The sequence below is a fragment of the Trichosurus vulpecula genome, chromosome 1 (assembly GCF_011100635.1).
Source record: "Trichosurus vulpecula isolate mTriVul1 chromosome 1, mTriVul1.pri, whole genome shotgun sequence".
Taxonomy (NCBI): Eukaryota; Metazoa; Chordata; class Mammalia; order Diprotodontia; family Phalangeridae; genus Trichosurus; species Trichosurus vulpecula.
This window is the reverse complement of record NC_050573.1, coordinates 398,539,742-398,611,830: the sequence shown is the minus strand read 5'-3', so window position 1 is coordinate 398,611,830 and position 72,089 is coordinate 398,539,742. Positions and strand designations below refer to the sequence as shown.

At 40.4% G+C, this 72,089-nt stretch overlaps 1 protein-coding gene and 1 non-coding gene across 3 annotated transcripts; one reads left to right on the top strand and one right to left on the bottom strand.

The window, feature by feature from the left end:
- Positions 1–29,184: 29,184 nt before the first annotated feature.
- Positions 29,185–29,288, bottom strand: LOC118835066. The gene has a single exon (XR_005009421.1). It is a non-coding gene; the product is annotated as a U6 spliceosomal RNA (small nuclear RNA).
- Positions 29,289–38,260: 8,972 nt separating this feature from the next.
- On the top strand, positions 38,261–62,537 carry C1QTNF3 (C1q and TNF related 3). Of its 2 annotated transcripts, none has more exons than XM_036742025.1 (6): positions 38,261–38,344; positions 43,653–43,764; positions 50,182–50,336; positions 54,362–54,491; positions 59,109–59,208; positions 62,378–62,537. In XM_036742025.1, exons 1-6 carry the CDS (start codon positions 38,261–38,263, stop codon positions 62,535–62,537), a joined length of 741 nt encoding a protein of 246 aa, XP_036597920.1. The 2 variants fall into 2 exon arrangements, with proteins under 2 accessions (XP_036597920.1, XP_036597919.1); XM_036742024.1 differs by having other exon boundaries at positions 38,261–38,551.
- Positions 62,538–72,089: the final 9,552 nt, after the last annotated feature.

Genomic DNA, 72,089 nt, shown 5'->3' with positions numbered 1-72,089 from the left:
TTTAGAAAGTCCATCTTACTGCTATTCACTCTTTGAATTCCTATTATTGTTCAGTCATATCTGACTCTTTGTAACCCCATGGACCATAGCATGTTAGGTCCTTCTGTCCTCCCCTATCTCTCAAAGAGGAAACTGAGGCAGACTGAATGAGGTTAAATGACTCACTCAGAGTCACAGAGCTAGTAAGTATCTGAAGGCAGCTTTGAACTCAGGTCTTCCTGACTGCAGGTCCAATGCTCTAACCACTGTTCCACAATAGATAATGATCTTCAGGTACAGGTGAACTAGATTGTCTCTGAAGTCCCTTCCAACTCAGATTCTATTGTGCTGTGACTAGATAACCTCTAAGATTTTCTTACTGCTCTAATATTTGATGACTCTCTAGGATTTTGTGATTTAGGGGCAGCTTTTATTCCTTCAGTAGTCTTAAGATATCCCAGGCAAGGAGACAGATAGGCCTGGAATGTTTTGTGCTCTCTATCCACCAAGGAGGAACAGCTGTTCTTGGATTTGGCACAAAGGTTGAGGAATCATTCAAAAAAAATGAAATATTTGCCAAAAGATCTTTAATCTTCTTGATCTTCAGCTTTGAATATAAGCTCAATTCATCCTACTGGGAGTTCGCCCAACAGCAGGACTGCAGATTTGAGTCAAGGATTTTATTCAATAAAACGAGAATTTGTGTAAAGCGTTTATACAACAATCATGGCCATAATTTCATATTTTAAAGTGCACTGAGCTTGCTTATCATGAGGGACTATGACTCAAGGGTGGGGAACCTGTAGCCTCGAGGCCACATGTGATCTTCTAGGTCCTTGGATGCAGCTTTTTGACTGAGTCCAAGTTTTACAGAACAAATCCCTTTATTAAGAGAATCTTCTGAGTCAGTTTTTCTGGTGTATGGCCACTGCACATGCTACAGCTTCTTGGAGCCACAGGTAAGAGTTAGGTGAAAGGTGGATGAAGCAGCTAGATGGTACAGGGAATAGAGCATAAGTGGTGCAGTGGAATTAGGAAGACTCATCTTCATGAGTTCAAATCTGACCTCAAATATTTACCAGCTGTGTGACCCTGGGCAAGTCACTTAACCCTATTTGTCTCAGATCCTCATCTGTGAAAATGAGATGGAAATGGCAAACCAACCCAGTATCTTTGCCAAGAAGACCCCAAAATGGGGTGACGAAGAGTTGAATATGACTGAAGAACAACAACAACCTCAAAGGGTTATTATAAGGATCAAATGACATAATACAAGTGAAGCCCTTGAAATCCTTAAATTGTAAATGAGTGAGAGTCTAAAGGCTGATTTAGAGACACTGAAGAGAAAACTGATGCTTGTTCTTAATAGAAGCACCAGAGGGCGCTCTCACCATTCTGAAAGAAACCAAGTATATTTAACGCGTAAAAATATTTGCATTTTGGAGATTCTGTTTCATCTTGACTTTTTTTTTTTAAATCTGAACATACATTAAGAAAAAAAGCCAACACAAAACTATCCTTTTCTCAAAAATCCTTCTTTTTGAGGTCTCCTAGCCTGACTAGCTTTTTGACCAGCTGTGATGCAAATGTTTGTTTAGGGGTTGGACTCTTGCTGAGCATGTACTATATAATTGGGGTAATTCAACATCCTGGCTGAGCCAGAGTATGCCCAAAAGATGCTACACCCAACAGGGCTTGATTATCTGTTGCTACAGACACCATGAATGTGGTTCCTGTTTCCAGCGGACTGACTCTGTAGGCTCGTAAAAAGATGAATGAGAAAAATGTGTATGGACATGGGGGTTTGGAAAATAGAAGAGGGAAGAGGGGAGAAGAGTGGTCATGTAAAAATAACCACCTTGGTTGGATGTGATGCTTAATGCCTATAATTCCTGCTACCTGGAGGCTGAGGCTGATGGATCACTTGGTTGGGGAGGTCTCGAGACAATCAGAAGTCTGCACTAAGTTTAGCATTAGTAGGATAAGCTGCTGGTAGCCAGAGGCCATGGGGGCCACCTAAAGAGGCACAAACTTGTGTGGGTCAGAAATAGAGCAAGTCAAAGCTTCCCTGCTGACCAGCATTGGGGTCTTCTGTGAGGTAGATTTCCAAAGATAGGGGGACCCAGTCTCAAAAACAGAAACAAAACTCTCCTGAGCCAATTCTCCTCCTGTCCCTTTTCTTCCCCTCCTTCCACACCAAATGGGTCTGAAGGGGAATTTAGGACTGACTGTTAATGAAATGGTGTCTTCTAGATCACCCCCCAAAATGGATCCAAAAGGGGAACATCTTGGCGTCATTTTTTTATCTTAAAAATTTCTGCTTACACAGCACCGAGCTTCTGGTTTGATGGACACTGAATGAACTAACTCATTGTGTAGACAGTGTTAAACTCAGTGTGGATCAAAGCTTCCACTTTCACCTCAGCTCTAATACAATCCCTCCATTTTTCTTCCTCAGTTAAAATTTCCTTTTACATATGTCCCCACACACAAGCTCCACTGCAGCTGTAGCCAAAACCAATGTTTGCATTCCGGCTTTAGATGAAAATGCTTATAGTAAAGCATTGAACCTTTTCCCTTTGGTCTTTGAATTGGGACATCAGAGTCTAGGTTAACCCACCTTCCTCCCTCATCCCCAGGGTATACCTAACCATAGGGTTTGGAGCCTGCAGTGGTGAGAGTAAGGGTTTCTGTCCTGTTCCTTCCCTAAACTGTTTGAAATTCTTTATTTCTTTATTTAACCCCCAATCAACTTCAGTGCCCTCCTGTTGCCTTAGGGATAAAATACAAACTCCTCTTTCTACCTTTACCTTTCACCTCCAACCTATCTTTCTGTTCTGACTGTACAACACTCAAACTGGCCCCCTCTCTCTGTTCCTCACAGGCAGCTAGGCAGATAGAGCTCTGGGCCTGGAGTTAGGAAGACCTGAGTTCAAATCTGACCTTAGACACTTACTACCTATATAACCGTGGGAAGTCACTTAACCTCTGCTTGCCTCAGTTTCCTCATCTGTAAAACAGGAATAATAATAATAACTATGTCCCAGGGTTGTGGTGAGGATCAAATGAGATAACTGTAAAACACTTTGCACAGTGCCTGGCACACAGTAAGCATCATATAAATGTTAGTTATGTTTAGCTATTATTATCTGCTGTCTTTGTAGTAGCCGTCTTCCATGCCTGGAATATATACCTCATAGAATTCCTCTCTTCCTTCAAGATACAATTCAAAGACCACCTTCTATATGAAGCTTTTCCTGACCACCCCCCATCTAAATTACTAAGTATTCTCTCTCCCAAACTAGCTTATATTTAGTTACTTTGTGTTTATTATCTTCACACTTATTCTATATTTAATTAAATGCACATTTTTTGTCTCTCCAATTAGAATGTAACCTCCTTGAGAGGAGGGATTGTTTAATTCTTTCTACTTATATCTCCAGTGCCTGGAACGGATAGGGCCTGTTGATTGTTGCTGAGTGTATACTATTCTTTGATTTTCTTTCTCTTTTTACAATAGCTTCTTTGATATATCATATAATGCTTGCAAGTGTAGTATTGGCGCTAGTAGGCTAGGCTGTCCAATTGAAAGATTTTTCTAGGGTTTCTGGGTGGAGGCTTGAGCCAGGAGTGCATACTAAGACCCTATTGTTCATTTGTACAAAATATAACAACATAATCTGGACCTTTTCTCCCATCAGCATCTTTGACGCCACTAAGTTTTTGGACAAGAAAATCCCTTGATGAAGCAGCTATTTGGGGAGAGTCATCTGGTGATGATGCTCAGGTTGGATTGAAAACAGAAGAGAAGAAGACAGAGAGAAGGATGTTACAAGGTTTCTATGGTCATCTAGACCTGACAAATGCAGTCCTATACTGGGATAGTATAAGGTTAATGGGGTATAAGACCTTCCCTGTCCATCAATAGGCCTCATGTGGAGCTCATTAAGGGAAGCTTGCTTGTTAATTTCTAATTAGGAACTGAGTCAGGTTGGGATGCCTTCTGGCTCTGAGCCTATTAGCTGAAAGAGTATATATTCTGAGAAGTGAGGTTTTGCTTTGGGGGCTCCCTTAGAAGAAGAATCTTGTGATTCCCTGGTTGAAACTCTGAGTGGCCACATGTTCAGAGCTCCCCAATTGCTCAGAGGTAAAGGCTCTCGCTATCCAGTGGTGAATGTAAAGTATCAAAACAGTATTGTTTTGATTCAGGCGGTAGAGCCCTGTCTGTTGGTCTTTATTTCTCTTCTCTCTATTTTCTCTGTAATTAAAGAAGATTGTTGACCCCTGAAACAGCTGTCTTTCCTAGTAAAGCAGATAAAAGAACCTACACTAGCAGCCATCCTGGGTGTGGCAGTGTGGTTCCTATTACAGGTAGTGACAATAAAGATGGAGAGGAGGGGGTAAATCAGAAGGACATTTTGAAGAACAAATCTAGGTATCTTTTTCCTACGCTTAATATTGCAGCATGCAAACAAATAATGAGAGTTTCAAAAAAAGTTAGGTATAGGAAGCTAATCTAAGGATTCCAGAAATTTCCTAAGGTGTTTAGACTTTTCCTAACCTAGAGGTGGTATGGTGTAGTGGAGTGCTTGGCTTGGAGTCAGGAAGACCAAGGTTCAAATCTGTTCTTAGACACTAGCTGTGTAGCCCTGGATAAATCACTTAACTTCTCTGGGCCTCAGTTTCCTCATCTGTAAAACAAAGGAGTTGGACTTGACCTCTAAGGCTTATTCCTGCTGCAAATCTATGTTCCTTTGGGAATGTTTGATATTCCTCTAGGAAAGGTGGTTTGTTTACTCAGGATGACAGCTTGTTGGCCATCCAATACCCATCTATGCTTGCTTTCCAATATCCCCCTCCACTAAAGCATGTTATTGTGTTAAAAATTAGTAGAAAATGTTGACTACCAGTCCTTGAATGGCAGATGGTACTGATCATGCTCTATCTCTACCCAGAGTCATTCCAGACTGAGCCTCTCCATTGATGGGAGCAGCTGTGTGATGTGCTATAGCTGGACTGTTTTCTTTTTCTATGTGGGAAGGGTCTTGTGTCTAGGACAAGGCAGACAAGGGAGCCAAGAGACTTTTATAAAATCCTAGGGATTTTACTGGCACAGATAGTGCTGTGGAAGTTAGTAAAGATTCTCCCAAAGGTCTGTATCTCCCTTTCCCATCCAGGGCAGGATTCTCAGTTCTCAATGGCTCCACTCAGACGGTGAGAATTTCCTCTTCCTAGGAAAAGAACTGGACAACTTGTGGAAGAATGAAAAGTGGTATGGGTGTTATTTGAAAGTCTGGGTACTTAAACTATAAATTCCAGAAAGTACCTCATGCCTTCTGTTCATTACAAAACAGATCACTGGTGAGAAGAGAAGGGTAGAAGGAGGGAAATTACCTGCAATTCAAGGACTAATTGGACACATAGACATGTATATACACATATATACGTATATATCTATGTCTCATATATACATCTATGTGTGTATATATGTGTTTGTTTATACACAAATACACACATCTAGGGAGAAATAAACCAGAAAAGACTTATAGTTGTTTATTCTTTTCTTGAGGATGGCCAAGAATAGACTACATACCCTTTTTGACTTGTGAAAGGGTTTTATATCCCTGGCAGCTCAAAAGTACTTCCTGATGTTCAATGACCATATCCTTTAATTCCAGCTCATTTCCTTTTGTCCAGTCTTCCATGGACACCTCCTCAGCAACCTCCTCATAAAAACCTTTCCTAATATAGGGACAGTCTGCCTGGATATTTGAAAATCAGTTTCCTAGTGCTAGTCGATCCAGCTGCAAAATGATTTGTCTTGCATTAACAGGTAGAAGCAAATGCCCTAGCCCAGTGGAAAGTTTCAAGTTTCTAGCAAGTAACCCAGTATGCTGCATATTTGTCCTTTACGTGCAAGGCAAAATGATTCTTCCAGATGCTTTTGCAAAAGCTGGAGTTGTCTCAAAGCAAGCAGCTCTCCGAGATGGGTTTGACAGGGTTTTTAGGTACTAAAACTCACCTGCTGGTTAGCACTTGACCTATGACCAATCACTCAATCAACAAACATTTATTAAGTGCCTACTATGTGCCAGGCACTGTGCTAGGTTCTGAGGGATTCAAAGGCAAACAAAAACCAATCTCTATCTCGAGGACTAAGGGAGTAGCTAGATATAGGTGGAGACACCTCAAAATTAGACTTTCCTCAATATCCAATATTCCAATATCCCCCTCCACTAAAGCATGTTATTTTGTTAAAAATTAGTAGCAAGGGTTGACTACCAGTCCTTATCCCAGAGTGGCAGATGGTGCTGATCATGCCCTATCTCTACCCAGGGCCATTCCAGGCTGAGCTTCTCCATTGATGGGAGCAGCTGTGTGATGAGCTACAGCTGGAATGTTTTCTTTTTCTATGTGGGAAGGGTCTTGTGTCTAGGACTGGCTATAGTTCCAGTGCTTTGGTCATTACTATATCACAGTAAAACAACTGGATATAAAGAGTTTAACAGAGGTCTCCTGGAACAATGCACGTCTTCAATGGAGAGCAGATTCACACGGCTAGGAGCTACAATAATCCTTGTGGTCCATTCGGAAAATCACATTTTCTAATTCCATTGAACAAATTTTACCAAGTACTACATGCAAGTCATGATGCGTGGTATGCAAAGAAGAAAATAAAAACATGGCCCCTGCCTTTAAGGAGAGCTCCTCAAGGAGCTTATGTGTTACTGGAAGGATATAGCATGTGCACAAAGAGCTAGGCTACCAGGAAAATTGAGGCAGTAATGAGTATTAACAATGATAGATTGGGGGCAAAGGGATGAAGGGGGCTTCCTGGAAGAGGTGGTACCTGAACTGAGCCTTGAAGGATGACAAGGACAGCAAAAAACTGAGTTGAGAAGGGAGTAATTTTGGGGGGAGGCAATCAGGGTTTAGTGACTTGCCCAGGGTCACACAGCTAAGTGTCTGAGTTCAGATTTGAACTCAGGTCCTCTTGACTTCAGGGTACCACTTAGCTGTCCCGAGAAGGGAATGTTTTCAGGTTTAGGTAATGGCTTTGGGGAAGGCATAGAAGCAGGAGATTTAATATGGAGCCATCCAGCACAGCTAGAATGACAAGACTATAAAGAGGAGTAGTACAAAATAAGCTGGAAAAGTAGTTGGGCCAGGTTGTGGCTAGTTCATTGTAGTCTTAGAGCCCTTACTGGTTTCACTGTCTACTATCTAACCTGAGTCACAGAATTAACATATTACAGGAGCATAGAATCTCAGCATTGGACAGGATCTCAGCAACTGCCTTGGTACAGTAAAGGGGGCCATGAAATGAGAGTCAGAAGACCTGGGTTCAGATCCTGCCCATGATACGATCTGTGTAACCTTGGGCAAGTCACTTAAACTCCTCCCCCAACATACACTCTGGCCTTCAGGTTTCTTATCTGTATAATGAAAGGTTAGACTGGATAGTCTTTGGGGTCCCTTCTAGGTCCAGATCATGATCCTAGGATCTGGTTCAATCCATTTTTCAAAAAAAATTTTCAATACAAAATACCTTGGCAAGTGGTCCCTCATTCTTTGCTTGAGGACAACCAAATGAGGGGAAAACTACTACCTCACAAATCCAGTCTACACCTATCTATCTATCTATCTATCTATCTATCTATCTATCCATCCATCCACATATATGTGTACATATGATCTAATCTATACACATAGACTAACATTAGATTATACTAACATACAATATTATATTCTAATATACAATATTAATATGTATCAATGTAACTATTTGTATAATAACACAAATATGATAATATTATACTAATTTTATATATAAAATGAGTTGTGCAATCTGAGTGGTGAGAATCTGAACAATTCAGGATAATAAGAGGGCCTCAACTACCCATTATCTTTGTCTCCCCAGGGCTGACCCACCAGACAATTGCTCACCTCCTAGCTTATACCTTGTTCTCAATGAAGGCCATTACTGAAAAGAACCATAACATGTACTATGGCTCATGGCACATATTTTAATATTTTTTCTTATCCCCTAGGAGTCTGTTGAATGCACTAGATTATAAGTACCATCTCTCATATGAGGTACTACAAGATAGATTAACTTTGTCAAATAGTCCTTTTATAAATGATTCCTAGCCCATAGATCTAGAGCTTGAAAGTGAATCCACAAGAATTTATTAAGCACCTACTATGCACCAAGAACTGTGCTGTGTATTGGAAGTCACTCTAATCTTATCTCTTCATTTTGGAAATTGGAGAAACTGACCCAAGGAGATTAAATAACTTGTGTAAGTCCGACAGGTGGCATCGGAGGCCTCTAACTTCAGGTCCACCATTCTTTCCCCTGTGCAGCACTGCCTTATTATAATAGTCCTTGCAGTTGCATAAAAGTTCTGTCACTAAAGAATAGAATGGTGGATGCACTAGGTCAAGGCCTGCATCTGAATAGCTGGATACAACGACCACTAACCACATGGAGCACCAGTCAGCTGCCAAGACAAGCTAGACAGTTCCCACCAACTGCTCAGATCCACCGAATAGATTGCCTTGTTATATCATGTCTATAGCTGGGAAAAACTGTTCTTACTCATCAACTCTCACCCTTTCTCCATCCATCATATAGGGGTGTCCCTGAAATATTTCAGTTTCAGTAAATTATCCTGTGTGTGAACAACTGCAAGGATAAGAAACAGCTGGAAAACATGAAACGATAAATCTTCATTTTTGAATTATTCGATCTGAGCTCAGGATTTCTCAGGACCAAAGTCATAAGCTTGTCTAGCATCCCACACACTATGTCAATAATAATGCCAAACCAAACAACCAAACCCATCAGTTTGATCTAAAACAATCAACAACTCAAGCAATTCAGCAGTAACAACAACAAAATCAGGTAACCTTGCTGAGGGTTGTGTTGATGCAATATATAATTGCTTAACTCCATTACCCATTTCTCAGTATGGTACAATTTCTTATCTCAGAGGTTATAGGGTCACACATTTAGAACTGGAAAGGGGAGGTGAAAGGCTATACAATCCAACCCTTTTATTTTATGGATGAGAAACTGGGGCCCTTGACCAATTATGCAGGTAGTAGGTGGCAGAGTCAGAATTTGAACCCAGATCCCCTGACTTAAAATACAGTGCTCTTTTTGTTATACCATGAAATTTCCTATATATAAGTAGTATACAGTATATGTACAGGCATGGTTCTCACATATATGTAGCTGGTAAGAGGATGAGGTCTTTAGTGTCTGTTCACCTAGGAGGCCAAGTCTTCAATGGATGTTAAGGGTACAAGCCTCACTATCACTGCCCTGTCCCAATTTTTTATTGTTACCAGAGCCCAGACTGCTACTGAGGATGGGAGAGAATATGCTGATCCTCTTTTGGACCTTGCTCCCCTTTCGGCTACATAGAGGCCAGCAATGATACTGTCCTATGGCAGAAACAGTAATGGCTTGAGAGTCAGACGACTGAGTAGAGAGTGCTCTGAAGAGTCTTGCTTCTTTATTAGATGGTGATTTGTGGAAGTTAATTCACCACTCTGGGTGTGTTTCCTCATTTATAAAATGATGGAGTTGGACTTGATGCTCTCAAAGGTCTTTTCTAGTTCTAAATTTATGATCCTATGATTCCTGTGGAGCAGCAGAAACCACAGAAGACTGGGAATCAAAAGATCCAAATTCTTGGTCTAGTGGATCATAGCTGGAACAGATCTCAGATGCCATCTCATCCAACCTATACCTGAAATGAAAAAATTAATTTTTTTAAACAGCTGAACATGACAAACCCAACATAACCACCACATCTGTCAGGACATTCAATGCTTCATATCTATAATCTCTCACCACTGCAATGGAAAGTGAAATTTTAAAAGCCTTTTAAAAAAATAAAGATTCCTTTATTAACTGTACTTTTAAAACTCTGGGACAATATTGGTGTTAAAAAGATATCCCAGACAAGTCAGATATGTGACTGAAAATGTTTCTTCTTAATCTCCTAAACATAATTCTGACTCTTTTGAATTGGGTCGACAGACTTAAGTTATAACTTGGGGAGAAGGGAGGGGAAGACTAAAGGGAGGCATGAGAGCAGGAAGAAATAGACTTGTTTTGCAGAACAAGGACCAATAAGTGAAAATTGCTGAAAGACTTCCATTTAGTGGAAGGAAAACTTGTTAATGATTTGTGCTATCCAAAAAATGGAATAGGCTGCCTTGAGAGATCATGGGATCTCCTTTCACTAGAGGTCTTCAGGCAAGGACAGCATGTCTACTTGTTGGGAGTCATAAAGGAATCATAGCACAAATAGAGGTTGGACTTGATGACATCTGTGCACTGTTCAACCATGACTCAACCAAGATTACTTAGATATAAGTTCCAGAGCCAGGGCAAGAATGGAAGTCTTTTGATTCGCAGACTGCTGTGGTTTCTGCTACACCACAGCAATCATAGGAACATAGATTTGGAGTTGCAAGAGACCTTAGAGGCCATCTAGTCCAACCTAGTCATTTTACAGCTGAGGAAACTGAGACGCATAGAGTTGAACTGATTTGTTCAAAGTCATGTAGCAAGTGGCATAGAAGGGATTTGAATCCAAGATCTCCAATTTTAAGTCCAGCACCCTTTCCCCCACATTACATTACCTTCATAGGGAGTTCTGAAGAGAGTCTGACTCATTAATCCATCAGGATTTTAAAAATGTGTTTGCTGTATTACAGTACCTACCTATGGCCAAGGTGCCTGCGGTCTTTGGATGACTTGGTATCTGGGGATTGGCTAAACTCTTAGGAAACTTTAGCTCAAAGTTGGTTGTTTGCTCATTTGTTTTTGATTGAAGATACAGTAACCAAGACAGAAGATGAAGTTGGCAGAAGTGGTAGGGAAGGAGTTAAATTCAAAGTAGGAGATAGAGATAAATTAGCCCCTTTATTGAGATAAAACAGGTAGTTCAAAATACAATTTCTATCTAAAAAAAATTTTGCTTTTGTATCACATTCATTTGCAAATATGTCTCTTTCCTTCCCCTACCTAGCAAGCCTTCCCTTGTAACAAAGATTGAAAATGGGGAAAGGGGTAGAGCCAAGATGGTGGCTGGAAAGCAGAGACTAGCATGAGCTCCCTTCCAGTCCCTCCAAAAACCTATAAAAAAATGGCTCTGAAACAATTCTAGAACTGCAGAACCCACAAAATAGCAGAGGGAAGCAGGGCTCCAGCCCAGGACAGCCTGGATGGTCTCTGGGTAAGGTCTATCTCGCACGGAGCTGGGAGCTGGGAGTGGAGTGGAGCAGAGCCCAGCGTGGGCGGTGTGGACCAACCAGACCAGGAGCTGGTTGGAGCGTGCCCTAGAGCCCTGAATCAGTGAGCTGAGGCAGTTGCCAGATTTCTCAACCCACAAACACCAAAGACAACAGAGAAGGTTAGTGGGAAAAGCTGCTGGGGACAGAGTGAAAGAAGGAGTTCGCAGTTCGGCCACCACCCCAGGGGCAGCGGAGGTGGGGCAGCTACAGAACTGCAGCTGCAGTTGCTTCCGGCCCCAGGCCCACCTGGTGGGAGGAATTAAGTGGCAGATCAGAGCAGGAGTGCAGAGCCTGCTGAAGATCTGAGTCCAGTCCGGGTTGGGGGTTCTTGGGGAAGGAGGAGTGCTGGTGTGGCAGCACATCCCCTCAAGCTTGGAACATAGTACTCTTTACTCTACAAGTAGTCATACCCTGCTGAAAAACTCAAGGGTCAAGTAAGTTGGCTGGAACATGGCCAGGCAGTGAAAATGCACCCAGATTCATTCTCAGGCTTTGGAATCTTTCTTTGATGACAAAGAAGGCCAAAACATACAGCAAGAAGAAGTTAACAAAGTCAAAGAGTCTACAACAAAAGCCTCCAAGAAAAACATGAACTGGTCTCAGGCCATGGAAGAGCTCAAAAAGGATTTGGAAAAGCAAGTTAGAGAAGTAGAGGAAAAATTGGGAAGAGAAATGAGACGGATGCAAGAAAACCATGAAAAACAAGTCAATGACTTGCTAAAGGAGACCCAAAAAAATACTGAAAAATATACTGAAGAAAACAACACCTTAAAAATAGACTAACTCAAATGGCAAAAGAGCTCCAAAAGGCCAATGAGGAGAAGAATGCCTTGAAAGGCAGAATTAGCCAAATGGAAAAGGAAGTCCAAAAGACCACTGAAGAAAATAGTACCTTAAAAATTAGATTGGAGCAAGTGGAAGCTAGTGACTTGATGAGAAATCAAGATATTATAAAACAGAACCACAGGAATGAAAAAGTGGAAGACAATGTGAAATATCTCATTGGAAAAACCACTGACCTGGAAAATAGATCCAGGAGAGACAATTTAAAAATTATTGGACTACCTGAAAGCCATGATCAAAAAAGAGCCTAGATATCATCTTTCAAGAAATTATCAAGGAGAACTGCCCTGATATTCTAGAGCCACAGGGCAAAATAGAAATTGAAAGAATCCACCTATCACCTCCTCAAATAGATCCCCAAAAGGAATCTCCTAGGAATATTGTCGCCAAATTCCAGAGCTCCCAGATCAAGGAGAAAATACTGCAAGCAGCCAAAAAGAAACAATTTGAGTATTGTGGAAACATAATCAGAACAACCCAAGATCTAGCAGCTTCTACATTAAGAGATCGAAGGGCTTGGAATATGATATTCTGGAGGTCAATGGAGCTGGAATTAAAACCAAGAATCACCTACCCAGCAAAACTGAGTATCATGCTCCAAGGCAAAATATGGATTTTCAATAAAATGGAGGACTTTCTTTCAAGCTTTCTCAGTGAAAAGACCAGAGCTGAATAGAAAATGTGACTTTCCAACACAAGAATCCAGAGAAGCATGAAAAGGTAATCAAGAAAAAGAAATCACGAGGGACTTACTAAAGTTGAACTGTTTTGTTTACATTCCTACATGGAAAGATGATATGTATGATTCATGAGACCTCGGTATTAGGGTAGCTGAAGGGAATATGCATATATATATATTATATATAATATATATAATATATATATGTGTGTGTATGTATATATATGCATATATGTAGGTGTATGTGTGTATATATGTATGTGTGTGTGTGTATATATATATATATATATTGAGAGAGAGAGAGAGAGAGAGAGAGAGAGAGAGAGAGAGAGAGAGAGAGAGGGAGGGAGGGCACAGGGTGAGTTGAAGATGAAGGGATGTTATCTAAAAGAAATAAAATCAAATTAAGGGATGAGAGAGGAATATATTGAGAGAGGGAGAAAGGGAGAAATAGAATGAGGTAAATTATCTCACCTAAAAGGGGCAAGAAAAAGCAGTTCTGTAGGAAGAGAAGAGAAGGCAGGTGAGGGGGAATGAGTGAATCTTGCTCTTATCAGATTTGACCTGAGGAGAGAATACCATACACACTCACTTGGGTATCTTACCCCACAGGAAAGAAGGAGGAAGAAGATAAAAAAGGGAGGATGATAGAAGGGAGGGCAGATGGGGGAGGACATAATCAAAAACAAACACTTTTGAAAAGGGACAGGGTCAAGGGAGAAAATTGGATAAAGGCGGATAGGTTAGGAAGCAGCAAAATATAGTTAGTCTTTCACAACATGAGTATTGTGGAAGGGTTTTACATAATGATATGCATGTGGCCTATGTTGAATTGCTTGACTTCTTAGGGAGGGTGGGTGGGAAGGGAAGAGGGGAGAGAATTTGGAACTCAAAGTTTTAAAAACAGATGTTCAAAAACAACAAAAAAAAAGTTTTTGCATACAACTAGAAAATAAGATACACAGGCAATGGGGTGTAAAAATTTATCTTGCCCTACGAGAAAGGAAAGGAAAAGGGGATGGGAGGGGAGTGGGGTGACGGAAGGCAGGACTGACTGGGGAACAGGGCAACCATAATATATGCCATCTTGGAGTGGGGGGGGAGGGTAGAAATGGGGAGAAAATTTTTAATTCAAACTCTTGTGAAAATCAATGCTGAAAACTAAATATATTAAATAAATTAAATTAAAAAAAAGAAAATGGGGAAAAAAAGAAACAAATAAAAATATAGGAGCAAAACCAACCCATTATACCTCCCCCTGCAAAATTCTGGCAGGATATGCAGTATTCTGCATCTCTAATTCTCTACCTCTGCAATGAAAAGTACAGTTTTATTTTTAAAAAATCCTCTTAATAATAAATATTACTTCATGTTTTCTATTTATAAAATTTAATATTTTCCCCCAATTACATGTAAAAATAATTTTAACATTTGTTTCTTAAAATTTGAGTTCCAGAAGGAGAAAAATTTGGATCTCAAAATCTTGTAAAAATGAATGCTAACAATTGTCTTGACATGTAATTGGGAAAAATAAAATGATACCAAAAATTTGAGTTCCAAATTTTCTTCCTTTTTTCCTCCCCTTCTACCTCATTGAGAAAGTAGGCAATTTGACATAGGTTATATTGTGCAGTCTTACAAAATATTTTCATGTTAGTCATGTTGTGAAAGAAGACACAGAACAAAAAAAAATCTCCAAGAAAAATAAAGTTTAAAAAATATTCTTCAATTTGTATTCAGACTCCATCAGTTCTTTCTCTAGAGATGGATAACTTATTTCATCATAAGTCCTTAGGAACTCTCTTAGATCATTGTATTGCTGAGAATAGCTAAGTCATTCACAGCTTATCATTGTAGAATATTGCTGTTAATGTATACACTGTTCTGGTTCTACTCGCTTTGCTCAAGTAAGTCTTCCCAGGTTTTCCTGAGAGCATCCTACTTGTCATTTCTTGTAGCACAACAGTATTCCATTGCAATTATATACAAAACTTGGTCAGCTATTCCCCAATTGATGGGCATTCCCTCAATTTCCAACTCTTTGCCACCACTGAAAGAGCTGCTATAAATATTTTTTGTACATGAAAGTCCTTTTCCTTTTTATTTTAACTCTTTGAGATACAGACCAAGTACTGATATTGCTGAGTCAAAGGGTATGCATGGTTTATAGCCTTTTGGACATAGTTCAAAATTGTTCTACAGAATGGTTGAATTGGTTCATATCTCCACCCACAGTGCATTACTGTCTCATTTTCCCCACCTCCAACATTTGTAATTTTTCTATTATGTCATATTAGCCAATCTGATAGGTGTGGGGTGCCACCTCAGATAGGTTTGTTTTCTTTGTCTGAAAACTGCCTGTTTATAGGTTTGTTTTCTTTGTCTGAAAACTGCCTGTTTTTATCCTTTGACCACTTATCAGTTGGGGAATGACTTGTATTCTTATGAATTTGACTCAGTTCTCTATATATTTGAGAAATGAGGCCCTTATCATAGATATTTCCTGTAAATTTTTTCACAGTTATGATTATAATGTATTTCTTTCCATCCTATTTCCCCCATTTATCCTAATCTGTCTCCTTTCACTCTATCCATTCTCCAAAGTGTTTTGCTTCTGACCACCTCCCCCAATTTGCTCTTCCTTCTATTATCAGCCCCCTTCTCTTATCCTTCCCCCCTCCTATTTTCCTGTGGGGTGACATAGATTTCTATACCCAATTGAGTGTGTATGTTATTCCCTCTTTGAAGCAATTCCAATGAGAGTAAGGTTCAAGTGCTCCCATCTACCTTCCCCATCTTCTTCTCCACAGTAAAATCTCTTTTGTGCCTTTTAATGTGAGATAATTTGCCCCACTCTACCTCTCTTTTCTCCTTTCTCCCAGTACATTCCTGTTTCTCACCCTTTAATATTTTTTTTCCAAACATTGACAGACTTTATTGTGGGGGGAGTCCCCCCTGGGACCCCACCTTTTAAATAAAAAAAGTGCATAGAAAAGAAGGGATTTAGAAACCTTTGTACAATATATCTACATCCTGGACCCTGCAGTCAGGTGATAACTGGAAGAGGGCAGGCAGGGCTCCCTGGGGATGCATGTGGAGGTTGGGGAGGGGGGAGATAAGATGGTAAAGTATGTGGGTGGGGTCCCCTCAGGGCCAGGCCAGGGGCCCACAGCTTGGGGGTAATTTGAGGAAGTGGTGGCAGCGCTTGGCCGCACAGTTAATTTTTTTTTTTTTTTAGATATCACTCCATCATATTCAACTCACACCTGTGCCCTCTGTCTACATATACTCCTTCTAACTACCCCAATAATGAGAAAGTTCTTAGGCACTACAAGTATCATCTTCCTATGTAAGAATTTAAACAGTTTAACCTTTTTGAATTCCTCATGATTTCTCTTTGCTGTTTACCTTTTTGTGCTTCTCTTGAGTCTTGTATTTGAAAATCAAGTTTTCTATTCAGCTCTGGTCTTTTCATCAGGAATGTTTAAAAGTCCTCTGTTTCATTGCATATCCATTTTTCCCAGTGAAGGATTATACTCAGTTTTGCTGGGTAAGTAATTCTTGATTGTAATCCTAACCCTTTTACCCTCCAGAATATGTATTCCAAGCCCTCCAATCCTTTAATGTAAAAGCCATTTAATCTTATGTTTTCCTGACTGTGGCTCCATGATATCTGAATCGTTTCTTTCTGGCTGCTTGCAATATTTTCTCCTTTACCAGGGAGCTCTGGAATTTGGCTATAATTCTGGCAGTTTTCATTTTGGGATCTCTTTCAGGACATGATCAATGGATTTTTTCAATTTATATTTCACCCTCTGGTTCTAGAATGTCAGGGCAGTTTTCCATGATAATTTCTTAAAAGATGATGTCTGGTTCTTTTTTTTAATCATGACTTTCAGATAGTCAAATAATTCTTAAATTATTTCTCCTTGATCTATTTTCCAGGTTAATTGTTTTTCCAATGGGATGTTTTACATTTTCTTCTTTTTTCAATTTTTGATTTTGTTTTATTGCTTATTGATGTCTCATAAGGTCATTAGCTTCTACTTGCCCAATTCTAATTTTTAAATAATTATTTTCTTCATTAAGCTTTCACACCTCCTTTTCCATTTGGCCAATTATACTTTTTAAGAAGTTCTTTTCTTCAGTGAGTTTTTGTACATCTTTTTCAATTTGACCAATTCTGCTTTTTAAGGTGTTCTCTTCATTGGACTTTTATGCCTCTTTTATCATTTGGCCTATTTTGGTTTTTAAGGTGTTATTTTCTTCAGTATTTTTTGTACCTCCTTTACCAAGCTGTTGACTCTTTTTTTCATGATTTTCTTGTATCACTGTCATTTCTTTTCCCAATTCCTTCCTCTACTTCTTTTATTTAATTTTTAAAATCCTTTTTGAGCTTTTCCAGGACCTGAGACCAATTCACATTTTTCTTTGAGTTTTTGGATGTAGCAGTTTTGAGTTTGTTGTCTTCTGAGTTTGTGTTTTGATTTTCTCTGTCACCACAGTAACTTTCTATGGTCAGGATTCTTTTTTTGTTTGCTCATTTTTTCAGCCTATTTCTTGACTTTTTTCTTTATGTTAAACTTTGGCTCTGTTCCTGAGTTGGAAGGGGCACTGGTCCCAAACTTCAGGTTTTTTGTGCAGCTGTCTTCAGAGCTAGTTCTTAGGGTCTGTAAACTTTCAGTTCTTCCAAAGTGTTATGATCTAAGGAAAGACGTATTTACTACTGTCCTGGCCTGTGCTCTGTGAGTGACCACAAGCACTGTTTTTTACCCTGTAACCGTAACCAGGATCCCTGCTCCCCTGCAGCCACAAACTTTGGTGTGCTACTGCTCCTCCTTGCCCTGGAACTGCAACCCTGATCTGAGTATGGGTAATACAACGGATTCTTGCACCCAATGCCAGCAAAAGGACCCGTATAATCACTACTTGTCTAACCATTTTACTATCTGTGGGCTGAGAGCTCCAGAAGTAGCTGCTGTCCAAGCCACCACTGATTCAGTCACCCCCAAGGCCTGCTACTTTTTCCTGTGGCTTGGCCTGTACTGGCACAGCCTGTGTTAGAGTGTGCTCCATTCTTACCCCTGTGTGATAGACCTTTCCTGTCAATCTTCTAAGTTGTCTTGGGCTGGAAAATTATTTTACCCTATCCTTTTGTGGGTTCTGTCACTCCAAAATTTGTCTTGAGACATTATTTAAAGTTGTTGGGAGGGGAGATTTGGAAAGCTCAGGTGAGTCCCTGCCTTTTCTCCACCATCTTGGCTCTGCACCTAAAGATTACCTTATTAACTGCATTTTCAAAAACTCTGGGAACATATTGATGTTAAAGTGATGTCTCCTTTGTAACAAACAGCTTGGGATCATTAAAAACATTACACAATTTCTCAAATTCCAAGTAGACTACTTTCTACTTCCAACTCAGTTCTTAGCCAACCTAGCTCACTGTCCAACTCTAATGCCTGTCCATGTATATATTTATTGATGGACTTATTCACTGAGTTCTCTGTTTAACTACATGGCACAATTGAGTAGTATGTATTCTTTACCTACTGCTCCTCTCCCCCCACCACCCAGTGTTTGAAAAAATTTTGGTGGCCTTAGATTTAAATTAAGAAGGTCCTGTTGGTTTTTGAGGCTTGAAGAAATCAGCATAGTATGATTTGTAAAAAGGAGGATCTGTTGAAACTCTGTCAGTGCTGATGCTTTCTTATATTTGGATTTTGCCCAGGATGTCCTCCATGACACTGGCAAGTACCTTTTGTGAGCTTATGACTCCTTATTTTATGCCTTGCTTGATGTTGATGCTCATTGGGCCATTTAAGAAAGTTATTTTCACAGCCGCATCTGTTGTGAAATCTTTCATAACTTTAATGTAGCCCAGCTCTAAGCCAGGTGAGTTTGGGGAAGGACAGCCCTGTGATGCATGCTGCACATGCTAAAGGAGATGACTTTTGTCAGAAAGAATGTTAAACCTGATACTGCCAACTGTTATAAGGGACTTACTGGAACTTATTCTTGACAATCACTGGGGTAAACACATGGAAAAAAGGACTTCAGAGAAATTGCATGGAAAGAAAAACTTTGAAATGATAGATATGCATGGAAAGCTAGTCCCATTATGTCCTTGGACTTGCTTGAAAAATCTCTAAGGAACATTATTTCCTCTCTCCTTGGTTGAGATGGGATCTTATCTCACTTCTTGCTGATTAGCTCATAAATCTTCCGCGTATTCTAATTTGTAGAACTCTACTTTTTGCTGGCTATTTTGCTTTGATAAATGAGTTCACTCACTACTCACTGTTTGTGATAGTCTTTTGTGTAACCAGCATTAGGTGGGAAGGGGCTTAGCTGATGACTATAAGCTAAGAGTGCTAAGAGGATCAGCTTTTGTTTTGAACCTATCATCTTCCCAAATACCATTATTTAAGGTGTGGTGGATAGGTATGATCCGGCCCAATAGCCTTTCTTGGAGATAGATGAAAGGAGAAGCAAGTCATAGCCATAGCCCTTCTGCTCCCCTCCAGCTGGGAATCCCAGCCTCCCTTAGAGAAGGGTGGGCAGACTCTAAAGGTCTCTCTCTGCCACATCTGAGGCAGTTGTCTTTTATTATTAGACAGCTTGTACATATACACACATAGCCACACATATATGTATGTATACACACATATATGTATCATATATATGTTACTTAAAAATTTGCTCTACTGAGTCAAATCCTTCTTTCTTCCATTTTTATCTTATCATCTAATTTGGGGTTGATTTTGGCCTATTCTCTGAGCCTAGGCATGTCCCAAGGACTTAAGCTCTTCTTCCTTCTTCTGCCCCCTGAACAAAGTGGAAATTCTCTAGACAAGGTGGAAATTCATATTTGCCCCAGATCCTGATTGTTCCACTGGCGAGGCATTGATTTAATTTCATAGCTAAATTACATGCTTGAGCTATGTCCTTAGACCTGTTCTTCACAAAAAGAATTTGGATGGAGAGAGAAGTGGAGGGAAATGAATGGGAAAAGAAGGAAGCAAGGGGAAGGATAAGGAAAGGGATGGAAAAGAAGATAGGGAGAGGAATGGAAAACAAGGAAAGGGAGAGAGATCTTAGGTACTGGATAAACTCATTTCCCTGGATAGAGGACTGTGTCTCTACATGGCCATTCTGGAGGATTGAATATATCAAGGAATTGATGCTGCATGAGAACATACACCTCAAGACTTGGATAAATGCTTATGCAGTCACCCAGATTCTTAGGAGGGAAGGAGCTTATACCAAAAAGAGGCAGGTAGAGTTAAAGCTATAGCAAGAGGTGGGAGAAGAGATGGAGATGTTCAGCCTTACAAGGGAAAAAGAGAGGCCTGGAAAGAGACTGATAGGTCCCATCATCTCCATTCCCTTGAAGTTGAAGAAGGATCAGAAAATTGGGGACAGAAGAGCTGCTTGGACCTATTCCTTTTCTAGTATTGTGAGTCATATGGACTATGCAGGGGCTGAGGAAAGGTGGGAACCACCAGAAGAAAAGATTCCTGCTTGCATGAGAAAGCCTGAGCTCCAAGTTGGCACTAAAGTAAAAGTGACCATGGGGTCCCAAGGGGTAGCCATCAGAAGGAAGATTTGTTTTGATTCTTTATGGGCTGTAGTCCAAATCTTTTGTATTTTCTGTTGGGTTAAATAAAACCTATCGTAGGGTAATACCTAATATTTCTAAAGCACTTCAAGGTTTGTGAAAGGCTCTACATACATTATCTCATATAATCCTTACAGGTACTATAATTTTCTCCAATTTATAGATGAGGAAATTCAAGATGAGAAATGTTAAGTGATTTTTTTTCTAGCATCGCACAGCTCTTAAAGGTCTGAAATATGATTCAATTTCTCTCCCATTTTCTTTTTGCTTTAAAGTTTTGATTCTCTTTCTGTGTCTTTCCTACATCATATTGCTTCTGTACTTAATGTTTTATTAGCCTGAATACTTACATGGTAGTATTCTTTTAAAGAAGATATGAACCGCATCCTAATATTCTAAAAGCAAAACACAGGTGGGGGCCTGGTTGAAACACAGATTACACTGCCACGGGAATGACTGCCATATCAGTAACCAGAAATGTCTCTTAAGAAAAAGCAAACTTTTTTGTGACGTTATTAAATAGATTCTACCCTCCTCTTTAAAAAACACTTTCATGATCTGAAAGAGTGAGAGAGTGAGACGTGGGAAGAGGCTTTGTCTTTTTGATTCTGAAACACGTGTTCCCACATATACTGAATCCCATTGATTCTCTCCTACCTCTACACACATGCATGCACGTATACACGTAGAGATGCAGACACGCAGACACCCCTCTGTCCCTAGAGGCGTTATTGATCTTAGTGACCAGTGAAAGTGATAAAAATATGAAATAAAATATATCGTTATAGAATGTCCAGACTTGAATAATATTTTTAGGAGAAAATGATATTTAGCAATTGTCATTCTACCACTAAAAGGTGGTGACTATTTTATGTCTAAGACTGGAGCATATATTTCTAGACTCCTCCCTCTGACCAGAGCCCAAATGTTGTGGTTGTGGTAAAATCAGAAATAACTCAAAATGCAGAGTAGCAGGCTAATAAAGCTCTCTGAGGCAAAGGGGTGTTTTTCTGCCAAAGCCCCCATTATTGAGTGCTACAGTGCCTGTCTCCAAGGAAGGAGCAGCAGCCTTGTCCTCTGCCATAAAAAAGGCTTCAGGATGTATCCCTGGTTGTCTTTGTGAGCTCTTCTGCTCAGGCAGTAGATTTTAATTCTCTTCCACTTATTTTTTTTCAATAGTGTAGCTAGTCAGGCAATGAAAATGAAGTCTTCCAGACAGGAACAGATGTCTTGTATGCATTTTCATGAGTCTCTCCTTTAATTTCCTGGCAGAAAAAGAATCGGGGCCACTGCTTGGCTGACAGGGTGTGTCTAATATGGAGACTGTGAGCTACAGAGAGGCAGAGAGCATGTTGTGGTTTCTGTGGTTTCTTCAGTGGGCTTTGAAAGTCTGGAATCTCTACAGTTAAACTCACTCTCTCAGACTTGAAGTTGGGCCAATATAATGGGGGGCGGGGGGAGAACAGCTTGCTTGCCAGGTGAGATTTCCAGCTTCTCACTGCTCTAGTATGCATTCATGACCAGCCAAGCCTCATTGCCTCTCCCCATCCCTTTCATTTTGTAGACTTTTTCTTGAGTTGTAATGCATTAAATTCTAGCAAGAAAGTTATTTCTGACTTCCCCTGGGGGTCTGGAAATTTACTCAGATTGGTCACCTGATAGGCTGTAAAGACAAGATGGGTCATAAAGACTTGGGCTTAGCCTCCTATTGAATAAAATGGGTAGAGAGTTCCTTCCTCCCTCTCTGCCCCCCCCAAATGGCAATGTTCAGTATTGACAGAGTCCAAATGCGGGGAGCAAGAAGGCCTTATGGTGTTTCTGAGAAGAGGAATGATGGACTTGAAAATTAAGGAAGAGGGAAAAAACAGGTCCTGAGTTGAAGGAAACGCCAAGCATTGTCTAACAGGGAAATCAATATTATGGAAAACAAAAATCAGAGGGAACCCAGGGCAAAACACAGACTAACTCATTCTCTGTGCACTAATAGCATGCTAACTGCTGAGGGTCTATTCTCAAGCAAACTGGACGCATGAATATAACAGTCCAAGGCACTCAAATTGATTTTCACATCTGGCTCAAATTCCATGCTTAGAAGCCAGAACAGAAGGTGAGAACAGGAAGCCTAGAGCGAGGTGGGAGGAGGGAAGGGGACTGGAGTCTTGGGCGACCCTTTCCACAAAAGCAGCCAAGGGTTTTGCCCAAAGAGCCTTAAACTAAAAGCCACCACTAACACTGTCTTGTGTGGAGAGATTGGGCTCAATCTGGTTGTGTTTAAGGCAGTGAGGAAATCCGAGGGCCTCAGGCCTACCTTGCCTCTAATGTGTCAGTTTCCCAGGGACAGCTATAGCTTGGTGTCTGGTATATTTGTCCTAAGCTGACTCTTGATAGTTGCCTTGGCTAAGTGCTATATACTCTATTAATGGACCTCCCTCCTGCCCCACCTAAAAATGTCTTCATGTTCATCTGAAAAAAAGGTTTTTAAAATAATGTTTCTCCCAATTATATGTAAAGACAATTTTTAACGTTCATTTAAAAAAAATTTGAGTTCCAAATTGTCTCCCTTACTCGTTCATGTCTACCCTCTTTGAGATGGTAAGCAATTTGATAGAGGTTATACATGTGCAATCATGCAAAACATATTTCCATATTAGTCACATTTGAACAAAACTTTTCCAGGAGAGTTGTTGCTCCTTAAACGAAATCAGTTTTGCCATCAGGACACCACTGTGTGGACTGGTTTGTTGAGTGAGCTAGGATCTGTTTTGGGAGGACGTGTAGTTACAATCTTGGATTTGCTGCTGTTATTCCTTTTATGATTTTATCTCTTTTTTTCCCCTAAAATATTTTATTTCCTCTTCAGCTAATCAGATGACCTTCTTCCAGAGAGTAAATCCCTCCACATCATTCCCTTCATTGGTCATCTCCAGTCTGAGTATCAATAATATTCTTTCTATGAGATCTGTCTTTTTGCTTTCCTCCTTGAAAGATGTGACACAATTTTATCTTGAGAGTAGGTGGTGAGGTCATAGCCAAGAAACCTTTTCATCCTATTACTATATGCCTCCAGCTTCTATCCATTTTTGAGGAGATAGTGGGAGGTAGCAAGAAGGAATGCAAGTATTCAAAGGATGATGTGCCAGGCCGTCTATTGCTCATCGGCATACAGGTGTGCAGATTCACAGGCCATCATTCCCATGGACAAGCACAGGCAGTGGTGTTGCTGGTATCTGGTGAGATATAGAACTGATTGAGAGAGGAGAGTTCTGGGTCTCTGCCCATCATTGTCAGGTATTTTTACAGAGACCTAGTACATGGGGCACATTAGGAGTATTCAATAATTGGGTGGTCTGGGTTGTAATTCCCTCCCTTATCAACCACAAGGGCAACATGATTAGAAAAGTTTGCTAATATTGCATCCTTAGATTAGATGAAGTTTGCTAAACTAATTATGACCAGGAGGTCCTTGTATTCTTTACCTAAATGAAGCTGACTAAACCCCTTATGGGGTATATAGGAACTCTCTGCTACAGAGACAGGTCAATCGGTGGTCAAATATGGACTCACTTCTGCCAGCTAGGAACTAGAAATAGGCTAGTCCTTATGTTATTCCCACTGTACATTCTTCTTAAGTGTTTCATAATCAAGTTCTTTAAATAGCTTTAAATTAGTCAGTGAGTTGTTAGGGAGCAGGGAAAAGAACTGGATGAAGAAGACTTCCCTGATAGTGTTTAGGTTTGAAAGAACCCTAACAAAGAGAACAGTAGCAAGAGTTAGTAGCAGTGAGCCAAGACCAGGCTTGATTGGTAGAAAAACAGTGGTGTCATGAGATGACCTGACTAAAACCACAGGTACTACTTATTAATAATATCAATCAATTGACAAGCATTATGCACCTACTCTGTAAAAATGAAGATAAAAATGAGGCAGTCCTTGAATATATGGAATTTATATTCTAAATAATACTTCAAATCTTCAAAAGATCAATGATGTCATTTGCATGAGCATTCCTTCCACCAATGCCAATTGTCACCCTGCCATGTTTTAGTAAACTGTGTTCATGAATTTCAGTGGCCAAAAATTCATCTGGTGGCTAACCTTCTCACAGTGATCTCTCCAAACTTTGTCAGTCTGGTTCTTGGGCAATAGGCACGGGTTGGTTGATGAATAGAGACTGCCAGGGCTTACAGTCCTCTTGCTATGGCAACCCTAAGTGCAGTTCCCTCCTGGAGGGACCTGTTGAACTGTTTATGTACTTGAAAATTGTGTGTGTGTGTGTTTGTGTGTTTATAGGCTCCTGTGAGTCATGTCCATCTTCTACATCATAGAGTAGCATAAAGATGGCCTCATACCTGCTATACTTTTATTCCTTTGAGTGCTCATATGGGAAGTAGAGAACCTCCTTTTCCTCCCCTGCCCTTTTATTCATATTTGAGAAATCTTAACCATTCTAGGTGTGTACTAGGAGATTTTCCTAGAGAAGCTCCAGATGGATTAACAAGTCAAAAAGAAAAGCTAATCCTCTTAGTCCATCCCCAGGATTGAACCACATAAGCACTGAGTCTTTGGGGAGGAGGTGTCCTAAGCCACAGGTTACACCTACTGTGTGTAAAGTGCTGTACTAAGTGCTTGGGGAGATATAAAGCTAAATATGGCCTCATGGAGGGCAAAAGGGGAGAACCCTCTGAAACTCCACAGATGAACCTCCAAAGCCATTAAATGAAATAATAAAAAGTTTCCTTTAAAGAGCCATTTATAGTTTTCAAAGTACTTTCACATGCAATTTCTCCATTTATCCTCAGCATCATGAGGAGGATAGATGTTACTAACTCCATTTGATGCATCATAAAACTCAGGAACAAAGAAGTTAATTGACTCATCCAAAGCCACACAGCTAATTAATGATATAGCAAGAATTGCAACCCTCCTGCTACCTAGAACAGTTTTCTTGCTGGGAAACAATATACCTCACTGAAAATGGAGTGGAAGGGGGAAAGTATATCGGGACCCTTTTGATTTTTTTTCAGTCATCATAGCTGGGTGCCAATAAAATACTTTTCCATTGTTGTGATATTTTGAAAATTAAAAAAAAATCCTTAAATTCTCATTACCATAATGAATAGGCCATGATGATTACACCATGATCTAGGAACTACCCCACTACTGTCAGAGGAAGAAGGAATGATGAGTATGGTCCTGGTTGTTCATGGATAACCGTGAGGGCTTTGCAGCTGTTGTCCAGCTGCTGTGGTTCAAGGGTGAGAAAATATTCATGTAGAGTCAACTCCATAACTGATTGCATTTGGGAAATATGAGATTTTTGTGGAGATTATTGCCAGGGAATTGCATCTGCAACAGGAGCTTCCTGGCTCTGGCTATCTGTCATAGTAAAAGAGTAGGTTACTGTCAAATGATGAACAAACAGCTCTAAGCCCTTCCATAGGGGGCTGAGAGTTCTTTCCCAGCCAAGGATCAGGAAGGAAGGAAGAAAGGAAAGAAGGAAAGAAGGAAGGGAGAAAGGAAAGAAAGAAGGAAGGAAGGAGAGAAGAAAGGAAGGAAGGAAGGAAGGAAGGAAGGAAGGAAGGAAGGAAGGAAGGAAGGAAGGACAGGAAGGAGGAGGGCAGGAGGGAAGGCTTGACAGATGGCCAAAATCTCCTTATCCAGGAAACAACAGGGAGTGGCCTATTTAGAATCAATCCCTTACCAAGCAATTCAGTTCAATTTAACAATAATTAAGCACTATTTGTGAAGCACCATTAGGTGCTGGTGATACTAAGATGTTTAGGGTAACTTCATTCCAATCACAAATGTATAATAAAGAGAAGGGTGTGGCTAGGCAGGTAGAAGATAATGACCTTGTTTTCTGGGCTTAGGATTCATATCTGTCCTAACCTTTCTCAAAAATTTCAACACAACAGTGGCTTCTTCCAAAAGCCTCTCTGCTGACTCCCATCAGGGAAGAACCCAATCCTCAGTTTAGATAGATTAGTGGAATTAATTAATGGAAAGAACTCTGGATGGAAGATACATGAGTCAACATCCTGATTCTACCACTGACTGCTTGTGTGATCTTGGACAAATCACTTGGGACCATCAGTTTCCTCATCTGTAAAATGGGTGATTGTAATGAAAACACTTGTGCTACCTACCTCGTGGGAAGGTGAAAAAAGCACTTGGTATTCTGTGAAGTTTAATAAATGGGGTTATCATTCCTGGTCCTTTCACTGGATTCAGGCTCATCTGCATCTATTGGAAGCACAGCCATATACTGTGAGACCTGGAAGGGACCCTATAAACCATCTAATCCAATGAGACTTCCAGGGAGGTAGTGGGAACTGTACTCCATTCATCCACTTAGAACTGGTCAGAAGTTCTGACCTGAAGTCCTGACTGTCTCTCCTTACCTGTGTGACTCTCTGGGCCTTACTTTTCTTATCTTTAAAATGGAGTTGGTAACATTCATAGTACCTCCCTCATGAGTCTGTTGTGAAGAGGGCACTTTGCCAATCTGAAAGCATTGTGGAGGCGAGAGTTACTGATCAGTTCTTCCTCTGGCACATACTGGCTGTGTAATCCTGAGCAAGCCATTTAAACTCTCAATGCACTAGGGCAACTCTTTAAGACTATAAGGTAAAATGAGTTGCTACTCAGCACTGATGGGGGAAAAGACCAGAGCTCTCCACAGTGATGAAATCACAGAGGATGACCCTTGCCTCCCTTTCCTTCCAAAGAAACACACCAAGTTTCTTTCACAAGATAGTGGTTGTTGGTTCATTGTCTACAGTTCTTTTAAGCATAACACAATTTCCCTTTTACCCCTCTTGATATTGTGAATTTCTATTTTTGCTTTGTTCATTAACATGATTGCAACTCTTGCTTTTTTCCCCAGAGATTCACTTAATGCATAATAAAGTCCCACCCTCTCATTTTCCTTCAGGTGGTGGTGTTCTGTCATATCAGTCATGTCTGATTCTTCATGACTCCATTTGGCAAACATACTGGAGTGCTTTGCCATTTCCTTTTCTGGCTCATTTTATAAATGAGGAAACTGAGGCAAACAGGGTTGAGTGACTTGATCAAGGTCAGACAGCTAATAAGTGTTTCAGGCTAGGTTTGAACTCAGGAAGATGAGTCTTCCCGACTCCAAGCCCAGGACGCTATCTACTTCACCACCTACCTGCCCCTTTCCTTCTGGGTGTGTGTTTTTCAGAAGCATTTCATGTTGGCAGTGGATGGTTCATAATTTAGGGGAAAGACTACTAGGCAGTGAGTTAAGAAATCTGGGTTCTAGGACCAGTTCTGTTGTGTGCTCTAGAGCAGCTCACTTAAACTCATGTGACTTCAGTTTTGCCGTCTTCCAAATGAGGTATATTGTGAGCAAGGATGGTAGTAGAACTGGGGAGACTACCAACACTCCCCATAAACCAAACATAAATACACACACATATACATATCCACAACACCAGACAAAACTGTTGTGAGTAATCATAGTGCAGACCTGAGGAAGTTTAAGTTAACTTTATTCCTATGTGGATTAATCTAGGACTCAGCTATGTCCTTTGGGCAAGAAGAGGACTTTGGTAGGGAGCTCCTGAAACCCTAGGGAACTCTCCTTGCCAAGCTTTTAACCTACTTGTCAGGGGGAATTTGTTTTTTAGATCCCAGAAAGACTTTTTTCACTATCTTGAGAACTGCTTTTATCTGAGGGCACTGGAATAGGACAATTTGTTTAAACCAGGAATTCTTAACTTGGGGTCCATGGTAAGATTTCAGTAGTTCCAGGAGCTTATATGAGAAAAAAATTACATTTGATTTTCACAAACCTCTAAATGAAATTTAGCATTTTTCTAATGAAATTTAAATTATTCATCATAAATTATTATGTTTATCATAAATTATTTATTTATTTAAATGAAAATTATGCTGTGAAGAAGTCCATAGTTTTCACCAGATTGCACAAAATAGAAAAAGGTTAAGAAGCCCTGGTTTCAACCCTCAGGCTCTGAGTGACCTATTGCATCAGATGAGAGTCAGAGAAGGCTGAACTAAATGATTCCAAACTTAATGATTCCTTCCAGCTTTGACATTCCATGATTCTGCAAAGGGAGTATCTCCCCACTCCTCATACATACTTATTCAGTTCCCAGAATTTGGTGAGGAGATTTCTGCTCTAAACAGGGGCCACCTCTAAGTATGACAATCATGGAGCAAAGAAGTCCAAGACAGAGGGCCATACCAGGCATCGTTGTGATGAAATGCTTCCATAGGACACCATTTCAAATAGACAAGTCAACAAATAGAACCCCAGTGGAATAAACTCGAGAAGGGCATGAAAAATTCTTCCTGATCTGAGCTGCCACGGAATACAGTGTCTTATTTTCCTTGCTTTGAAGTTCCAGAATGAATACTTTTCTTTTGAGAGTTAGCTCTAGACTTTAGGAAAAAAAAGTTGAGTGGGGAGCAACCCCCCTCCCACCCTGCCCTCTTTGTGAGGTTTTGGGCAGGGAGCCCCGAATCAGCATTACTCATGTGGAAACATTTTGTTCCTTAAGACTTCAGGCAGCCCCTGGAACAGGCTGCGGCAAACCATGAAAGCAGGCATGGGAGCTGGAAAGATCAGGTCTGTCCTCTGATTTGCTGAATCAAATGGTTAAGCTGTGTGAGAGATGAATGGTTTTTCAAGGAGCTACTCCTAAGCTTAGAGAGTCCAATAGCTCCAAGATTCTCTTCTCTTTTCTTTCTTTTTTTGAAAAAAAATATGGAACTCTTCAAAAATTTGCATGCCATTCTAGTAGAGAGGCCATGCTCATTTACTCTGTGTTGAAATTTTAGTGTCTATGATGCTGAAGTGAGCAAAAGTTGCTTTGTCTCTGATATTAAAAAAATTTATGAGACAACAATGATGTATAAAAGTTGAAGGAAAAGGGAGGATGGAAAAAAACATTTTCTCTATTGAATCACACAGCAGGGGGAGTTTTTTGATAAGGTGAAAGTATCTAATACTAATTTTGAACAATAATTAATGGCAAGGAAGCAAGGAATATGGGAAATTTTAGGGGAGCTAGTTATTCTCTTCCATCTTTTCTCTTCCATCTCAGGAAGCTTTGGGGAACCAGGGGAAATGAGAAGAAGAATGAAGCACCTATTTGGCACAGTGGATAGAGTGCCAGACTTAGAGTCAGAGAGACTAAAATTCAAATTCTCAGATATTTACTAGCTGAATGATCTTGGGCAAGTCACTTAACTTCTCTTGACCTCAGTTTCCTCATCTGCAAAATGAGGGAAATTAACTCAGTGGCCTCTAATGTCCCTTCCAGCTCTAAATCTCTAATTTTATGATCCTATGATCCCTTTAGGGCAGCTAGGTGGTGCTGTGGATGGAATGCCAGGCCTGGAGTCAGGAATACTCCTCTTTCTGAGTTCAAACCAGCCTCAGACACTTACTAGCTGTGTGACCCTGGGCAAGTCACTGAACCTTGTTTGCCTCAATTTCTTCATCTGTAAAATGAACTGGAGAAGGAAATGGCAAACCATGCCAGTTTCTTTGTTAAGAAAACCCCAAATGAAGTCACAAAGAGTTGAAAAACAACTGAATAACAGCAAAAATGATCCCTTTCCCACTGCCTCTCCTTCCTTTTCTCTTGTCCCCTGGTATCAGTCTCTTTGAGCTCAGGTTAGAATCACTCAATGATCAAAACATCTCTTCATTCACCCAAAGAATGATGCCTAATTGACTGAATAACATTAATCATCTTTCAAGTAGTTAATACTTTCAAGTAACTGTACTGATTACTGGAGTGTACAAGGAGTTTACAATCTAGTCTGACAGTGTGGTTAACAGTCTAGGAGATTTCAAACAGCACAGGCAAAATTTCACATTATGTTCATCTAATTGCAAGTTTTATGGAGAGCATACAAACAGATTTAATAGACATACTCCTATTAAAAAATGACAAAAGCTATATATACCCTTCACCTCCTTGACAAACTTTGTGTGTGGGAGGGGTATGAAGATATAGAGTTTTATGGTTTAATCCTAGAAAACCAGCTTGGTCTGGGCAACCAACTGATTCTGGGTGGTCCTCAAGTATTAGGGCTATGAGGTTTTATATTGGGTAGCAAAAGGGAGATAGATGCTCCAATGTCTGGTGAACAAATTCTAGCTGGCTTTGAATGTTTTAAATCATGAATAGGTCAGATTAGCTTTAGAGAAAAGGTGAATAAAATTCCTCTGGAGTAGGAGTCTATTTTCATAGACATTCTTTAATCAGCCTAGTTGTCTTCATTCTTTAGGTGAAAAGGATGATCCAATGGATTTCATTGTATGTAGTGATATAGTTAAGTAGCCCATGCCAAGTATCAAGAAGTGCCCCAGGTGTTCAGAAGAAAGTATGATTCCTTGATTCTGGAATGATCTGGTAGGAAGGGCTTTGTGAAACCTGGATTATGTAAGTGTTTATTTCAAAATGTGAAACCAGGTGTATTTTTGTCATTGACAAACAGTACCACATAGGTTGTAAAATTTTCATTGGAGGGAGAGATATAATTTTCAAACCTTTCCTAAAGGGAAATGCTTTGTGTTGTTTCTGCACAAAAGCTCTCTATTATATGTGAGTGGAGATCATTTGATGTCCTCTTGGTAAAATAGTTTTTCTGCATTGGCTTTATGTAAGGGCAAGCAAAGTGGGACTCTTTTTTTTTACTGTTTTTCTTTTGGAATGCTTCTCAGCTGTAAGGCAATCAAGTGCCTTTGATTGAATCTTGTCTTTGTTTGAATCAAGAGTATTAGAAACAGTATGTATTCTCTGAGGTGAGGTTTTGCTTTGGGGGCTCGTTCATTGGAAGAGTGTTCATGTGATGTAGCCAGATGAGACTCTGGGTGGCCATTAAGGAGCAAACCCTGCCCCCGGCTTTGAAAACCCAGATGTTGGTGCTTCTATCTCTGTTAGCTATGTATGTATTACTATGGTCAGCCAGTTAGAAGCCTGTCTGTTGATTTGTGTTATTTTCTCTGTTTATAATTTCTGCTTGTAATTTCTGTTTGTATTCTCTCTGAAGTTCAGGGTGCTGACTTCTTCCCCTAAACTGTGAATGATGTATATATGTTTAATTGAAGTGAGGTTGTAAGTTGCTTTCCTTCAGAAAAGCAGATCAAAGAACCTGTGCTAGTAGCCCTTCTGTGTGCTGATGTTGTTGATCTTATACCTCCACAGCAGCTGCTAGTAATATTGTTGTTACAGCTTTATGACCACCATTTCATTAAAATAGGGGTCATGTCAACTGGCTAGAATCCGCAAACTCACACTAACACATCAGTTACAGTTCTAGTGCTATCTGGTTGGTTCCTGTTCTGTCTCTTTGAAAAACTCCTTTTATCCACTTTAGTTCTGGTGTTTACTGATCAGTTTTATTATTTCACCTGATATAGATCCCCCTCATTCTATCTGTTCTTTGATGTATAAATCTTTACCTTCCTCTTTTCCCTTCTGTAAAACCTCCAATTGTATCTGTCTGCCTTGTTCTATGTAAAGTTTTTGAAAATGCTATTTGTAGCCCATTGGTTTTTGTGTATCATGGGACTGTACTCTAAGCACATAATAAACTGATCATTAAAATGTCTTTGTGTGTTGATAAGTTTGATTGGTAGCTGTACCTTTCAAGTAATCCTTAAGTATTCCTATATTCTCTTTTATATTTCAGTTTCTCCACTTGAAAAAATGAGAATGAGCAGAACTGGTCCACTATTGAACTGCAAATTAGGAAATACTGGTGCTAAGTGGGGGCAGCCTCCATTTGTAAATTCCTTTGTGGACCTCCTTCTTACCTCATAAATCATCTATTAGCTTCATGTTTCAATCCTCCCTCTCTCCTACCAAAACTTGCTTTCAGGGTAGAATCTGATAAACTAATTTGCATATAGTTAGTAATGACTCAGAATTGATCCTTCCAAGGAAATTTCATAGTCTCCTAAGAATTTCCTAAACTGACTGGTAACCTTATCTGTCTTACAGGGTTGGTGTGAGGAAAGTCTTTTGTAGACCTTAAAGTACCAGGGAAACATGAGTTGTAGTTATTATCAATGTTACTGTTAGATACCAATGTATGAATTAGTCTCTACGTCACACCTGACAAGTGCTTGTCTAGCCTCTATTTGAATATTTTCAGTGATGGGGGACTTACTGCTTAGAAAATAGCTTATTCCATTTTCAGACAGGTCAGATTGTTAGGAAGTTCTTCCTTTTATCAAGCTGCAATCTGCCTCCTTACAATTTTCACCCATTGGCCTTTGTTCTGCCCTCTGAAATAAAATAAAATAAACCAACAACCTCTAATTCCTATTCCATAAGCTATCAGTTATGTCCATGCTATATAAGGGTGGAAGATGCATCATGACAGGGACACTGGGGAGAAAGAACCAGAAAATGTGGGTTCTAGTCCCAGTTCCATGGCTAACTATATGAACTTGGGTAGGGAATTTAAATTCTCTCTGCTTCAGTTTCCTTATTGGAAAATACAGAATTGTACTAGATGAGTTCTAAAGTCACTCCCAGCCTATAAGTTCTGGGATTTTAAGCTTATTTGAATTTATGAACAGATGAAAGACTAATTGGACCCTGTAATTCCTAGTAAGTACAAGGTAAAATATCTATGGTCCTCATCCAGAGAGACTGACTGTGATGTTGTCAATTAAGCACCACCATAGTGAAGGTGATGAAGGGTGGGGAGGGGGCCAAAATTTGTAAATTCTACAAAATAAAGGAGATTCCTACCAAAGAAGACAGAGGAATGACATAATGAGTCTTCAAGCTACCCATTACACACCTGCAAAAGTAGGAGCTGACCATGGGGAAGTAGTTCTGGCTTTGGAATCAGGAAGACCCAATTTCAAATCCAGTCTCAAATACTTACTTAGCCGTGTGATACTGGTGTACAAGTAAATTTGTGCTTGAGCTCCCCAATTATCCAGGTAACTGAGAAGGGCTGGCTGTATTGGCTAAGATACGGAGTGACTTGATATATCAACAATCCTTTGCGGTGACTGAGAGTAAACCCAGCTGGAAATGCAGAAAATCAGCAAGTCTGAAGCCAATTAACCTCATATAAGCCTTGAAGCAGACTGTGAGCCATTTGGCTGTTTGTGGACCTTTAAGAGACATCCTTATCTTCAGAGACTCCTCTAAATGTTGGCTATGGTGCTCTTGAATGCATACTGTTTTATGGTTTTTGGAGACATCCCCTTATCTTACTGTTTTTGTTCAAGCCTGGAACTGCCAGGCCTGCTTATCGCCAAGAATGCTGTCTGATTTGTGTATCAAAGGGCCACAGCTCTGACACCTGGAATTCCTCACTCCCTCTCCCCTTTGGAACGGGCCTCCCTGACTCATTCCTTTCTAGGATTCCTGCCTTTTCCCCCAAATTCCCAGCCTTCCTTTGTTTGAAAACTATATATATCCTCCACAGCCATTACTGAGGTGGGCTGTTCAACATTAGGCTGATGTCAGTTCCCATGCATGTCTTTTACTTCCCTGCTTAATAAAAAATTTTAATTTCACAGGCATCATCTTCCTCTGATTGTTTTTTCTCTTCAGGGAGAAAGGGGATTTAGATCTTGAGAACAGGTCTTTGCATTCTCCAGGTATCTTCCCCCTTTGGGGGAAAAGAGAAATCTTAATTCCTTAAAGAGAGCTTATGCCTATGAAATGAGGGCCACAATAGCATCTACCCACCAGGGTTGTTCTGAGGATCAAATAAAATAATATTTATAAAGTGCTTAGCACTGTCAAAGAGCCACACTTGAGGACCTAGAGGGCCAGGTGTGGCCTCGAGGCTGCAGGTTCCCCATCCCTGGCTTAGCACAATGTCTGGTACATAACAGGTGCTTAATAAATACTTATTTCCTTTCTCAGATCCTGCAGACCTGCCAACATCTTCTGGTGATATCATTGCCTTCTCTGAATGCATTATCTCTGTCAGTTTCTTGCCCAGTGGGTAGATTGTTTCCAATGGACATTGAATTGCTACATATATTGTTTTTGCTGGCTACTGCCAGACATGGCTCCAGTGGACATGTGATGGTGGAGCTCCTCGTTACTTTCAGCTTCAACTAGAGTCTTATCTATCATGTCATATCTTGAGAAGAGTGAACTCTGTCCAGCTTTTTCATTTTAAAGTTCAGAGCCTTTCCATAGCATTTTAGAAAAAACAGCAACCTCTGCATTCCCCAACAAAAAGATTAGAAAATTCCTCCCTGGGCAACAGGATGGGTCTGATTGACTGACTGTATTCCAAAGAACTTGATGCCTGGGACAAAGACTCTGTTGGAGAAGAAAAGCCTCTTCTAGTGAGGCTCTGAAAAAATAGATTGTGTCTGGGGGCCAGGGGATGAGGAGAGTTGGATGAGGGAAAGGCAGGAAAGTTTTCTCCAAACCTGCTAGTAAATATTTAACAACTAGCTCTCTGAAAAAAAAATGTGTGGTGTAGAGAGGATTCTTTTTCCAGTATGATCTGGATGAAGTAGCCTCTGAGGTCAATTTACAGAATAAAAGAATGAAGAGATGAAAAGAGGAGACCTCTGTGGCCACTTGGTCCAACCCTTACCCACCCAAAAGGAATCCCCACTATAACATACTGGCCCAGTAGTCATCCATCTTCTGCTTGAAAATCTATGAGGAAAGAGACCCCACTCCCTTTCCAGAATGCCCAGTTCATTTTGGGGCAGTGTTAGGATTCTTTGCAACTTCCCCCCATTAATCCTGGTTCTGCCTTCTAGCACTAAAGAGAATAAATCTAATCCCCTTTTCACAGGAGAATCCTTCAAATCCTTGAAGAACAGTTACCATTTCTTCCTCTGAGTCTCATAGTCTTCAAGCTAAACATGCCCCATTCCTTCAAACAATCCTTATATGACCATTCAATTCAATGAGCATCTTTTTTAAAAAAAATTAAAATTTAAAAACTTTTTTAAAAATTTAAAAATTATTTTTAAAGACTAGGTCTCTCTATCTCCTCTTGGGGCAGCTAGGCGGCACCCTAGTGTATAGAGTGCCAGGCTTGGAGTCAGGAAGACTCATTTTCCTGAGTTCAAATTCAGCCTCAGACACTTACCAGTTACCTGACCCTGGGCAAGTCACTTAACCCTGTTTACCTCAGTTTTCTCATCTGTAAAATGAGCTGGAGAAGGAAATAGCAAACCACTCTAGTATCTTTGCCAAGAGAACCCCAAATGGCATCGCGAAGAGTCAGATATGACTGAAAAACGGACTGAATGGAACTCTCCATCTTCTCATCCAGGCCAGAAATGCAGTGGCTATTTTGAACTGCTCCATTTCTGACCTGGGCTAGTTCTCCTCTCCCTAGACAATCTGGTGGCCCCCTTCTTCCAGGGGCTCACCGTATTCATTCCAATCAGGTTAGCCCATTGTAGCTCAGAACTCAAGAGATCAACCAGTCTCAGTCTCCCCAGTAGCAGGGACCACCACCTCCAACTTAACAAGCATTAAATACCTACTACTTTGTGTCGGGCACATGCTAGGCTTTGGGAAGTCAAAGACAAAAATCAAACAGTCCCTGCACTCAAGGAGTTTGCATCTTCCTGAAGGAGTTTACCCCACTTGATAATCTCAATAGCTCCCATAATGATTTTCAGAACTGTATATCTAGCCCTAGCTTCTTTCCCCAGCTACAGTTCAGAGTCACCAACTCTCTTGTGGACAATTCCAATTAGCATTTCACAGGCATCTCAAACTCAGTGTGTCCACAACAGAACTCATCATCTCTACCTTCTAGAACTCCCTACATCCTAACTTCAGCATTATGGTGGAGGACATCACCATCCTCTCAGTCACCCAGGCTGACAAACTCAGCATCATCCTCGACTCCATCCTTTTACTCACCCCACATATCCAATCCATAGTCAAATGTTTTCATTTCTAACTGAACATCTCTCACATACGTTCCCTTTCCCCATGCTTATAGCCACAATCTTACTTGTCCATTTTCTCCATTTAACTTTCTAAGTAAGTGACCTCTCTGACTCTCTCTGGTCTCTCTCTACATTCAATTCATCATCCATGCATCTGCCAAGATGATTTTTCTGCCTTTGTTGTTAAGTTGGTTTTCAGTTGTGTCTGATTCTCTGTGACCCCATTTGGAGTTTTCTTGGCAGAGATATTGGCCATTTCCTTTTCCAGCTCATTTTACAGAAAAGGAAACTGAGACAAACAGGGTTAAAAGACTTGCCTAGGGTCATACTGCTAGAAAGTGTCTGAGGCCAGATTTGAACTTACTAAGTTGAATCTTCCTGACTTTAGTCCCAGTGCTCTGCTCACTGTACCACCTAGCTGCCCCTTTTCTACTTTAGCTTAGATCTATGTTACTCTCTTGCTCAATAAGCTTGAATGGTTCCCTATCATTTCCATAATAAAAACAAAGACTCCTATATGGCTTTATAGCTCTTCATAAACTGGCTCCTTCCTACTTTTCCAGTCTTCTGGAAAAGTTTTCCAGTCCATGAACCAGCAACGTTGGCCCATTTTTTGTTCATTGAAAACAACACTCTGTCTCCTGTCTCCTTTGCACTGTGGTCCCTCTTATATGAATTGCCTTGGCCCCTCACCTCTGCCTCTTATCTTCTCTGGTTTTAAGGTTCTACTCAAATGCTACCTTCTGTAGAAGGCTTTTCTCGGTCTTCCCAGGTGTTAATTCCTTTCCCTTTCAGATCTCCTTCCATTTTTTCTGTATATATCTTGACTGTTTACATGTTATCTCCTGCCTTGAAGGCAGGGGCTATTTTTTTCCTTTTCTTTGTATCCCAGCATTTAGCACAGTGTCTGGCACATGGTAAACACTTAACAAATGCTGGTTTACTGACCAACTCAAGGATTCTATGGCAGGGACCTTCAGAGCAAGGAGAGCTCTCTTTTCATCTCTTTCCCTGACTTCTGTTAAACATATTTAACAGGTTAAGGAGGCAGGTTCCTTCAGGAAGCAGCATGGCTCTGTATCTTCATTTGGTGGTTAAAGAACGTCAGTCTGGACTTGACCTAGAAATCTGGAAATCTGTGGGAAAAAGAAAAAAAAACCAGCCACTGTGTCTGTCGTAGAAAAACCAACATCAAACACAGAGGCTCAGTTTGAGCCTGGATTCAGTTTAGTGTTTAGTGTCTACCTGCCTGCCTATTATTGCTGGTGTCTAGAAAAGGGGGATGAAGTTCTCACAAAGGGTGGAAGTTGTAGAAGGACTTGAGGCGGAGTCAGGACCCTGCCTGGGCCAAAGCTTCCTTGGACTTCTGCTCCTGGATTGCTCTTGGTGCAATCCCCTCCTTTCTGATTGAATTGACACAGTTGTGTCTGACTTTCCTGGCAAGGAACTGGGTAGCTTTTTCCAAAAGATGTTTCAGACTGTTAATTCACAGCCTCTCCATGTCTAATCAAGGAAAGCAATCCATTAGATACATAGTCTCCATTTCCAGCCTGGTTTTGTGTGTGTGTGTGTGTGTGTGTGTGTGTGTGTGTGTGTGTGTGTGTTTCACACTTAAATGGAAACACATACAAATAAGAGCTGTGTGTACAAATCCCTTCTGCCAGCCTATGAGGGAAAGTAATGAATGGGGGCCGTTCTGTGTCAGGAGGCATGACCAATTCTAGAGGAAGGATGCTGTCACTCTGGCATCCTAGCAGCTTTATTTATGATACGCCAAAGTATAAAACCACAGGGCTGGCTGGAGCCTGGCTCTCCAGCCCTAGTGATCGCCTGCAGGGACCACGCAAACGGAAGCCTCCAGAGAGGTCGTCTTCTCCAGGGTGCTTGGGGTCTATTTTTGAGAACTATGACAGGGAAAGACTTCCTCCATTGGCACCTGCTGACTTTGCTTCTCCTCCCTTTTTGCCTGGGTCAAGATGAATACATGGAGGTGAGCAGAAGAGCTAATAAAGCGGTGGCAAGAATAGTGCAAAGCCACCACCAGACTGGCAGGAGGGAAAAAGTGAGAGAGCGGAGCCATCCTATAGCGGGGACTGTGGATAATAACACATCTCCACACCCAAAGTCCTTGAGGCCAGAGGTTCTGTCGCACCCTGAATTTAATGATCTGGTCCAGATCACCTCATACAGGGTCCAGGTACTCTGAATTCCTCTTCTAAGCCTAACTTTGAAGCTTAATGAGGTTAATAACTTGATTTATGTTAACTTTATTTATGTTAATAACTTTAACATCTTTTTTTAATATGCATTATTTCAGCTGAGGCTGCTAGGCATTCTATTTTTAAAAGTGTTTCCTAAGCTGCTTATGGGGATGGGAGGTGGCTGGGTGGGGAGACCAGCATCTGTTAGAGCACCAGCAGGGTGGTAACGATGTGGTTTAATAAAAAGGAGACAAATGGTCAATTCACTGGGATGTGAAGGATTTGATACAGAACAGCCTCCTTTTGTGGAAGGCAGCCAAGCTCTTTACAATCTTTATCTATCTACATATCATCTATCTATCTCTCTATCTACCTACCTATTTCTTTGTCTGACTAGCTGTCTACATATGTCTATCAAATCTCTCTCTCTCTCTCTCTGTATCTCTGTCTCTCTCTCTGTCTCTGTCTCTCTCTCTCTCTCTGTCTGTCTCTGTCTCTCTCTGTCTCTGTCTCTCTGTCTCTCTCTCTGTCTCTCTGTCTCTGTCTCTCTGTCTCTCTCTCTGTCTCTCTGTCTCTGTCTCTCTGTCCCTCTGTCTCTCTCTCTCTCTCTCTCCCTATCTATCTCTATCTCTCAACAGTCGTGCATCTGATCTGGATGTTTGTGAAGAAAGGGGGAATTGTCAATACCTGCAAACAGATAAAATACTCAAGGTAATTCTAAGAAAGTCAGACTTCCTAAAACAGTGGTGGGGGAAAGCTCTCCACTCTGAGTTAATAAAAAATGATTGCATGTAATACCATGTATCTTATGGTGACCATTTCTCTAGGTAATTTGATATATATGCAGACCACTGAACCTCAGTGTTTATTTTGTGTAGCAGGTACCAAGTTAAAAATAAGGGCTAGCTATGTGCGCGTCCCAAATGCAGCTTTAGAAACCTGAATTGGTATCTGACTCAAACTGATCATTAAGGAGGACTCTTCTTTAGAGTCCCTGCCCTTCAGAAAACTGACTTTTGGGTCAAGAAAGTATTGCCTTTTGGGGGGTAGAACTCCAATTGACTGCACTCAGGTGACGTTAACAATGTCATTTGGAACCCCAATGCTAGGAAAAACCACCTTTGAATTAACTGGGACATGTGCTATTTTCATTAAATAAAAACTAGTGAATGACTCTTTTTGGATTCCCAGTGCTTAGCATAGTGCCTAACACATAATAGGTACTTAATCAATGCTTTTTGATTGATTGATTACAGGTAGTAGGCTATGGTGAGAAGGTTGAGGATTAAAGGTCAAGAATAGTTATTTCCATTTATGAGCCATTTTAACAACACAGCTAACTAGCTTTTACTAGAGAAATACCCTGTTTCTATTCACTAAATAGCAGCAGATAGGAAGAAAACACAAATTTACTAAGCACCTACTATGTGCCAGGCATTATACTAAGAGCCTTACAAATATCTCATTTGATCTTCACCACAAGTTAGGGGGTGGGGGAGAAGGTCATAGTTGTTTGTGGTCTTTAAATCTAGGGATAAGAGGGCCTACAGCTTACTAACCTGTATGCACCAGATCTCCAGGGTTATGTAGTACAGTGAAAGAGAAATGGACCTGAGATTTCACCAGCCTGGCTTGTTGCAGTTTGTCATGCAGTAATTAATCAGTGCTGCCAACCCACATCTGCCTCACTCTGTCTCTGGTAGCTCAAGCTGTTCTTGACAAACCAGAACTAATAGAGAGGAACCTGTCACCTCTAGGGCAAAGCCTACATCAAACCACAGAGAAAGGGGGGAAATGGATTAGCCAGTAATTAAAAACTACAACTAGCAGATGTTAAACTTCAGAGATGAAACTTCAGCTTTCTGAATTCTTGGCAGAGCATGGTATAGCATAGAAAGCTCTGGGTCTGGAATTCATGAGGTTATACAATTAGGGCTGAGAGGAAATCTTGGAGGTCCTTCTACTTCAACTCCTTCACTCTTCAGATGAAGAAATTCAGGCCTGGCTGAGTGTCCAAAGTCACACAGGTAGTAAGTATCAGAAGTGGGATTTGGACCTAGATGCTCTGACTCCCAAACCAATGATCTTTGCATCACTGGAGAACCTGGATTAGAATGCTACTCCTTACTACTGGGGTGATTTAGGCAAGTGGCTCTGTTTTCCTCACCTGTCAAATGAAAGGGTTGAACTAGAAGATGACCTCTGAGATTCTTTCAAATCCTGTCACCCATGTGGCTAAGCCACATGTAGCTAATAAGCAAGGAAATCCCCTATTTGATCCAGAAAAGTAGCCAAGCACCCCCCCAAAATAAGAGCAGCGATTGACCATGTGAATAGCTAGGAAAGGATCTAAGTTAAGCCCAGGTGAGTGGTACGGCATCTCTGCCAAACAGAAGAACATGGTCCTGGGTTCAGTGAGCAGCCTCACTCATTGTAAGCTATTCTGGTTACTCCCTCTCTAGGTTCTTCCTAGGGCTAGGTTCCTAGGAATAGAGTTGTCATTTGTTTTTAATCTTAAAGGTTGATCTCCTGGACATAGAGTTGATGCTTCTTCACCTGAATCAGACAGGAAGGTTTATAGACAGGCCAAGTAGATCTCTTGAGGTTCCATTTGCCTCTATGGGTGATTCAAAAGTCCCTTAAGGGCTTTTGCAATTAACCAGAGCCTTGAAAGGGAAGACTACAAAGGAGAAAGCTTTTGTATGAGTATGTCATAGAGTCTTAGGTTAAATGCTGGTGGGGACATTGGAGGTAATTGAGTTAAACCCCCTCATTTTACAGATGAGGAAACTGAGGCCTAGAGAAGTTAAGGATTTACCCAAGGTCACACAAATATTAAATGTCAGAGGAAAAATTTGAACCCTATTCCTTTCACTCCAAATCCAGTACTCCTTCAACTACACCCTGTTGGATTAGTATCTTCCTTGAGCCATTCCCACAAGGTTCTGTCTCAAAACTGTGGCAGAACTGTGTTCTCCTGCTTAGACCCTGTTTCCCAGTATAATGCTCTCCTCATTACTCCTACTTTGAGAGACAACCTCACATCCCCGGGTCTGGGGGCACTAAAAATGCTTCCAGTTTATTACCTGAGGTTCAATTAAAACTTTTGTATACCTGTCTCTTTTCCCTTACAATTTCTTTTTGACACTGACATGAATTACTGGTGGCTATGAAAACTGGCAAAATCCCACCAGGGAAATCTGGATAATTACTTTTCAGGTTACAGTAAGCTTTGGCCTCACATATGGGATGACTCAGTTGACATCTTTAGCTTTCCAGGCTGCCCAAAATCTCCCTAGTGCTCCTTAACCAATCAAGTGTGGCTGATTCTTTTCCCACCAACTTGACAACTGGGGCTTGGAAGGTGGCCACATTCACACAAGATTGGTGTTGGCTGGCTTAGTAGAAATTTTCTCTGGCTCACTGGATGGCTGCTGCAGGGCCTGGAAATAATGTTCTATTCTCTCTTGGGGTAACTTAATAACAATCTTTAAAGTAACAGGGGAAAAAAGATGAAGGGCTTAGGAAAAGTCTGTCTGCATTTCTGAATAAAGGCATGATGAAATTAGAAGACCATGGTGGTCACAGTAAGTGGCCTTCACTCTTATTTTCAGCTCAGAATGCTTCTCTGAAGCGTCTTTAACTATTATAAGGAAATAGGCTAGGAGAAATCTGGAGCACAATCTCTTTGGAAAGACTTTTCTTTTTGTTTTTCTTGACAGGAAATCCCTTAGCAACAAATATTGTTTTAGAGAAACCATTGTATTATTAAAACACATGTAGGAAGTTTTTCATATAACAATTTTTCATATTATACAGTTGATGTGGGTTTTGCCAACTTGAGCTCATTCCTAGTGATTTGGCAAGTAGCACTAACCTTCCAGCTGCTCAAATGCCTTCTTGGAATCAACTCTATTCATTTTTAAATCAAGATAGAAAAATGGAAAGGGCCCCAGGGTGGTCAGACCTTAGTGATCATCTGCCTCATCTAGTCTGTCTATTACTACCTGAAAAGACCGAACCTCAGAGAGAGGAAGAGACTCTTCCAAAGACAGTGTCCTAGCTTGTTAGTGGCAGAACCAGGATTAGGACTCTGACATTTATAAGAAAAATTAACAAGTGAAAATTAGAAGACCACAAGGTAGTCTCATTTTAAAAGTGAAGTCAAAGTCATTTTGGAATTTATAGTGATCTTCTTTCCCTAAGGAAATAAATAAATAGTATTGATTTAGTATGGGGCAGCTATTATAAAATAGGCATTTTGTTATCATAGTGCAGATGATTCCAAATAGCCAAGAAGTAACCAAATAACTGTTTCTATAACTGACTGGGGCTTGATAAGCCTCTGTTGATATAAATGATGCTTAAATTGGCCTTTGGGGATTGTAGACGTTTGGGGAAGGGAAGATCCAAGGATTTTGGATTTAGGTCTGGAAGGTACAGCTAGTTCAAGCTCCCTGACCCCCACCCAACCTTCTCATTTTAGAGATGAGGAAAATGAAGCTCAGCCAGAGAGATTAAGTCTCTTGCCAAGGCAGCATATGAAGCAAGCAATAGGGCTGAAATTTGAACTCAGGTCCTCTGCCTCTAAATCCAGTGCTCTTAAGGATCCTATCAGATTTTTACTATCCAAAGGGATTTCTTGCCATTGCTGATATCAGTAGCAAAAGGAAAACTCTTTCCTGGAGTGTCCTTGCTACTTCCTTATGGGCTCCTTTATAGGATCATTGGATTTAGAGCTAGAAGACAGGGTCATCTGATCCAACCTCTGCATCTTAGAAATAAGGAAACAGACCCAGGCAGGGAGAGTGACTTGCACCGCCCCCCCCCAAACAAAACAAAACCAGTAAGTAGCTGAATTGGGATTCATTCTCAGATTCTCTGGCTCAAAATCCAGTTTTCTTTCCATTGCCTGTTTTTGCTTATTCTTCTCTTCCTGGGGTTGCATGGTTACGAGAATGGCTGCCTCCTCCTTCCGCCATATTTGCTTTATTAGCCTAGAGCTGGACCCCAAACCATTTAGATGCCAAGGTGAGATGGAAATCAAGAATGAATGGGCAACTTCAATTGAAGTTCTGTTCTGTATCTTTTTTAAAGACATCTCAAGCTGGAGCACTTCCACCTGACTGCAGCAAATGTTGCCATGGAGATTTTGGGTACCGAGGCTACCAAGGTCCTCCTGGACCACCTGGCCCCCCTGGAATGCCAGGTAAGGATGAAAAATGGAAAGCATTGTGTTACATCCTTCTCACCACTGACAGGGCTGGAGGCTGGGACCCACTCTTTTCTCTAATACCTGTAGGAGTGGTCTAGTAGAAAGTGGGTTGGGCAGAAGGAATAGGCATTTAAAACAGAGAACAAACTGCAGCCCCTATTGTTGCTATGACTGTCTTGCTGCTTATATTATTTTTGTGGCTAGTCATAAATGTGGCTTATTTTCTCACTTAGATGATGAGCTCCTAGAAGTAAGACCATATCCTATGCTCAATGTGTCTTCTATAATTCTTAGCATCATGCTTTCCATGTTGCAGGTGCTGAATGAAAAAAATAATTTTTTTTTAAGTTTTAAAAATTTTATCTGGGGCAGCTAGGTGGTATAGTGGCCCTAGTGTCAGGAGGACCTGGGTTCAAATCTGGCCTCAGGCACCTGACATTTACCAGCTGTGTGACCCTGGGCAAGTCACTTAATCCTGATTGCCTCACCCTCCTCCACCCCCAAAATCTTTTTTTAATTGATGTGTTTTATTTTTACATAACATTTTGTTTCCCTTTCCCTCCCTCATACATTGTTCAGAGAGCCATGCCTTGTGACAAAAATTAAAAAGAAGAAAAAAAGAGTGATTCAACAAAATCAAGCTCTACAACTGTGCCTAATAAGAATGGCCAACATTTATAAAGCAGTTTACAAATATAATCTCATTGCATCTCCACAACAATCCTGGGAAGTGGGCGCTGTCAGTGTCCCCTTTTTACAGATAAGAAAACTGAGACAGACAGAGGTCTGTCCAGGGTCACATAGCTAGTGGTTCTCAGAAGTCAAATTTGAACTCAGGTCTTTCTGACTCTGGGTTGAGCACTCTATTCACTGTGCCACCTTGTTGTCTCTAACAGCTGTCTTTTAGTAAATTCCATGCCCAGAGTCCCTAACATATTGACTTCCTTTTTTTTCCTTATCATTATTTATTTATTTATTTATTTAATATTTTTAGTTTTCAGCATTAATTTTCACAAGAGTTTGAATTACAAATTTTCTCCCCATTTCTACCCTCCCCCCACTCCAAGATGGCATATATTCTGATTGCCCCATTCCCCAGTCAACCCTCCCTTCTGTCACCCCACTGCCCCCCATCCCCTTTTCCCTTACTTTCTTGTAGGGCAAGATAGATTTCTATGCCCCATTGCCTGTATATCTTAATTCCTAATTACATGCAAAAACTTTTTTTTGAACATCTGCTTTTAAAACTTTGAGTTCCAAATTCTCTCCCCTCTTCCCTCCCCACCCACCCTCCCTAAGAAGGTAAGCAATTCAACATAGGCCACATGTGTATCATTATGCAAAATCCTTCTACAATACTCATGTTGTGAAAGACTAACTATATTTTGCTCCTTCCTATCCTATCCCCCTTACCCAATTTTCTCCCTTGATCCTGTCCCTTTTCAAAAGTGTTTGTTTTCGATTACCTGCTCCCCCTATCTGCCCTCCCTTCTATCATCCCCCTTTTTTGTCACCTTCCTCCTTCTCTCCGGTGGGGTAAGATACCCAATTAAGTGTGTGTGTTATTCCCTCCTCAGGTCAAATCCAATGAGAGCAAGATTCACTCATTCCCCCTCACCTGCCGCCTCTTCCCTCCCAACAGAACAGCTTTTTCTTGGCACTTTTATGTGAGATAGTTTACCCCATTCTATCTCTCTCTTTCTCCCTCTCTCAAAATATTCCTCTCTCATCCCTTAATTTGATTTTATTTTTTTTAGATATCATCCCTTCATATTCAACTCACCCTGTGCACTCTGCATATATACATATATATATATATATATATATACATATATATATATATATATGTATATATATATATATTCCCTCCAGCTACCCTAATTCTGAGGTCTCATGAATTATATACATCATCTTTCCATGTAGGAATGTAAACAAAACAATTCTACTTTAGTAAGTCCCTTATGATTTCTCTTTCTTGATTACCTTTTCATGCTTCTCTTGATTCTTGTGTTTGAAAGTCAAATTTTTCATTCAGCTCTGGTCTTTTCACTGAGAAAGCTTGAAAGTCCTCTATTTTATTGAAAATCCATATTTTGCCTTGGAGCATGATACTCAGTTTTGCTGAGTAGGTGATTCTTGGTTTTAATCCTAGCTCCATTGACCTCCAGAATAACATATTCCAAACCCTTCGATCCCTTAATGTAGAAGCTCCTAGATCTTGTATTATTCTGATTATGTTTCTACAATACTCAAAGTGTTTCTTTCTGGCTGCTTGCACTATTTTCTCCCATATTGACTTCTTACTTCTTACCAGCTTCAACTTACTATTTGTGTGACCTTGTATAAGTCATCTCCTCCCCTCTGGTTCTGAAATTCCTCATTTGAAGTGAAGGTTGGACTAGATGATGTCTTAGAACTCAGCAGTGGGGAACCTGTGGCCTCAAGGCCACATATGTCCTTCTAGGTCTTTTGTGTGACCTTTTGACTGAGTCTAAGTTTTACAGAACAAATCCTTTTATTAAGGGGATTTGTTCTGTGAAGTTTAGATTTGGTTAAAAGGCTGCACTTGAGGACCTAGAGGGCCTCATGTGGCCTTGAGGTCACAGATTCCTCACCCCTGCATTAGGTCTTTCCACCTTCAACATTCTCCATCTACATCTTAGTTTTAAAATGAACCTACTACTCCCAAGCACACAGGATAGCATCACCACTTAGGGCATCAAGGCTGCAAGACATTGGCTCATTTGGAAGCTGAAGCACCACCTGGGTCTGTTACCTTATTTGCCACACTGTGCTCAGAATGGAATAGTCTAAGTGTATTAATACTATCCAATTCAACCAATATTTATTAAGCACCTACTATGTGCCACGGACTGTGCTAAGTGCTGGGGATACAATTAGTAAAAAGAAAAACAATCCCTGCCCTCAAGGAGCTCATAATCTGGTAGGGAGTAAACACTAAAAGGGAGTCAGGAAAGGGAGGGGTGAGGCGAGACAGGATGTCAGGGGATACCCTCTTGTTTCCTAGAGTTGAAACCAGGCAGGGCAGCAGGTGCAGGGTAGAATGCTCCTACTTAAAGGGTTGCATTTGCTTAGCATCTGCCAATACTCTTTTAGTTTATGTTCTTGTCTAGTCACTGGTTGTCTGGAGAGTATGGAGTCCTGCGTCAGCTACACAGATTCTGCTACTGTGCATATTTACTACAATTTATTGCCCACTGGTGGATCACTGTGCTTTTAAATTCCTGTCCCTCCGAAGGTGGAGGAGGCCAAAATTCTATAATAAAAAGGACACTGAGGGTGGAGAGGGTGGGGTGGGATGAGAGGCTTCTTTCTTTTCAAGGGGCTGTCATTAAAAGAGACAATCCCAGAGAGGTCAAATACCATCAGCCACCAACACTTTGCATGGAGGCATTGGGATCACAAGATTTTTGAGCTGAAAGGGACCTCAGAAGTCATTTTAGTCCAACTCCATTATTCAGTTAGGTGGGGCAGTGGGTAAGAACATGGGACTTAGAGTTAGGAAGTCCTAAATTCAAATTTGACCTCAGACACTTACTAGCTGTGTGACTCTGGGCAAGTCATTTAACCACTCCCATCCTTGGTTTATTCATCTTTAAAACGGGGATAATAATACCCTTACCTCCCAGGTTTGTGGTGAGGATTGAGGGAGGTAATATAAGTACAACACTTTGCAAGCCTCCAAACACTATATAAATGCTAATTGTCATTATTATTATTATTATTCAAAGAAAGAAACTGAGATTCAGAGAAAGGAAAGGTCACACGGGTAGTTAAGTGGCAGAGTTAGGATTTGAATGCACATTTTCTAATGCCAATTTCAATAACCAGTTTACTATAACAAATACAGGCTCTTGTTTAATTATCCTTAATGGTATCTGCCTCTTCATGGCCCTGTTTGGAGTTTTCTTGGCAAAGATGCCGTAGTTGTTTGCCATTTCCTTCTTCAGCTCGTTTCACAAATGAAGAGCTGGAGCAAACAGGGTTAAGTGACTTGTCCAGGGTCACACAGCTACTGAGAATCTGAGGCCAGATTTGAACTGAGGAAGATGAATCTTCCTGACTCCAGGCCCAGCACTCTGAGCACTATGGTGCCACCTAGCTGCCCATGTGTTGCCCACTCTTGTCCAAAGTCCCCATCACTCTCCCGACACAGTCATTGTGTACTACAAGTACATGATTTCCTAAGGGTTGGAGGCTTGGCATCGTTAATCAGACCAGCTCTTGAGACCCAACATCTAACAGGAAATAGAGCTATTTTCCTAAGAGGTGCCCCACTATACCTAAGTAGATAGTTTTCTCCTTTCCTGAAAGTTTCATTTTAGAAACTTTTCCATCATTGACCATATGGATGTAGCACATACTTAATTCATTCCCTGAATAACTTGGAAACTTACCCTGTGTTACTTGAAAAGAAGGAAACAAGGTTAAAGTGTGAGTAACTCCAGAATATTAGAGAATAAATCCAGCATGCATTCTTATGTTCAACAACCATTTATCAGTTTTTTAATATAAAGGCAGCTATAAAGGGGAGGGGGGAAAAACAGTGGCTAGAGGAAGGCTTCTAGTCTTGGCCCCATCAGTAGAATTGAGGGGTGGGACTAGATAGAACTACAATTATAGATTTAGAAGGGAACTTCTCATTCAACCCAGTCATTTCACTGATGACAAAGCTGAGGCCCAAGGTTATTGAGGCACAATTTGAACTCAGCTCTTCTGACTCCAGAGCCGGCTCTCCTTTCACTGTACCACGCTGACCTCTCAAGGCTTTTTCCATCTTTAACATTCTATGTTTCTGTGATTCATTGTACAAGGAAATAGGGGAGATTCAAAGATTAAAAACCATATAGTCCCTGCAAGCAAAGAGTTTACAGTCTAGTAGGCACAATAAGACGTGCATGCAAATAACTAAACTGAGGCAGAATGGGATAAGTACTTGAGAAGAGTTCAGAGTGCCTTAATAATTGAGAAGGGGTAGAAGGGGTAGAAATCCCTTGAGAAGGGGTAGAGGCCCACAAATAACTATTCACATTTTCAAGACATTTTAAGAGAGCCAGAGTGCTTTCCTCTCAACAGTCATGCAATGAAGTAGGTTTTGCAAGAATGATTATCCTATTTCATTGCCTAGAACAATATCTGGCACATAGTATGCACTTACTAAATATTTGACACCCATTTTACAGATGAGGAAATTCAGGCTCAGAGAGATGAAATGATTTGCCCAGAATTCCATAGGGGTTAAATGTTGGAGCTGAAATGCAAAGGCAGGTCTCCTAACTCTAAGTTTAGGACTCTTTTGACTAAAACAAAATTCTTAGTATAGAAAGTACAATCAACATTAAATTGTCACTGTAGGGTGTGTCCATAGGTGGAATGAAGCAGAGATTTCAAATGTGAAAGGAATTATGATTTTTCACATTAATCAATATGATATGTGTAATGAATGTACTAATAATCTGGATTTCTCAGAGTTGGCTTTTCTGGCTTGAGAGTCAGAGACTCACTATGCAGCTTAGAGTTATCCATCACCCTGACATTCCTATACTTGTACTGTGCCTACGTAACTTAAGTGAGGGGAATCAAAGATTTTAGCACCTATTCCCATCACAGATATCTGGTCCTGTGCCCCACCAAGTAATCATAACCTCCAAGACTTGAAACAATCAACTTGAAAACTGTTCCCACAGGACTCAAGAGCACCTATGTTATCCTGCATTCATAGGCTTGTTGTGGGAAACCACTTGGGCCCTGGAAATGATTGTTTTGTAATCCACCTTCCCCCCTTTTCCCACTTGTGATTTATGTATATAAGCTTTTCCTTGATTCCAGCATGTGGAGCTCTCCTCAGGAGAACCTCAAAAAGTCTGCAGACCGATTCCCCACTCTGGAAATAATTAATTAAGCTGCTACTTGTCTCCTGGCCCTTCTGTCTCTGGCCTGCTTTGTGAGGCTCTGGCTATTCACAGGTTAGAGACTGGTCCTGTCTGGATTACATCTAAAATTCTGTTAACACAAGCAATTCTATAAACCTGTTTTTAGGGATAGTGTGAACTCTTGGACTGACTATTCCTAGTGTTGTTTTTTTCCTCAACAGTACATTCAATTCCTAGCCCCAGATGGTTTCTAGACATTTTAGCTCTTGGTGAGGTCTAGGCAACACAAAATTGAAGGGGGACGACATTCGTAACAGAAAGATGCATTTTAAGATGTCAACATGCTCTTCGTAGGAGCTGTTTTTGACAGTCACTTGGTATTTTCAATTTTGACACTATGGTGGAGAAATTTCACCTTGCCTGTTGGTTTCATTAAGGAAAGAAGACTCATGAGTCTGAAAGTGAATGCCAACTTGGCAAGTACGAATGTTCTCAAATGCTATCTGGTTATTTTAAGGAAACCACGGCAACAATGGTAACAATGGAGCCACCGGGCATGACGGGGCAAAAGGTGAGAAAGGAGACAAAGGAGACCTGGGCCCTCGAGGAGAGAGAGGACAGCACGGCCCTAAAGGAGAGAAGGGCTATCCTGGGATTCCTCCGGAGCTGCAGGTAGGTGGCCCCTAAGAACTGGATAAGGTCTGGGCTGCACCATTCAGTGGCAAGAGTGCTGGAGGAGGAATTGGGAACCCTAAGTTCCCTCACTCAGTCCATCCCTGCTCTTGGAAAGCTGGCTCCATGGCACTTTTTCTTTCCAAGGGTCCAAGCCTTTCTGAGATTCTGCCTAGGGTGTCTATAGTGTGCACTTAATAAACGCTTGTTGATTGGGTGGTTGATATAATATGGCCCCCAAGACAAAATACCCAGAATGCACCTCCCTCTTTTAATGCAAACAAAGATTACATTACCTTTTTTTTTTGTTTTTGGTTGCTATGTCCCACTGTTGACTCATATTGAGTTTGCCATGTATTACAAACTCATAGACAGGCTAGATAACAAGCCTAAGAAGATAATATTTTATAGGGATACAGGCAAAATCAAGCACATCTTTAAAAAATCAACTCTTTATGTAGAGGATAGAGAAGATAGTGATAGATGTTAGATCCAGCTGGTAAAGCTGGATGAGAATTAACAGTGCGATTTAGCAGATAAAGAAGCCGCCTCTATCAAAGATTGTGTAATAGCAGTGTGAGGCCTCTCTGAGCTTTGGGTTTGTGCTGAGGAGTGCATGGTGGGAAATAATTTAGACCTTCACTAAGCATGCTGGGGTTGGTAATTTTCAACTTATCTTGTTAGCCAAAGAATGGGTGAATAAGAGGGCCCCTGGGGTGGCAGGGCAGGGGATATGGAGTAGAAACAGCTGCAGAAACCTGGCTGGGGGTGGGGTGGGGTGGGGTGGGACAGACACAGCTGTGTAAGAGTTGGAGCTGATGTGGCAATGTTAAATAGCTCAAGATGCTGTTTTCTCTTTTCAAGCCATGGGGAAATGTAGTCAAGATGAGGGGGAGAGGCAAAGAGGTGATTGCAAAGCCAACTATTTGTAATCTCCCTTGCAGTTGGGTGCCAGTGGTATTTGCTTCTACACATATTTCTTGATTCTGCTGTATACTGTGTAATGGAGCTAGTTTTACTTCTTAAACTTCAGGAGTGACCCAGGCATGTGTATTTCCTTGTTTCCATTGGTTTGTGGCATGAGTGTTCAGGGGACAGATCTGGAAACAACAAAGATCATACCTTTTCCTAGTATAGGGCTGAGATCCCAACTTCTGTTAGGCCCAACCCAGTCTTTCATTAGAGAATCTCTAACTGGGAGCATAATTAGGAGACATTCATTTGTTTCACAACTACAGTTATAAAAAATTTTAAGTTCTAGACATGAGGGTAATAACCTCTGATGTAAGAGGATCCTTTTAAAACTCATTTTAGGAAAACCTTTTAAATGTCATGACTTTTGCAGAAATACATTTTAAAACTACCTAGACAAGGCTGAAATTGGCATTGTATGTAAAATCATTATTTTCTGGCCTTTATTCTGGCTTAGAAATTGGTTTACATGGTTCCACTGCTGAAACAGAGCAGGAAAATCACTTTAGTTTGTTTTAGTTGGCAATGTGGGACAATACCACTGGTGTATTAAAATTATTCCTCATAATTGCCTTTGAACTATTGAACCTATTAGAAATATGGAAGTTATTGAACTTTCATATTTCCATAAATACTGTAATTTATACATGATTATAATCTATTATAGCACTCAATGTTGGTATGTAAATGACATCTCTGACGCTGATATAACATACAAACAAAAACTGATTATATGTTAATCTATGATGTCCATTGGTAGGAGTGCTCACTTTGGTGAAATCACTGTGCTAGGTGCTAGAGATACAAAGATGAAATAAGACACATCCTGCCTTAAGGAGCTTCCAATTCTTATTATATTTGTATAAAGCTTTATAATTTACAAAGGATTTTCTCATATATTATCCCATGTGACTCTTAGAACAAAACCATGCTATAGAAAGGGTAGATATTATTTTTTCCCATTTTATAGATAGGAACACTGAAGTTGAGCAAGGGTGACTTGTCCATGACCACATAGCTGGTCAATGTTGGAGTCAGGTTTTGAAGCATCCAAAGTCAGTGTTCTTTTCCCAATACCACATTCAGAAGATATTAAATGTCTGGTTTATCTGCCACAATGACACCCCCTGCTCCCCCTTCCCTCTGCTGCTACCCTAGCACAAGACCTCATCACCACTTACCAATTCTACTTCAGTGGCTTTCTAACAGATCTGCATACCCCAATCCATCCTTCCTATTTCTGCCAGCCTAATGTTTATGCACATATCTGATTATATTACTCCATTGCTCAAAAAACATCATCATTGGTTCCCTATTGCCTACCAAGTGAAGTTCAGTGTTCTTCAGTTGACATTCCAAGCTTTTCCCAATATCATATACTGGTGCTCTGGTCAGACTGTACCATTCTGTCCCCTTACCTCCCTTACCCCCATCAGACATGCCCAACTCTTTCTCTCCTCCCACCTGGGTATTATTCCCTGTTCCTGGACTAGCTTCCCTCTACATCTTTGCCTTTGAAAGGCACCATGCCGAGGTAGGGAGAACCCTGGAGGTGAAGTCAGGAGGGACCCACATTGGAATCCCCACCCTGATGCTTCCTTAACATGACTGAGCTTCACTTTTACCCATCTGTGAGTTAGGAAGAAAAATTGATGGTACCTACCTCACAGTGTTGTGATGCAATCAAAATTAGTTATTCTCAGGACTATTTAAATATAAGTAATCATGAAAGAACTTTATCCTTATATGGAAAGTCAAAGTAGCGCAACCTGAGAATCAGGAAGATAAGGTTTTAAAAGTGCTGCTTCTGACCCATCTTAGCTGCACAACCACAGGTAAGCCCCAGGCCGCTATCTAATATTATATGGGACACAGTTGCCAAACTCTATCCTGGGAAGGGAGTTTTCATAAAAGGAATACCCCATATGCATTAAATCAAGGTTAGGTCCAAAAAACGACAATTGAAGCATTAAGTGACAGTTATTTTTTGACTGTTAAATTACTGTATTCAGTCATTTTTCAGTTGTGTCTGACTCTTTTTTTTTAACCCTATTTGCGGATTTCTTGGCAAAGATACTGGAGTAGTTTGCTATTTCCTTCTCAAGATTATTTTACAGATGAGGAAACTAAGACAAACAGGGTTAAGTGACTTGCCCAGGGCCACACAGCTACTAAGTATCTGAGGCCAGATTTGAACTTAGGAAGATGAGTCTTCCTGACTCCAGGCCCAGCACTCTATCCACTATGGAGCCACCTTTTAAATTCCTACCCACCTTTTAAATCCCAATTCAGATCATGATTTCCCTTCGCGAAGCTTTCCTTATTCCTCCTCGCCTGCCATACTAGCAAGCTCTCAGACTTCATGTGATGTTTTGTTCCTCTCTGTATCCTACTAATCACACCTTATTTTACATCATAGTTATCATTATGTTGGTATTTTAGCTCCTGATAACCTGTGATCTCCCTGAAAGAGATCGTTTCTAAACTTTGTATTTGCCCCGGAGTCAAGCCTGGCACCCATCTGGACTACATCTAATACAGAAGGCAATTAGTAGATATTTTTTAGTAGAAAAAAAATACTGAACTTTCCTGCTAAACCTGGACCTGGGTTCAATTTCAGACTCTGCCACTCACTCCTTGGGTGACCTTAGATAAGTTGCTTAACCTCTGTAGGCCCCAATCTTCTCATCTGTCAGATGGAGGGGCAGGACTTGAGGTAGCATGGGCTCCTGAATATAATGATGGAATTGGAGTCAAAAAGATCCGGATTCAAATCTTCATTATCACTTAATTCAAATGAAATTCAAAATCACTTCAAATCACTTCATTAGCTATATGTCTGCCCCTGAGCAAGTCACTTCACTGCTTCGTGCCTCATTGGCTTCTTCTGTACAATTAGGGGATCTGGACTCCATGACCTCTAAGTTCTCCTAGTTCTAAATCTATGATCTTCTAAATTGAAATAGAAGAGAATAACTGAGATGTGGTTGGGCCTCCTGGCTCCTTTTCATGTTCTACCTTTACTCATTCCTTAATTGAGGCTGTTTCCACAGATTGCCTTCATGGCTTCCATGGCCACTCACTTCAGCAACCAGAACAGTGGAATAATCTTCAGCAGTGTGGAAACCAACATTGGAAACTTCTTTGATGTCATGACTGGGAGATTTGGGGCCCCAGTGACAGGTGAGCAGATTCTGTTTTGTTTTTTCAAAGTCAGTGAGACAGGAAGGAATTCTTTGTCTCAAACAGGCAAAAAAAGCAGTTTATTAATGACTTTTTGATGGGTCTCAACATAGAGGAATTTGGAGCTGACTGCTAAACTGCAGAAATAATCACAGAATTTGAGTGGGAAATGGGACATTTAAGGGGACATCTAGGTCAACGCATGGCCCAAGAGGAATATCTTCTATAGCGGAGGTGTCTAAGCACCTAGCATTCCTCAGTCTGGCAGAACTAGATTAAAATGTAATTGGGAAATATTAAATATTAACAAAATAAAAATACAATAGAACTCAGATAATAGTAATATGTGATTTTCTAAGTCAAAATGTGGCTTTAGGGATCCTTATACAGTTTAGTGGCCCTAATTCTATTTGAGTTTGATACCAATGGTCCAGGGGTGGGGAACTTGTGTGGCCCTTTGACTGAATCCAAACTTCACAGAATAAATCCTCATAATAAAAGAATTTGTTCTGTAAAGCTTGGACTCAATCAAAAAGCCGTACATAAGGACATAGAAGGCCACATGTGATCTTGAAGCCACATGGTCTAGTCTATATCCTCTATGACAAGCAACTGGTCATCTAGCCTCTGCTTGAAACCCTCTAACGAGGGGGAATCTATTACTTCCTAAGGAGGCTCATTCCAAAGATGTCCAGTCCTCAACCTTCCTGATAAAGGAGAAGCCCTCCTGCAACCAGAGATATGGAAGATCTCTATTAGCTCACTTGCGAAATGAAAGGGGTGGATAGACGATCCCTAGGACATCTTCCAGTTCTAAAACTGATCTTTCTTGGCTCTGCCACCTATTGTGTGACATTGGGTCCAACTTTGCTTATCATAAAGTGGGCAAAAGAATACCTGCATCACTTTTCTCATGGGGTTGTAGAGAATAGAGGTGTAACCAGAGTAGGGTAGGAGCTTTATTCCTAGGACAGAGAATGAAGAAGCTAGCATGAAGCACCATTCTGGAAAATGTTTAGTTGGTTGGTATAGTGGCTAGAGCGCTAGGCCTAGAGTAAAAACTGACCTCAGACATTTGCTATCTGAGTGACTCTGGGCAAGTTACTTAATCTCTGCTTGCCCAAATTTTCCCATCTATTAAATGGGTAGGATTATTGTGAGGATAAAGAGATATAGAAATGCTAGTTATTATCCTCTGCTACCCCTGCCCCTGCACTGGCTGTGGTAGCCTTAACTTAGGGCACACCTCCTCCCCCTGGAGCATGCTTCCATTCCTCTCAGCACAGCCAAGGTGAGCCTAATCTCCTGGTCCACCCACCTCACCACTTGTTCCAGGCACAGAATATGTCTATGAATGGCAGGGATCACAAGAGATTCAATTCAATTACGCTAAAGAAGCATTTATTCAATGCCATTATCAGTCACTTAGCCATCATCATTCTTTCAATCTTATTCAGCCCTTCCAAAAGCCTGCAGAGTTATCCACTGCCTTTTCAGATGTGCGCTTATACTCTTACAAAGACATCCAATGCACTCCAGGCTGCTAACATAACATGGGTAACCTTGGACTGGGGCTGACTTGAAAATACTTCTCACCTTCCCTCACCCCACCTTGGCCTATGCATTGACATATGCACAGATGTTAGGGAGATTTCCCTCTTAACCTCAGAGCTACGCTTTTATTATCTTCTTCTTAGTTCACTGGGAGGATTTTAGAATCCAGCTCTCCTAATGTTTCTGTTCATTTTTTATTAATGACATGGAATTAAAGAAATCCCTAGGCTTTTTGAAGAAAAATCAGTTCTTTGTTGCAGTTTTAGTCCTTTTCTGAAAAGATGGTGATCTAGATTTGGAGCTGTTGTTCAGTTGTGTCCAACTCTTCATGACTCCAATGTGGGGTTTTCCTGGCAGAGACACTGGAATGGTTTGCAATTTCCTTCTCCAGCTCATTTTACAGATGAGGAAACTGAGGCACACGGGGTTAAGTGACTTGTCCAGGGTTACACAGCTAGTGTCTGAGGCCAGCTTTGAACTTAGGAAGATGAGTCTTCCTGACTCTAGGCCCAGCACTCTATGCACTATGGTGCTCCCCTAGTGCCCAGATTTGGAGTAACAGAACCCTCTCGTTTGAAGTACTGGGCCACCAGGTTGATGGTGTGTGGTTTCGCACCTTTCCAATATACAACAAGAAAATACATCAACAATATTTCTTTTGAGATTATTTATAGATTGTGCTAGAGGGGATGTTAGAGCCATCTAGCACAAACTCCTCATTTTCCAGATGAAGAAACTGAGGTCTAGGATAATGATTTGCCTGGAGTTTTATAGGGTTTAGGATCCTAAACCTGGCACATTACACTGTTTCGGGCCTCCTTGTTCTAGTCTAAGACCTACACAGCTTTAAGTCTTCCAGTCCTCTATTATCAAGCAGTTCCTAGGTGCTTGTCAGGCCATAAGATCTCTACTGCCAGGCTCAAGCCAGTTCACTTTGCTGACCCAGAGAAAGATTCAGTTGATCAGAAGCATCAATTCTGCAAAAAAAAAATTCTGGGGCAGGAGTTTGTCTGCAAATGCCAACAGTTACCTTGTAATGAGCATGGCATTATAATAAAATAGAATTCTACTCTTTTTTTCCCAAATGAGTCAGGGTCTGCAGAAAATAAACAAAAGAGAAGAACTAATTAGTTAAGCAGAAAACAAAACTATCCTGAAGATAGTTTCCTCCCCTCAACATCTAACTTTTTCTACTCCCCAGGACAAAAGCCTTGAGATATGCCCCTAGGAAAAGAATAACAGTCAGTTAGTCAATAAACATTTATTAAGTGCCTACTATGCACTGCCCCAGGCACCACTGTACTAAGCTCTTGTGGGTACAAAAAAAAGGCAAAATACAGTCCCTGCTCTAAAGGAGCTCACAGTCCAATGGGGGAGACAATATGCAAATGATTACGTACAGACAAGTTACAAACAGGATAAACTGGAAATAATTAACATAGGAAAGGCACTAGAAGTAAGAGGATTGTGGAAAAAACTCCCTGTAGAAGTTGGCAATGGAGTCTTTGATCAAAAGATCTTCCAATTTTTCCTTGTTATTTTTCTATTAAGCAATAGCAATTGATTCACTAAAAGAAAGGATGGCACTTTGCAGTTACAAAATTCCCCAAAAGCAAACATGTCCTTATAAACTTTATCAACTGGAGAATAGAACTGCAGAGGCCAGACCTTATGAAGATACTACAGCGGTCAAGGTTTTACTGGCCTCAGTAAAACTAGACACTTTGGAGAGGAAGGCAGAAACATAAATAAACAGATATCAAACACATTCCTTTTCCTTATGGATCTTATAATTGAACAGGGGGTCCATAAGCACACACATGAAAAAATGACTTAAGGACATTTATCAAGCCTTCTAATGATGCAAACAGGCCTTCAAAAAGGGATCCGCTAGAAACTGGTTTTCTCTACCTAGGTCTAACATGGAAATCCAATGAGACCACAATGGGGACCTTAAGCATGTCTCTTATTCATGCCTGATTCAAGTATATTACATGTGTTATCTTTTTTTCCTTCTTCTTATCATAAACTTGTCAAACCCTGAAAATAAATGACCAAAGAGCCACAGAGGTTATACACCAATTGTTAACTCTGAAAATGCCAAAGAACTCACAGAGGTTGTATACCAACCACAATTTCTGGAACCCCATCCCCTCCCCAAGAAAAAATAAACCTGAAGAGCTCACAGAGGTTATAGACAAAAAACTTCTTTATTCCATTGGAGAAAGGGAAACTAGACACATGTGCAGCTAAGACTGAGGAGACCCCGAGGCAGTGAGGCTAAGCCTTGATACGTACAGTTGTAGCTAGACAAAGAACCAGGCGGTGAGGTATAATAGCAACAATAAGGCATATTTGCTGAGTGACAAAAAGTCTATTTTTGTCAGGGCTTCAGGACTGGAACGTGGTTTCTGCACATGCTTGTCCAAACTCAAGGACCACCTGGGACTGGTCTGAACCAATTCTGTGATTTAGTTGCAGCAGAATTCATCCAGAGGGTGAGCACAAAGGATTGTTGTTATGCCAAGCTCAGGGCACAGCCTGCTTGTTGGACTTAGCTCTGGAAAACAAGGTGTCTGCTAATAGTGAGAAAAGAGAGGAGTGAAATGAGAGAAGTCTTGGAATGGGGGTCCTGACAGACTTAACAATGATAAATAAACACAAAGATTTTAATATAGAAAGAAGAAAAGAGAGGATTGTCGAAACCACAAACATTATCATGTGATGCAACTAGGTGGCTCAATGGATAGAATGCTAGCCCTGGAGTCAGGGGGATCTGAGTTTGAATCGGGCCTCAGACACTCACTAGCTATGTGACCTCTATCTGCCTTAATCCACTGGAGAAGGAAATGGCAAACCACTCCAGTATTTTGCCAAGAAAATCCCGTGGACAGTATGGCCCACTGGGTCATAAAGAGTTAACAAGATAATAATAAAATTACCCTGTTTGTGTCCCCTTCTGAACTTTTTGTTTTGTTTACTTCTGTGTAATTAAAAAAAGTCCTTGATGTTTTTTCTTTTTGTTTTCACTATCTCTATCACTTTCTGTGGCATCTTCTCTAGGGGTCTATTTCTTTACCTTCAGCATGATGAAACATGAAGATGTGGAAGAAGTGTATGTGTACCTGATGCACAATGGAAATACAGTCTTCAGCATGTACAGGTACCTGGCTTTTCTTTTCAAGGCCCTTAAACATATCCCTGTTTGATATAAGGGGTTAGATGCCAGGGGTGAGAGGTGGGGGGTGGGGTAGGCTTCTAGAGAGTTTGTCTTGTCAAGAAATGGGTCCTCTTTTCCCAGAGCTTCTGCTTCATAGATTTATGTAGACATGCCTATATCTATCGGGACTTAAACCTTTTGAGAATAGCCCCATTTAAGTCATAAGCAGTGATGTACTGGAACCAGCTTGGACTGATCCCAAGAGTCAGTTAAATTTTTAACATGAGTATTAATTCCTTGGAAATCAGCAAACATTACAAATAGGGAATTGATGTATTATTTTGTTGACTATCTAGACTTTTTTAAAAATTATGGGAAAAGTGTAAATAATGCAGATTAAACGTAAAAGTGTGTTCATCAGACATATCTCCCCCCCTTCCCCCCCTCCACCATGTTGCCAGCACACTTCTGGCTTTGAGGTAAAGAATCCATTGAACTCAAGAAGAGTTTAGCAGCCACTACTAATGGCCCCATGATTAAGTGGCAGATGAAGATTTACTAGTTAATGGTGACACATTTTGTCATAAAAAGTATTGGACTTAAATGGGGATGTGGCAAAACTGGATGCAAGTCCCAGCCCTGTTACATGTAAATAGTTAGACTGTAGGCAAATCATTTCATCTCTGTCTGCCTCTGTTCTCCTCTCTATTAAACAGGGATAATACCAATTTAAAAATTATTTATTGATAATACCACTTGTAAAGAAAGAGACTAGCAGAAACATTAGATAAGTTAGTTATTACAATTTCTCATTTTATGTATCTTTCTCTGTCTTCATTTCCTCTTCCATCACTTTCTTGTTCCCTTTCCCTATTGAAAAACATTTATTCATTTTCCTTCCTCCATTTCTTTTCCTTCTCCCTTGACCAAGCCATAGTGCTTCCAGTCTATCCCCGCCCCCCCACCAGCACCCAGGGCTAAAGTGGCTGCTGGGGCCTGAATTGGAAGATGGTGGGCTTCAAAGTTAAGCTTTCCCCGTGTTGGCCCCAGTACTAACAGGCTCTCAGAGGTACCTGCAAGTCCTATGGGGCAAAGGCCAAGGACTTGGTCCAGGATGATTGCCTTGAACTCCCAACCTGGCTCCAGAGAAACTCCGGGCTTCCAAGAGGGACATTATATGTTTTGCTTACATTTTAGAGGGAACTTGATTCAACAGTTCAATCCAGGAAACATTTATTAAGGTCTAAGTGCCCAGCACGATATTAAGCAATTGGGCTACAAATGCCAAAAGCAAAATACACCAACAGTCCCTTAGCTTAATGGAATTTCCATTCAACTGGGGGAACTTTTGCAGCTAAGCATAATTCAATATAATTTGAGGAGGGAAAGAGGGGAGGGGAGATGGATGGGGAAAAGCTTCAGGAAGGCTGTAGCACCTAAGCAAAGCCTACCAGAGATTCTGACAGGCAGAGGTAAGGAGGGGATGCAAGTACCCGGGGCTGGAATATTCAATTCAGCAAGGACATACTTAGTCCTGCTGGAATGTTCAGGTCAGCAAGGACATACTTAGTCCTGCTTAAGAGTGGACCAACTTCCCTAGGTAGGCCCTAGGCTGCTTCAGTCTCTAGGTAGGCATAGGCTCTCTTGAGGCATCTAGGTGGTACACAGTGAACATAGCACTGGGCCTGGAATCAGGAAGACCTGAGTTCAAATTTGACTTCGGATACTAGCTCTGTGACCCTGGGAAAGTCACTTAAGCTCTGTCTGCCTCGATTTCCTTAACTATAAAATAATAGCATCTACCTTTCAGGACCGTTGTCGGGATCAAATGAGGTAGTTTTGGCCAAGTGCTTAAGAAGTGCTTGTTTCCTTCCTCCTTGAAATGGACCAGACGTTTTCTGGGCTGGATTATAAGAAAATCTGCTTTTAAGCCTTCCTTTATTTAGTTGCTAAGACTTGTCAATTTTATCTCCACTACATGTCTCACATTCATCCGCTATTGCCCGTCACGTATCTTCTATCCCAGTGAAGAACTGAATCACCTCCCAATCTGATTATTTAATGGCCTCCAACTGCTTTTCCCATTTCAAATCTTTCCCATATCTAATCCTTTCTCTATATAGCTGTCAGACTGATTTTCCTAAAGTACACATCTGTCCATGTCACTTCCCTGTCAGCAAACTCTGGTGGCTTCCTATTATCTCTAGTATCAAATACGAACTCCTCTGACATTTAAAACTCTTTATAGCCTGGCTCCAAACTACCATTCCAGACTTCACCACACTCTTTGGTAAATCCACCTTAGCCTTCTTGCTGTTTGTCTCTCACCTCCATGCCTTTGCTCAGGCAGTCCCCCCCTACCTAGAATGCCCTTTCTTCTTATCTCCAGCTCTTAGAATTCTTAGTTTTCTCCAAAGTTCAACTCAACTTCTTTCTTTTACCTATTTGCTAATCTCTCCTTTGCCAAGGACCCCCCAAATTACCTTGTGTCTATTTCATACATATTTTGAATATAATTATTTTAAAATATGTGCACCTGCTCCCTCCCTCTATAGACTGTAACTGTATTGCAGGAAGGGACTTTTTCATTATGTCATTGTATATCACCTGCTCCTAACACAATGCCAGGCTCACAGTAGGTATTAATACTGGCTTTTGTCTTGATTTTTTTTATTATATTGGTATAGGACACCTACTCTGAGCCACATGGCACTTCTTTAGATACTAAGCCTACTCCCTCATTAGCAGCTTTGTGCAACTGTATTAGGCTGGGGTGTATTTCTGAGAGGAAACATTTACATTTTGGTGTTTCTTTGCAAGCTTCCCAAGAAATGTGTCTTAAAAAAACAAGTGCCTAATATTATTCACTCTTCTCTGTGCCAAATAAAACAAGTTAATATATACTTATACTTTCTCCTACAAAGACATATTGAAATTATTTCGATGAAAAATTGAAATAACTAGGTGCTATGACTCAGAAGCCAAAACTCTTTTCTGTAAATCAAAGGATAGAAAGTTACAGCATAGGACAATTTCCTGACTTTTTTTTCACTTCAACTGATGCCCTGACAAAATTGCCAAGTTTTTCTTGTGAGCTGATCTATATGGGAGGGTTGCTTTGTAAAATGTCACAAAAAATGTCACAGAAAAGATCTTACCTTTTCCTCCATAGCTATGAATCAAAAGGAAAATCAGATACATCAAGCAATACTGCAGTGCTGAAACTGGCCAAGGGGGATGAGGTTTGGCTGCGAATGGGGAATGGGGCTCTGCATGGAGATCACCAACGCTTCTCCACATTCGCAGGCTTCCTGCTTTTTGAAACTAAGTAAAAAAGAAGAAGAAGAAAAAGAAAAAAATCATCTGCATGGGGGGCGGGGAAGTTTTTTTGTCCAAGGGTGATAATTCTTATGATATTTCTTATGGTCTGAGGAAGATTTGAGAGTTGTGGAATAACATGTCAGGATCAAGAGAAGCAATTCTGATGCTTTACACAGACAAGCATCATCATAGGCAGCCAATATAGACTTAGAGACTTGGGATGACACAGTCAACCTGTGAAACAAGTCACCAAAGACAGTCTGTGCTAAAATGCTCAGCATCTTCATCATATTCCACCAAACACCCAAAAGAGAATTCCTTTTTGCCAGGGGGTGGGGGGCAGAGAGGACTGTTTAAAAGTTATCTGGCAAGAGCTTTAAGGGTCAATCTATCTCATCTGAGGCCTTCACATTGATCATTTCAATATAAGCCAATGCTTGTCATAACCATATACAGATACTTGCCTAGACAAACTGGTCCTGAGTAAGCTCCTAGTGAAAGGACAAGGAAAACAGAAAGTCCCTAAGGATTAACTCCTTTGAAGATTCGATATCAAGCTCTAAGTTGCTGCTGTGGGATCCCCTACTTCTTGGGAATTCAGCTCAAACCCATTTCAGAGCAAAGCAGAAGTGAACTTGGTGCTCATGTATCCTGCTAGATTAGGTTTCTCTTAAGAACCAATCAATCAATAAGAATTTATTAAGGACCTACTACGTACAATGGGCACTGTGCTCAGTTCTGGAGATGCAAAGAAAAAAAATGAAACAACTGTGGAAAAATGAATTTAAGTGTAAATTAAGGAAGAAGTGGCAAGAGCTTTACCAATGAAAATCTGATATTATCTAATAGGATTCTGTTGGGGGTGGGGAGAGTATTGATCAGCACAGCCATTCAAAGGCCCAGGTTCTGGCACATGGAAGCTAGACCTTACATTCTCATGAAACAGTAGCTTAGTCTAACACTGAAGAGAGAAATCTTGATGACCTAGCTTTTATACAAGAGTTGGGGGTGCAGGGGTTGGGGAAGGGATTTGTCATGTTCTAATGACTTTTCCGGAAATTGAGTCCAGGAAGCGTTTTGAGTAACTGAATGTCTAAATTCCAAATCATCCCTTGATTTTTGAAGCTCTAAGGTGAGAGAGAAGATGACAACAATTGAGATGGAACTTCCTCGACCAAAAGACTAAACTGTAGGAGAAAGAGCAGGGGCTTTGGTATTTATGGGGGTTGGAGCTGTAAGAAGCACCAAGACTCTCAGGATCTACATGCCAGGCAATTTGGCAGATTCAGGGAAGGTCCATCAGGAAGTGACTCTTTGATCTTGTGGACTGCTCATCAATGAATATAGCATAGTTGTTTAAGAGTCTTAACCTTTTTTAAGCTTACATTCTTCATTTATAAGACAAAGGGATTAGACTGGCATCTGAGAGCTGTTCTAGCCCTAGCTCTACAATACTATGAAGATAATTCAAGGTTGCTTTTACTAGGACTCTTAATGTAGCAATATTATTCTAAAATATTCTCAAGGCCTCATAATCATTCAATTTCTGTTTTTTCTTTAAATGTTTTTCTTTAATTTTTTATTGATATCTTTTGTTTTAATATCATCTTTATTTCTAACTAGATATCTCCCTCTTCTCCTATCCATTGAGCCAGTTTATAACAAAAAAAGAAGAAAGTTGATCAAAACTAACCCAATCTCCCTTTTAAAAATTAAAGAAGAGAACATTTCTAGACCAAAATCCTGCCTTTCAATTGGGTTGCAGTTTTTCAAAAGGATCTTTACATGATCCAGACCTAGGCCCATCATGTAATATTTCTGGCATTTGACTAGGTAGTCTTAGTGCTGGGGTTTGGCACCCTTCCAAAGGATTTTTTTTTCAAGTTAGGAATAGACAGTGGGTGACTCTAGTCTGGGGAATCAGGTGAGAGAAGCAACGGTACAAACATCCAATCTCTACATACCACAGGTAACATATAATTCTAAAAGGTTTTTTTCTGATTTACAAAATCACTCTGATAACCACTGCAAATTTATATCCTTTCTGTATATAATTATTCAAGGACTTCCTCCATCTACATTCAAAGCATGTGTATCTGCTTTCAAGAGCATTGGAGATATTATGCCACAGACTTTCAAAGCAATGTCAAAGACCTTACCAAACGAGCCGAGGAAGGGCAGCATTGTACTAGGTTTCAAAGGGACTATTTTGAAGGAAGTAATAGTTATTTACAATATAAGTTCTGATTTTTTTTTAAAAAGTCAGGCACATTAAGTAACAGTCACAACTTGTTCTGTGTATGCTTTAGAACAACCAATGTTCTGGGCATGATGGTGTATCCCCTACTGCTAGGGAGGCAGAGGCTGGTCACTTGAACTCAGGAATTCTGAGTTGCAATGGGTTAAGGTAATCAGATATCCAAACTAAGTCTAACACCAATATAGTGAGCCTCTTGGGAAATGAGGTGGCCTGCCAGGCTGCCTAAGGAATAGTAAACCAGTCTAGGTCAGAAATGGAGTAGGTCAAAGCTCTTGGGCCAATCAGGATTGGCATTGGGCAACTGAATGGCAACTATACTTCTAGCCTAGGTTATATAAGGAGATTTAACTTAACAAATAATAATCATAAGTAAAACTTAAAAACAAACCAAAGGGATCAGGAGGAGTGGGTGCACAGATGAGTCCTACAGAAATACAGCATCACAGAATTTGAGAGTTAGAAGGGGCCTTAGCAGCCACCTAGTCCAATCTTGCCAGAAAAGTAATGGTCCCACCATACTATCTCAGATAAAACTTGGTAGGATGGTTTGAAAAATGTTCCCTAGCCAGCACATACATGTATTTGAGTTACCCCATGATTATTCTTTGGGCTTGACTCTACTATACAATTGCTACTCCACAGAGCTCCATTGGACTCATCCCAGGAAATGTGGCAACAACAAGGTAAAAGTAACTCTCCTCTTGTTCCTCACCTCACTTGATATATATATATATATATATATATATATATATATATATATGTATATATATATATATGTACATATATATATATATATATATTCCTGAAAACCTTCACATAAATCAGAAGTTGTCAAATTGAATAGAAATTTTTAATTCTTTGTTTTTGAGAATTTTAAGGTGTCTTTGAATGAATCCCCTTTTAAAGTGAAAAAAAAAAACAGACCCTAATTTATTTTTTTAATACATCTGGATTTTATTTTTTTTTTAAATCAGTGTGCTTTTATTTCCTACTGGGGGGAACCAAAGCTGGCTTTCCCAAGTTGTGGCCTTAAAACCAGTAATGGCTCCATGGACCTGCTGTCTAGGTCCAGTGGACCACATCAGGGTTATCCTAGTAACCTTGCTAATGTCCTTTTCTATGTTATGACCTTTGAGTTTCCAGATAGACTTACTAAACACTTTTAAAATCTTTCCTTTGACCCATAAAAATGTGCATGCTTTTTCTTCATCTATATATGATGATTTTAAAAGTGAAGGCATACTAGCCATAATATACTTGACTTAATATTTTTGTGAATTTTTCCATACCAATACTATACAAAAATTTCTCATGAATTTATTGTCAACAAGTGTAGTAAGAGGCTCCACAGAGCTCCAAGGAGATTTCACAATCACAAAGTACACTGCATTATGAATAAAACACCTTACTGGCATTTCAGGTTGCCTCCAAAAAAACCTCTGAAGCACATTCATGATAAACTTGGGCTACAAATGTGATGAGCCAATGATATATAGCAATGCATGTCAAGTAAATGCATATCAAAACACGCACTGTGTTCCATTTTTGTTAAATGTACTATCTCCTGATACACTAAATAAATTCTCAGTTACAAAACCAGGTGACTATAGCATTGTTTACTTTACATTAAAATAACCCAAGCGCAGGACATAGCCAGGTACCACAGGTCCTGGGAGTGAGGTTCCCAACCTAAAATAACAAACAGATCACTATGCTATTTTAGCACATAGTTGAAACCTAATAAATGCTGATTTTTAAAAAAAATGTAACTTAATTTATTGTATTTGTTAGTTTGTTGGCTTTTGACAAGGGGTTAGTTAATACAGTCAGTCCTCAACTTTTGAGGTGCTAATGTTCCTAGAAAAGTTCCTGTGCAAAAGTAAAAAATGCAAATGTTGATCCATTGAACCTATGGCGAATAGGAGGTTAGGTTCCTGCAACCACCAAAAACTAATCTTTCACTAGAGATTTCTGAAAATTCACTTTTCTGCATATAATTCTTTATAAGAAAACATTAATTTTTATAATGTACACTTTTCCCCCAACACAATACCCATGAAACAACCCATAAAATGTAGTACATAAAAATAAAATTGCTGACAAGCAAAACATTTTTCTCACTAGCAATTCCCTAGATTTTTGTGACTTTTTGTGCTAACATCTCAATAAGAAAACAAACATCGATTTCAGACAATATTCACTTTTCATAACACATGAAATCTACAGTACCGTAAATACTGTATAGGAAATACAAATTTTAAAACTAAAACTTCTTTTTAACCTCAATCTTACCTTCTACCATGTCAGATGATGGTATGAAGCCTGTATTTTATACTGCTGTAAATGCCCTTTGAAAACCTAGGGAGAGGTTGATGGGTCTTTAGTTGCTGCTGTTGGAAGACACCAAGACTGGTGAGGTCTTAACATCACCTCTTGACACTTGGCCCTTCATGGTGCTTGATCAGAACAGCAGGGGCATAACCACAACACAAAACTTAAGTTTTAAAGACAAACAATGAAAATATGCAACAAATGCATGGGGAGCTCTTTATTTTACAAGAGTAGGGTGAACAAGAACAGTGAAGCCCCTAGTAGCATACAAGCTGCTCCCCAAACTTGGGTGGGTCGTGCCTTTAATTTTTTTTTTCTCTCTGCTGTGCATAGAGGCATGAATGTGCACAGCTGCCAATGCAAAAGTGAAAATAAGGTTACCAATAAAATCATACAAATGCTTGAAGTTGAGCAAGTTAAACATGTGAATGTGGAAGATTGACTGTAATTGTATCAATATGGAATTTGGGGAAATGGGAGACACTAGAAAGGAGAATGAAACCCTGCTAGAAGAGAGGAAAGAATTGATAGGCAATCTTTAACTACTTAATAGTAGTGTGCTTCAGACTAGCTTTGTTTATATATAGTCTTTCTCCTCTCTTAATTTCTCAGCTTCAGATATTTTCTCTGACTTTGAAGCATGAGACTAAAATACAAACATTATCTGGGAAAGGGCAGAATATACAAACTACCATTAAGGGATTAAAACTGAGTGTTTTTAGTATGTAAAAATGATTGTAAATGCAGGCAGGAATGTCACATTTTTTGAAAAATTACAATTGCATATAAGCATAAGGCTAATGGAAATATGCATGATGGATATAAGGAGGCTATAGAATATTACTAATGACATATGCTAGAGAAATGGCATAAAAATATGAAGAATTTGTACAATTAGAAAAGGAAGTGGTCAGGTGTTCTTAACTAGGTCTGTCTCAAGAGAGTCCCCTGGCAGTTTTGATTTGATACTGGAATGAAATGAAACACTCATAGGTCATTTAATAGTGAACACAAGGAGATTTACTAGACCATAGCAGGAGAGGGATATTCTACAAGAAACTACATCAAGAAAACCTTGAGTTGATTTAGTTGAGCATCAGAGAGCACCTGGGGCTACTCCTGTCAGTTTTGTACTTAGGTAGCTGTGTGAAGTGATGTTAATATTGCCTGAGCCTTTAGTCTTCTCAGCCAACCAAGTCCAAGATGACTAGCCTAGCTTACATGAGGGGCAGATATTAGGGTATTACTCCCATCACTGCAAATTATGTGGTGGGGAGAGAGAGACACAGAAAGGGGGTGGGGGAGGTATCCTTGAAATACAAATACATACATACATACATACATACACATATATATACACACATACATATACATATATACACACATAGATACATAGAAAGGCCTCTAGTGCATTGGGTAGATACTACTATATGGAAGATTTATGGAAAGATGTGGATAAGAATCACACAGGATAAAAAGGTATGGTTAGATTGCAACTTATACCAATGTTTGTCATCATTAAGAACACAGATCCCATCAAATTATTCAATCAAGTTATTAATCATAGAACTAATACTATTAGTTTAATTATGAGGCAATATGACCTAAAGGAAACAGCAAAATGCCTACTTGAAAAAGCACTAACTTTTAGGTCTCCACCAAATGAAGAACAGTATCTTCCAATCTGCCTTACAGACTTGATGTGAAGATAAAATGAGAAAATGGGTATGAAAACATTTTGAAACATTAAAACCAATAAACAAATTCAAGCAATCATTATTTTTTTAATTGGGAAAAATAATTTTTTTTGTTTTGAATATTTAATATTTTTCTCTTTTCTCTCTCTTTTAAAATTATTTAATATTTTAGTTTTCAACATTGATTTCCACAAGATTTTGAGTTACAAATTTTCTCCCCATTTCTACTCTCCCCCCCCACTCCAAGATGGCATATATTCTGATTGCCCCATTCTGATCAGCCCTCCCTTTTGTCACCCCATTGCCCCTCCATCCCCTTTTCCTCTTACTTTCTTGTAGGGCAGGATAGATTTCTATGCCCCATTCCCTATATAGCTTATTTCTCAGTTGCGTGCAAAAACAACTTTCTTTTTTGAGCATCTGCTTCTAAAACTTTGAGTTCCAAATTCTCTTCCCCCTTCCCTTCCCATCCACCCTCCCTAAGAAGGCAAGCAATTCAACATAGGCCACACATGTATCATTACATAAAACACTTCCACAATACTTGTGTTGTGAAAGACTAACTATATTTCCCTCCATCCTATCCTGTCCCCCTTTATTCAATTTTCTCCCTTGAACCTGTCCCTATTCAAAAGTGTTTGCTTTTTATTACCTCCTCCCTCTATCTGCCCTCCCTTCTATCATCCCCCCATTTTTATCCCCTTCCCCCTACTTTCCTGTGGGGTAAGAAGAATTTTGGGTTTTTGGAGCTCTTTTGATATTTGGGTTAGTCTATTTTTTAAGGTGTTCTTTTCTTTAGTATTTTTTTGGGTCTCCTTTAGCAAGTCATTGACTGGTTTTTCATGGTTTTCTTGCATCACTCTTATTTCTCTTCCCAATTTTTTCCCTACTTCTCTTACTCACTTTTCCAAATCCTTTTTGAGCTCTTCCATGGCCTGAGGCCAATTCATGTTTTTCTTGGAGGCTTTTGATGTAGGCTCTTTGACTTTGTTGACTTCTGGCAGTATGTTTAGATCTTCTTTGTCACCAAAAAAAGATTCTAGAGTCTGAGCTTGCGTCCTTTTTCGCTGCCTGTCTATGTTCCCAGACAACTACTTGACCTTTGAGCTTTTTGTCAGGGTATGATTCCTTGCAGAATAGAGAGTGCTTTGTCCCGAGCTTTAGGGGCTGCACTGCTGTTTTCAGAGGTACTTCTACTCCACTGTCACTGCAAGCTCTGCCACAGCAGCACTCCTCTTCCCCTAAGAACCGCCAACCAGGACCGAGATCCAGATCCAAGCAAGGCAAACCGAGAACATGCCTCACCAGCAAAGCACTCCTTGCACTCCTGCTCTGATCTGCCCACCACTTAATTCCTCCTATCGTGTGAGCCAGGGACTTGGGAAGCAGCTGACTCTGGAGCTCTGGAAGCAGCTGCAGGAGCTTCCTATTGCTGCCACCACCACCACCCACCTCCGCCACCCCAGGGCTGAGGCTGGACTGCTCTCACCCCAGTAGAGCAATTTTCCCACTAACCTGCTCCATGGCCTTTGGTGTTTGTGGGTTGAGAAGTCTTGTAACTTCCAGAGCTCAATGATTCATGGCCCTCAGGCCTGCTTCAGCCCACTCCTGCTCTGGTCTCTCCTGGTGCAGCCCACGCTGGGCTATGCTCCACTTCTAGGAGAGCCCAACAGACCCTTCCCAGAGACCATCCAGGCTGTCCTGGGCTGGAGACCTGCTTCCATCTGCTATTTTGTGGGTTCCGCAGCTCTGGAATTTGTTCAGAGTCATTTTTAAGAAGTGTTTGGAGGGATTTGGGGGAGAGCTTAAGCAAGTCCCTGCTTTCCAACTGCCATCGTGGCTCTGCCCCCCAGGAAAAAAAAAACTCAAGCAATTGTTATTAATAAGATTGTTTTATAATCACATCGAAAGAGGATTGGAATGGGGACAGAACACAAGACTGCTAAGTTTTGAAAGGAGAGTCAAAATGTACAGTATGAGGCAATGAATGGAAAAGGCTGGCAACAGATCCAAGGAGGGCAGTCAGGTAGGAGAGTCGTGTGGTAAGAGGACATTTGGGGACTGGGCTGGAGGTGGTGGGTTTGGAAAGAGTGGGGTTGAAAAGGAGAAGAAAGGTCAGTGACTAGAGGTTTGGCTTTGTATATTTAACAATTTTTCATGGGGTCAGCCCTGTTCAGTCAGCAAGCAATTTTAAAGCACCTACTATGTGCCAGGCACTGAGGTAAAGTGCTAGAGATACTAAGCAGGCCTGCCTTAATGGAGTTTACATGCCAAAGTTTAAAGATCCTGGATTGGAAAAAGAGAACAGTAAATAATTGTACAGTAACTTTGTCTATGTTTCTGCTTTAATGTATTTTTCTCCTGGTATAACATCGTAGCATTCACCTTTTACAATAGCATTAAACCCTCTAACAATTATGTCCGATGCAGAAGGGAGGACCTCGGGTATTTTTTTTTTCTTACAAGATTTTAAGAGAATTCTCCCCACCTCTCAAACCAACCAATCAGAGAGCTAGATTAAAAGATTAAAATGTACTACCATACTGCCACCTAGTGAAAAGTTCATTAAAAAAGAGAGAAAGGAGCCAGAACAATCTTTGAGCAAACTCTCTGTTGGATTCCAAATGTAGATCTTAGGTGTTGCTAACTGTCCAAACTGACCCGTGCAGTGCTTGGACTCTATCAAAGTGGGGGTGTAAGGCAAAGATGGGGGAGGTAAGATGAACAGAACTGGGGGGAATTTAAAGTTATTACCAAGACACATCATTTTTCCAAATGTCCACCCTCAACAAAAGTCACAATAATTTTACTTATATTTATATTATACTTATATTTCCTTATTTTATATTTATATATGTGCATATGAATATGTATATGTATGTGTGTATACATGCATATGTATTGTGTGTATACACACACACACACACACACACACACACACACACACACATATATATATATAATCTTCCTTTTCCTTGGAAATTCTTCAAAACTGAAGGAGTTTTAGAGTGGTATAATAGATACAGGAGTCAAGAAGATCTAGGTTCAAGCCTGGCTTCTGACAGCAACTTTGTGACCATCTCATATTTGCCAGGGATGTCACCAGAAAATTCCCTGCAGTGATAAAAATCATAGATCCGAATCAAAAATTCTGATTCATTTGACAAGCAAAATCTAAGTGGTTAAATCTCAATTACCCAAATGTTTGCTGTTGTTGCATTGTTTCAGTTGTGTCTGATTTTTTTATGAACTCATCTGAGATTTTCTTCGCAAAG

Coding starts and splice junctions, on each gene's coding strand:
- C1QTNF3 (XM_036742024.1), top strand. CDS start 38,261: ATGACAGGGAAAGACTTCCTCCATTGGCACCTGCTGACTTTGCTTCTC. Junction 43,765..50,181: donor TGGCCCCCCTGGAATGCCAG/GTAAGGATGAAA, acceptor GGTTATTTTAAG/GAAACCACGGCAACAATGGT. Junction 54,492..59,108: donor ATTTGGGGCCCCAGTGACAG/GTGAGCAGATTC, acceptor CATCTTCTCTAG/GGGTCTATTTCTTTACCTTC.